This window comes from Bos grunniens, chromosome 17 (genome assembly GCF_055505025.1).
Source record: "Bos grunniens cultivar Pamir isolate PY7600 chromosome 17, Bosgru_T2T1.0, whole genome shotgun sequence".
NCBI classification, from domain to species: Eukaryota; Metazoa; Chordata; class Mammalia; order Artiodactyla; family Bovidae; genus Bos; species Bos grunniens.
Genome location: NC_141181.1, coordinates 63,373,454 through 63,424,060, shown reverse-complemented (window position 1 = coordinate 63,424,060; position 50,607 = coordinate 63,373,454). Strand labels below are relative to the sequence as shown.

At 47.1% G+C, this 50,607-nt stretch overlaps 2 protein-coding genes across 3 annotated transcripts; both read right to left on the bottom strand.

Moving 5' to 3' along the window:
• Positions 1 to 357: 357 nt before the first annotated feature.
• LOC147355604 (uncharacterized) lies at positions 358 to 31,776 on the bottom strand. The gene is made up of 2 exons (XM_086348317.1): positions 31,277 to 31,776; positions 358 to 554 (listed from the first exon to the last, which is right to left on the bottom strand). Exons 1-2 carry the CDS (start codon positions 31,715 to 31,717, stop codon positions 546 to 548), a joined length of 450 nt encoding a protein of 149 aa, XP_086204443.1. The 5' UTR covers positions 31,718 to 31,776; the 3' UTR covers positions 358 to 545.
• A 459-nt stretch (positions 31,777 to 32,235) lies between these two features.
• ACADS (acyl-CoA dehydrogenase short chain) lies at positions 32,236 to 48,684 on the bottom strand. Of its 2 annotated transcripts, XM_086348293.1 has the most exons (10): positions 48,578 to 48,684; positions 46,968 to 47,131; positions 35,235 to 35,384; positions 34,913 to 35,024; positions 34,418 to 34,569; positions 33,970 to 34,140; positions 33,750 to 33,887; positions 33,479 to 33,574; positions 33,225 to 33,281; positions 32,236 to 33,050 (listed from the first exon to the last, which is right to left on the bottom strand). In XM_086348293.1, exons 1-10 carry the CDS (start codon positions 48,621 to 48,623, stop codon positions 32,898 to 32,900), a joined length of 1,239 nt encoding a protein of 412 aa, XP_086204419.1. In that variant the 5' UTR covers positions 48,624 to 48,684; the 3' UTR covers positions 32,236 to 32,897. The 2 variants fall into 2 exon arrangements, with proteins under 2 accessions (XP_086204419.1, XP_086204420.1); XM_086348294.1 differs by lacking the exon at positions 33,479 to 33,574.
• Positions 48,685 to 50,607: the final 1,923 nt, after the last annotated feature.

Here is a 50,607-nt window from a genome sequence, read left to right as displayed (position 1 = left end):
ACATCAGCCCTAACATAGACATAATTGCAGTCCCAGCATGAGAAGAGAATTGGGGCATTTTTTTTCAAAGATGAATGGCTGAATTTTCCCAAATTGGGGGATAGTTCAGGAATCACAGCAAACCACAGGTAGGATAAATATAAAGAAACCCATTCCCAGAGACTTCTTAATTAAACTTAATGATTATAGAATCTAAAAACTGAAAAATCTTGAAAGCCAACAAGATAGAAATGGCATATTATATGAGGAAACAAGGTTTCAATTATAAGAAATATCCCACAACTATACTACAAAAAAACAACATTGAATTGTATACTTTTAAAGGGTGAATTATATGAGAATTATATATAAACTTACCCTAAAAGGACCCCTCTGTCTTACTCTTCTGGGTCACTCATACTGGGGAGGAGCTGTATCAAAGGGCTGTGATGTGAAATCTTGGAGCGGATCCTCCAACCCAAGTCAGACCTTCAAACGACTCAGCCCTGGCCAGTATTTTCACTGTAATCTCACACGAAACCACAAGCCAATTCTGGATTCCTGACTCATGGAAACTGTGGAAGACAAGCATTTACTGCGTTAAGTCACTAAGCTGTGGGGTAGTTATGGAGCAATACAAAATAAAACTGGCGATAGTAAATGTGTGGATTAAATATTAAAAAGGCTTGTCTCCATTTCTTTAATGCATATAACAGCAAACATTTCTGACATCGTCTGGTAGACACTGTATGTGTTGTATGCTGTATAAAGATGAAATACCTATGACTTGGCATAAAATGTGTGCCCTCCCCCATACAGGACCCTATGCATCTGTCTCTCTGGCTGTTCCTGAGTTAATCTGCCTGTCACAACCTGTGTCCATTGATGGTGAAAGAATTTTAAAATATGATACACAGTGGAATACTACTCAGCTATAAAGAAGAGAAGTGATATTCTGCCATCTGTGACAGATGAATGGGCCTTGAAGGGAACACACGGTTGAGATTTATTAGTGCCAGCAGATCTTGACTCTTCAGGCAGATGGATAATGTGCGGGCTGAGGAATAGCATCTTGAGTTCACAGGTTCAGGAAAACTTGTCTGATTATCATGTAAGTCTGGGGGTGAGCTTTTCCTCCCAATGCTAATTCATCACACTGATCTTATCAAGTATACTACTAAATGAGATGCTAAAGAAATTAGCCTCTAACAATCTTGAGATGCTCCCCTTTGTTATCTTCCAACTGTTTTATTTCCCTCTGTCTTAACTACTTAAGTATAAATAATTATTTTTATGGAAGATAGAATAATAGCTTCAAGCAAAAGAAGATGTGAGGTTCATAATATTAAAGAAATGTATGGCAGCTATCACACAAGGTTGGAAGAGAGGAACATCAACATTCTTTATTACATATGAGGTAATATATTGTTTGAAAATAAACTGTGATAAAGAAGCATACTGTAAATCCTAGAGAAACACAAAGTCAGCCAGTGAAGGAGACAAAATGGAATCATAAAAATAATCCAAAAGAAGAAATGAGGCAAATAGGAAACACAATGCAGGAGGGTGGATATATAACGAAACATAAATATTCACATTAGACTACTTATATTTTAACACCCCAATTAAAAGGCAGAAGTTCTCAGATGGGATTTTAAAAGCAGGGTTCAATTATATGCTACTTTTGAGAAACCAACTTTAAGCATAAAGACATAAAGATTAAAAGAGTGGAAAAACATTTTCTTGCTAACACCAATCATTAGAAAGATGGAGTGGCTATACTAATACGAAAATAGATTTCAGGACAAGGAATATTATTGAGACTAAAGCAGATCCCTCCATAATAATAAATTGGTTCATTTATCTGAAGTACATAATAATCCTAAATGTTTATGTAGCTAATAGTAAAACTTCAAAATATTTGAAGCAGAAACTGATATAAATAAGAAAAATAGTCCAACCCACAAGTATGGTTGAAATTTCAATACCCCTCTCTCACTAATCCATAAACGAAGTAGATAGAAAATGAGGAAGGACATAGAATTAACGCAGTCAAACTCCTTGACCTAATTAACATTTATAGAACATTCCAACCAGCAATAGCAGAATACATATTCCTTCCAAGTGCATGAAGAACATTTACCAGGATACACCATAGTCTGAGCAGTAAGATAATGAGAAAGTACTGAAACAATACGAAGTATGTCCTCTACAACAAAACTAAAAATAGAGAAAATCCTCAAATATTTGTAAGCTAAATAATGCACTTCTAATTCCCAGGTGGCACTAGTGGTAAAGAACCCACCTGCCAGTGCAGCAGACATAAGAGATGGGGGTTCGATCCCTGGGTCAGGAAGATCCCTTGGAAGAGGCCATGGCAACCCACTCCAGTATTCTTGCCTGGAGAATCCATGGACAGAGGGCCTTGGTGGGCCCCAGTCCATAGGATCACAAAGAGTTGGACGTGACAGAAGCAACTTGGCACAAATAACTCACGGCTCAAAACAGAATCACAGGAGAAGCTAGAAAAAAATACTTTGAATGGAAAGAAAAACATGACATGTCAAGCTTGTGGGATACTGCAAAAGCAGTGCTTACAGAGAATTCACATATGTGTGTGTCTGTGTGTATGTATATTGTACAGATTTTTTTCTTTTGGCCACCCAGCTTGTGGGAGTCTTAGTTCCCCAACCAGGGATCAAACCCCAGCCACAGCAGTGAACGTGCCAAGTCTTAATCAGAAGACTACCAGGGAAATCCCTGAAATGGACAAATTTCTTGAAAGATTAAAACTACCAAAGCTCAGTGAAGTGGAAATAGATAACCTGAAAAGCCCTAGATCTATTAAACTAAATTTCTAATTAAAAACCTTCCTACAAAAAAACTCCAGGTTCAGATATCATCAATTGTGAATTCTAACAAATATTTAAGAGAAATATTATCAATTCCGCCCATGGGGTTGGAAAGAGTTGGACACGACTGAGCAACTAAACTGATTATCAATTCTAAACAAATTCTTCCAGAAAATTAAACAAGGAAATACTTCCTCTATTAGGGAAGCATTTCCCTGGTAACAAAACCAGACAGATGGCTGCAACATCAGAAAACTACAGATCAGTATCCTTTATGAACCTGGACATACAAATCCTTAAACTTTTGGCAAACTGAATCCAGCAACATATAAAAAGGATAATGTATCACGACCAAGTGGAGTTTATTCAACAAATGCAGGTTTGGCTTAACATTCAATTATTCAGGGCTTTCCTGGTGGTCCAGTGGTTAAGAATCTGCCTTGCAAAACAGAGGACACAGGTTCAAGCCCTGGTCCGGGAAGATCACACATGGTGTGGAGCAACTAAGATGGTTCGCCACGACTAATGAGCCTGTGGTCTTGATCCAGCATACCACACGCTGCAACAATGACCCCGAGTGCCCTGGAGCCCGTGTTGTGAGCCCACACTCCATAACGGGAAAACCAGCACACCATATACTTTTTAAAAAACATTCATATCAACAGACTAAAGAAAAATTGCCGACACCCAAAAGGCATTTAACGAAATCCAACATCCATTCATTTTCAACGGTTTTGGCAAACTAGCAACAGAAAGGAACGTCCTTGTTTGCTAACAGCACCTACAAAAAATGAGTTATGCTTCATATCTATAGTACTGATACTATGTATAAAATAGATAATTAATGAGAACCTACTGGGAAGTCTATTCAGTACTCTGCACTGATCTAAAGGGAAGAAATCCAGAAGGAGAATATACGTGTACATACAGCTGATTCATTTGCTGTACAGTAGAAACTAACAACACTGTAAGGCAACAATGCTCCAATAAAAATTAATTTGAAATACAAGAGTCATACTAAATGTTGAAGGAAATCAACAGAAAATAGGAATCTGAGAAAATGTTATCCTGGAATTCATGTTTCTGGATGTGCACAAATAAGTGTTTCTCATGGTTTCCATCAGCATTGCCTTAAATCAGTCAACTATATAACTGTTACCATCAGATGTTTTATCTTATACATAGTTGTACTTGTGTTCTGGGAAAAACTTAGGCAGCATTAATCAGGGGGTAGTGTGAAAAATAGGAAAGTGAAGGTCAAGTGACTGGCAGTAATCCAGGAGGGAAAAAGTCATTTACTAGAAGAGAAAGTTCATATTCGACCAAAAAGATAAATCCAAACGCTTGTAAGTGACTCAATTCCAAAGTAAAAGAGAAAAGATACAGCAAGCACACACACGTGAGAAGGAAGGCCGTGACAGTACACTCAGAAGAGCTGGAATTCAGTAACAAGCATGAAGCACAACAAAAGTTTCACAGTGTGAGGACCATACTCCACTCAGTATTTCATCATTCAGCTCAAGCTGTGAACCGGCACGATTTTCAGAAAGGGGAATGGGGCTGGGGGGGTGGCACAAATATGGACTGCCCATAATTTCAAATATTTGGTAACAGTCTCAGGCATTACTACAAGAATTAAATATAGAAATCTTAAGATCTGACATCGTTATGAACCTTAACTGTCAACATATCAAACTCTAAGAAGAAAATGCAAGACAAGAAACTGATAGAAATTAAAACGTGGTTGAAGAATTACATAATCTCAGTCCTGGACAAGTCAAGTAGGGATTGAGGAATAAAAGGAGTGTGCATTAAAAAAAAAAAAAAAAAAAGTGTGCATAGAAAGGAAAAGCTCATCATGTCTGAGCCAGGTCAGTGCTCTCCCCAGCTCCACCTCTGACAGCTATGTCCCTCTACACAGCCGGACGAGCCCCGCTACCCCCATGACTAACCAATCCATCACTGAGTCCTGTCCACTTAACCTCCTGAATGCCCTTGGAATCTGTCCATTTCTCTCCATCACCTCTGTCTCCACTCTGATACCAGACACTAGGGTCTTGCCCCTAGATTATGACAGGAGCCTCCTAACTCACTCTGACAAACCTCCCCTTCCACCTCCCATCACCTGCTCTGCACCCCACAGCCAGAGCCATCTTTACAAAATGGAAACCTTTTACCACTCTGCTGGGTCCACGAGCCAAGGACTTGCCCTTGCTCTCAGGGTATGGCAGAAATCCATCCTGCAACCCTCAGGGCCGTGTCCACCATGGCCCTCCCTGCCTCTCCAGCTCCTCTCACACCAAGTATCACTACTCCGTCCTCTGGACATCCTTCCACTCCTTCAAGACCAGGCTCCTCTCCCACCTCTGGGCATTCATCTGCACCAGCCATATCCTGGACCTGGACTGCTTACCTCCGGCTCTGTCTCACTAAGGCCAAGTCATGCTTCAGATCTCAGCTCACCTGTCACCTTGCCAGGAAAGCCTTCTGTGACCTTCCATTCCAGCTCAGATGCCTCTGTGTTATGCCCCCAGAGAGCACGGCTCCTTTCCCGTGCAGGACTTCTCCCATTGAGGCTATTATCTGGTTAATGTCTGCCCCCACCACGACCTCCACCACCAGCCTATGAGAGTTCTGAGTAAAGGAATCCTGCTTTTGCTCACCTACCATTTCCCCCAGTGGCCTGCACAGTATCTCAAATATAGTAGGTGCTGCAATAAACATGGGAGCCGTAAATGAACCTGAATCAAAGTATCAATACTTATTAGATTGATCTGATTCAACTCATTTACTGTCACAGAAAACATAGCCTTCTTAGTTTCCCATGGAATAGCAATGGAAACTGATCATAAGTTAGACCCTCACAAAATCACATATTCTGTAATGTGCAAACAACTGATTGCTTTCTCTCCAAAGCACTAGAATATGCTAGCATAATTGCTTTGGAATATCACTAGAAACACATAGGAAAATTAGAAACAGCAAGGGCATAGACTTATTCACTGCTGTATCGCCGGCACTTAAAATAAGTGTTGATACATATTTGCAAATGAACACAAAAAAACATGGACATGAAATTGACAACCCCCCAAAGAGTAGGATGGAGAGACAAGAAGGAAGATAGGAGAGAAAATCAGAGGTTCAATCAAGAAGGAATAATCAGGAATTTTAGAAAGAAAACAGAATAAAATGATCAAAGAAATAATGTAATTTTCTAAGAAGTTGAGAACATGGATCTCCAGATTGAGAAAGCCCACAAGCACCCAACTAAATGGATAAAAAAAAAAAAATGTGACATACACATACACACAATTGAATACGGCTCAGCCATAAAAAGGAATGAGATAATGCTATCTGCAGCAACAATGCTGGATCTAGAGACCATCATACTAAGACGGAAAAAAACATACATATGCTATCACAGGCAGATCTAAAATATGACTGATGAACTTGTTTATAAAACAGAAACAGACTCACAGACATAGAAAACAAACTGCTGGTTACCAAAGGGGAAGAGGGGCAGACAATTCAGGAGTTTGGGATTCACAGATACACTCTACTATATATAAAACAGAAAAAGAACAAGGACCTGCTGTACAGCACAGGGAACTATGTTCAATATTATGTAATAACCTAAAATCAAAAATAACCTGAAAAAATGTATATTCACACATATATGTATGACTGAATCACTTTGTTGTACACCACAAACTAACAACATTGTAAATCAAATATAGGTCAACTTAAAAAAAGGAAAATCACCCACACCCAAAATGACCACACATCGCCTTAACATTGCAGACACTGGAAACAGAAATGCTACAAGCTTTCCTAGAGAAAATAAAGGTCACCTACAAACATTGGAGAATCAAAAGGACTCTGCATTTCTAAGTCGTGTTCAACTCTGCAACCCTATGGACCCTAGCCTGCCAGGCTCCTCTGTCCGTGGGATTCTCCAGGTAAGAACATGGAGTGGGTTGCCATGCCCTCCTCCAGGGGATCTTCCTGACTCAGGGATCAAACCCACATCTCCTATGCCTCCTATATTGGAAAGCAGGTTCTTTACCATTAGCGCTGCCTGAGAAGCCTAAATGGTAAAGCCTAAATGGTAAGCCTAAATGGAAGCTACGAGACAATGGATACCTTTAAAATTCTGAAGAAATATAGAAAACTAGAGTTCTACACCCAGCCAAACATACAAGGGGTTAATAAAGGACAGAATAAACACTGATACACAGGAGTTGCTTTTGCTTTTTTGGCCACACCATGCAGCTTGTGGGATCTTGTTCCCTGACCAGGGATTCAACCTGGGCCCCAGCAGTGAAAAGTTCCTAGTCCTAACCACTGGACTGTCGGAGATTTCCTGAGAATTTATCTTTTAAATGCTTATAATTAAATGAAGAAAAGTCTCAAATTACCTAAGCTTCTGTCTTAAGAAAGTAGAATACAAAGACCACAGTCAGCACAAGAGGAAATAACACAGATAAAGGCACACAAATCAATGAAATCAAGTACAGAAAAACAATAGAGACAGGGGTTAAACCAAAAGCCAATTATTTGAGAAGATCAAATTAAAATTCATAAACATCTAGGGCTTCCCTGGTGGCTCAGTGGTAAAGAATCCACTGGCCAATTCAGGAGACATGGGTTTGATTCCTGGTCCCGGAAGATTGCACATGCCACAGAGCAGCTGAGCCACAGCGCTACAGCTCCTGAGCCTGTGCTCTTGAGCCTGAGCCCCGTGACAGGAGAAGCCACCACAATGAGCAGCCCACACGCTGCAATGAAGAGCGGTCCCTGTTTGCCGCAACTAGAGAAAACTTCCTCACAGCAACAGAGACCTAACACAGCCAAAAATAAATAAATGTTAAAACTTATTTAAAAAAATTAATCTTCAAAATACACAGCTTATGCAGCTCAATACCCACCCCCCAAAAAAAACACAACCCCATCAAAAAATAGGCAAAAGACCTATTTTTTGCCTTAAAAAAAGTCATTTTTCCAAAGAGGAGATACAGATGGCCTTTTTGAGGCGCATGAAAATATGCTCAACATCGCTAATTATCAGTAGAATGCAAATCAGAACTACAGTGGGGTACTACCTCATGCCAGTCAGAACAGCCATCACCAAGAAAATCTAAAAACACTTAATCTAAAAATCTAAATGCCGGAGAGGCTATGGAGAAAAGGGAACCCTCCTGCACTATTGGTGGGAATAAAATGGATCCAGGCACTATGGAGAACAGTACGGTGATTCTGGCTCCGGCGGGTAAGGGGCCCAGAGCCCGGCACAGCACATGGCCGTGAAGGAGCCACCTCGTGGGATGGCGTTCAGATTGGACACTGCCCAGAGGCAGCCGGGGGGGAGACACTGGAATAGCCTAAAGGCACAGCTGAAAGGCCAGCTGAGGAAGTGCTCTCATAGGATGAGTGCTGTCCATCCGGATGGGACTGTTTTATTAAATCAGAGGTTTCTACTAGTTCCTTCCCCCAAAGGAAGGACACAAGGCTCTTGGCTGAAACAGAGAAGGGCAACAGTGGCCCCACTCCCATTTCGCCACAACTCTGGGCTCTGCAGGGCTGGACGGCCCTGGGACCAACAGCCCGGATCCTATCGTGCTGCAAGCTGCAACTCCCGCCAGGACACGGTGGCTCCTGCTGCCTGAGGACGGGCGGGAGCAGAGAGGAACTGCCACGTGGGTGGGGGTGACCCTCAGCAGGCGGGGGGACGGGAGACGACGTGGGTGGACCTCAGGTGATCCAACTGGACGCGGCTGGTCTCCCCTCACCCCACCACAATGGCCAACAGACATGCAGAACCCCCGCCGGAGACGCACGGTAAGTGTTCAGAGGCTTCAGAAAGGAAGGTCTGGGCTGCTCGTCCAGGCAGGCCCCCAGCGCCTGCTCGGGTGATGGCCGGGGGGTGAGAGGAGTTTGAAACGGACAGTGGGGAAGGGTGAGGATGAGCACACTTCAGGGTGTCCCCTGAGGAAAGAGGACCCACGGAAACCACGGGGTTGCAGCTCCCCAAACCTGTGGAGAAACGGAACTGAACACATGCCTCAAAGCCCTCCGATTTCAAGGAGGATCCTTGACCAAGAGCCCCAGCCACTGCGGAGCTTTGAAACCCACCCTTCAGTCTGTGTCGAGGCCATGCCTCCCACGGGCCTCCCCCCTGCTGAGAGCACAGGACATCAGGGATGCTGAGGCAGGCTGGTTGCTGGGGGACCCAGGACGCCTCTGAGCCAAATTTGGTTTGAGAACTCCCTGGCAGCTTTGCGGAAGCTTCCTGGGAGTGCACGGCCGTCTCGGGAGCTTCTGTCCACCCTTCTCTGCTGCTCATCTTCCCTGGAGTCCTTGCAGCCTTGACCAGCTCTTTCCTTGTCTCTCTGGGTATTTCCCCAGATAACCCACCCCCACCAACCCGGCACATTTAGTCTCACCCTGGTGTCCCTTCTTGAAGGTCCTGGACCAACACAGGAGGCCTTCTGAAGGGAAGGTACCAAGAAAAACTCAGAACCTATAGGACAAGTGATGTGTGTGAATATGCAGAAAATAGAATCAGAAGAGCTGTTTCCTTCTGATGCAGAGATGGGAAAACTTAGTGACAGATACACAGAGCTAATGAATGGGAAAATGAGGCAATTACTAACTCCAGGAAAAAAGAGCATTGTTTTAAAAAAAAAAAAAAAAAAAGGAAATCACAACTTGGTTCAGTGTGACAAAGGTTGACATTGAGTACTAGCTAAGCCAGGAGTGGAGTCGGGAGCTAGACAGAGAATGTGAGGGAGAGGGTTGGGAGGATGTTTTGGGGAAAGAGTGCTACAATTTCAACCTTTACAACTGGGACACGAATAAGGAAATTCAAAAATTATAAATCGAGAAACGGACTAGGAGACTTCTCTGGTGGTCCAGCGGCTAGGACTATGTGCTCCCAAGGCAGGGGGCCTGGTTCGATCCCTGGTCAGGGAACTAGATTCCACATGCTGCAACAAAAGACCCCACGTGCCACAGCTGCTGATGAGGGTAAAAGAAGAGCGGCAAAGCTGGCGTGAAATGCAATATCGGAAAAACCAAGATCGCAGCATCCAGTCCCATCACTGCATGGTAAACACAAGGGGGAAGTGGAAGCATTGACAGATGTTATTTTCTTGGGCTCCAAAATCACTGCAGCTGGTGACTGCAGCCATGAAATTGAAAGGCACTTGCTCCTCGGAAGGAAAGCTATGACCAACCTAGACAGCATATTAAAAAGCAGCAGAGACATCACTTAGCTGACAAAGGTCCATACAGTCAAAGCTATGTATGTATGTACAAAGTAGTCATGTATGAGGAGAGTTAGACTATAAAGAAGGCTGAGCACTGAAGAATTGATGCTTTTGAACTGTGGTGCTGGAGAAGACTCTTGAAAGTTCCTTGGACTGCAAGGAGATCAAACCAGTCAATCCTAAGGGAAATCAACCCTGAATATTCATTGGAAGGACTGATGCTGAAGCTGAAACTCCAATATGTTGGCCACCTGATGCAAAGAGCTGACTCCTTGGAAAAGCCCCTGATGCTGGGAAAGACTGAGGCAAAAGGAGAAGGGGGTGGCACAAGATGAGATAGTTTGGTAGCATCACTGACTCAACGGACATGAATTTGAGCAAACTCCAGGAGATAGTGAGGACAGGGAAGCCTGAAGTGCTGTGTCCGTGGGATTGCAGAGTCAGACCCGACTTAGCGACAGACAACAACAACAAATGCCACAACTAAGACCAGATGCAACCAAATAAATAAATATTAAAAAAACAGCCTAAATGGAATAAATATGTAAACATCAGCATTCACTTATTTTTAAAACGCATATGTATATCAGTACGGAGCCAATCTGGGAAAGTGAGAAGGTGAGACAGGACACCGAGGGTTTTGTTTTGTTAGAAGACTTGCAATATGATTTAATCTTTGCATATTGTATTTTGGGAAAAAATTACTATAAAATGAAAAAGTATATGTCAAAACCTGTAAGTTACACCTGTGAAATTTTAAATCTACATAAATGGTCTGTTTTCTGGGGAAACAGAAATTAACAGAATTTATCCTAGAAGAAGCAGGGGGGCAGAAAAAAGGACTAGACCAGTTAGTCTAGAACAAATTGAAAAAACAGTTAAGAACCTGCCCTCTGAGGGAAAAGACCATATGATACTATAAAGGAGGGTCCATGTCATTATACACTTGTCCAAACTACGTAACACCAAGGGTGAACCTTGATATAAACTCTGGACTCTGGGTAAGTGTGTGTCACCCTAGGGCCGTGACTAGTGACAAAGTCCCCATCTCGTGGGCACGGTGACGATGGTGGAGGCTGCGAGTGTCGCGTCGGGGGGAGGGAAATGGGAAATCTCACTACTTTCCTCCCCATTTGACTGGGAACCTAAAACTGCTCTCAAATAAAGTCTTAGGTTCAGTTGTGCTTGCGGTTTGTTTGTTTGTTCATTTTTTACCACTAACTGCCTGTTCTCCTTTGCATGGCCCTGCAATAAATCTTTCTCTGCTCCAAATAAGAATAATGATAATAGGACTTCCCTGCCCTGATGGTTCATGGGTTAAGACTCCATGCTTCCAATGCAGGGAGGGCAGGTTCGATCCCTGGTCAGGAAACTAGATCCCACATGCCATGCCGTGAGGCCATAATAATAATAAAGTCTTAAAACTGAATTTTAAAAAAAGACCTGCCCCTTGCCCTGAAAAAGGCATCTCAAAACAAGGGTCAGCTGAGACATGGAGCCGCTGGAATTGTCCCTCTTGTGAGCAGGGGAGTAAATAGGTAGAACTGCTGTGGAGAAACAGTGCCCAGTAACCCCTAAACATATCCGTGCCCCGTGACTGGCAATTCCACCCCACCGGGCGTACATCCAACACAACTGAGAGCTGTGTCTCAAAAGACACAGGCAAAAAAATGCTCATATCTGCATGACCTACATGAAAAACTAGGAACCACCTAAAAACCCATCAACGGTAGAATGCATAAACAGCTCATGGCATATTCACGCAGTAAATACACAGCTTGGAAAAAAGAATAAACTGCTCACCATACTTTGACATCACAGATGAATCTCACAGACAGTGCTGAGTGAAAAAAGACTCCAAAGAGTCCACATTGTACCGTAATTTCATGAAGTTCAAATGCAGGCAGAGGTCATCTGTGGTATAGAAATTAGGTTTTGGTGGTGGTGGTGGTGTTCAGATGAAGTGGTTTTCACTTTTAAACCAACCGAACACATTTAATATAAAAACCTGAGGAGGGAAAGGCTACCCACTCCAGTATTCTGGCCTGGAGAATTTCATGGACTTTATAGTCCATGGGGTGGCAAGGAGTCGGACAGGACTGAGCGACTTTCACTTTGGTGGCCCAGGGGTAAAGAGTCTGCCTTGCGATGCAGCAGGCATTGATATCTGGTCAGAGAACAAAGATCCCACGTGCCTTGGAGAAACTAAGTCGACTCACGACAGCTACTGAAGCCTGAGCAGTCTCGGGATCTTTGCTTAAAGATCCTGCCTGACATGACCAAGATCCTGAGAGCCACAGCTAAGACCTGACACAGCCAAATAAATAGTCATTTTTAAAAATCCACAATTATCTCAAATGCTATTAAAACATCCCTCCTTGGACTTCCCTAGTGGTCCAGTGGTTAAGAATCCACTTGCCAGAAGACCTAAACAGACATTTCTCCAAAGAAGACGTACAGATGGTTAATAAGCACGTGAAAAAATTGCTCAACATCACTTATCATTAGGGAAATGCAAACCAAAGTGAAAATGGGGTATCATCTCATACCAGTCAGAACGGCCATCATCAGAAACTTGGCAAACAACAAATGCTGGAGAGGATGTAGAGACAAGGGAACCCTCTTGTACTGCTGATGAGAATGTACATTGATACAGCCACTATGGAGAAGAGTATGGAGATTTCTTTAAAAACTAGGAATAAAACTACCATGCTGCTAAGTCACTTTAGTCGTGTGACTCTGTGCGACCCCATAGATGGCAGCCCACCAGGCTCCCCAGTCCCTGGGATTCTCCAGGCAAGAACACTGGAGTGGGTTGCCATTTCCTTCTCCAATGCATGAAAGTGAAAAGTGAAAGTGAAGTCGCTCAGTCGTGTCCGACTCTTAGCAACCCCATGGACTGCAGCCTACCAGGCTCCTCTGCCCATGGGATTTTCCAGGCAAGAGTACTGGAGTGGGGTGCCATTGCCTTCTCCATAAAACTACCATATGACCCAACAATCCCACCACTGGGTATATACCCTGAGAAAACCACAATTCTAAAAGACACATGTACCCCAATGTTCATTACAGCACTGTTTACAATAGCCAGGACATGGAAGCAACCTAGATGTCCATTAACAGATGAATGGATAAAGAAGTTGCGGGCGGGGGGAGGTGTGTGTGTGTGTGTGTGTCTGTGCGCGCGCAATGGAATATTACTCGGCCATGAAAAGGAATGAATTTGAATCGGTTCGAGTGACGAACCTAGAGCCTGTTATACAGAGTGAAGTAGGTCAGAAAAACAAATATCACCGAAAAATACACATTACCATATGTAAAACAGATAGCCATTGGGAATTTGCTGTGTGACTCAACGAACTCAACCTGGTTCTGTAATAACTTAGAGGGGTGGAAAGGAGGTTCAAGAGGGAGGGGACATATGTATACCTATGTTGATGTATTACAGAAACCAACACAACCTTGTAAAGCAATTATCCTCTGGTTAAAAATAACTTTTTTTTAAAAAAAGAACCAAGTTCAGTTCAGTTGCTCAGTCGTGTCTGACTCTTTGCAACCCCATGAACCACAGCATGCCAGGCCTCCCTGTCCATCACCAACTCCCAGAGTTCACCCAAACTCATGTCCGAGTCGGTGATGCCATCCAGCCATCTCATCCTCTGTTGTCCCCTTCTCCTCCTGCCCTCAATCTTGCCCAGCATCAAGGTCTTTTCAAATAAGTCAGCTCTTTGCATGAGGTGGCCAAAGTATTGGAGTTTCAGCTTCAACGTCAGTCCTTCCAATGAACACCCAGGACTGATCTCCTTTAGGATGGACTGTTTGGATCTCCTTGCAGTCCAAGGGACTCTCAAGAGTCTTCTCCAACACCACAGTTCAAAAGCATCAATTCTTCAGCGCTCAGCTTTCTTTATAGTCCAACTCTCACATCCATACATGACTACTGGAAAGACCATAGCCTTGACTGGACAGACCTTTGTTGACAAAGTAATGTCTCTGCTTTTTAATATGCTATCTAGGTTGGTCATAATTTTCCTTCCAAGAAGTAAGTGTCTTTAAATTTCATGGCTGCAATCACCATCTGCAGTGATTTTGGAACCCAAAATAATAAAGTCAGCCACTGTTTCCACTGTGTCCCCATCTATTTTCCATGAAGTGATGGGATCAGATGCCATGATCTTTGTTTTCTGAATGTTGAGCTTTAAGCCAACTTTTTCACTCTCCTCTTTCACTTTCATCAAGAGGCCCTTTAGTTCTTCACTTTCTGCCATAAGGGTGGTGTCATCTGCATTATCTGAGATTATTGATATTTCTCCCGGCAATCTTGATTCCATCTTCTTCCAGCCCAGCGTTTCTCATGATGTACTCTGCATATAAGTTAAATAAGCAGGGTGACAATATACAGCCTTGATGTACTCCTTTTCCAAAGGGGGGGAGAAAAAGAGTCCACCTGCCAATGCAGGAGACACAGGTCTGATCCCTGGGCCAAGAAGATTCCACATGTTGCAGGGCAACTAAGCCCGTCACCACAACTACTGAAGCCCCTGCCCTAGAGCCCGCACTCTGCAACAAGAGAAAGCACTGCCATGAAGAGGAAGGTAAACTTCCAAACTCATTCTATGAGGCCACCATCACCCTAATACCAAAACCTGACAAAGATGCCATAAAAAAGAAAACTACAGGCCAATATCACTGATGAACATAGATGCAAAAATCCTTAACAAACTTTTAGCAATCAGAATCCAACAACACATTAAAAAGATCATACACCATGACCAAGTGGGTTTTATCCCAGGAATGCAAGGATTCTTCAATATCCGCAAACCAATCAATGTAATACACCACATTAACAAATTGAAAAATAAAAACCATATGATTATCTCAATAGATGCAGAGAAAGCCTTTGACAAAATTCAACATCCATTTACGATAAAAACTCTCCAGAAAGCAGGAATAGAAGGAACATACCTCAACATAATAAAAGCTATATATGACAAACCCACAGCAAACATTATCCTCAATGGTGAAAAATTGAAAGCATTTCCTCTAAAGTCAGGAATAAGACAAGGGTGCCCACTTTCACCATTACTATTCAACATAGTTTTGGAAGTTTTGGCCACAGCAATCAGAGCAGAAAAAGAAATAAAAGGAATCCAAATTGGAAAAGAAGAAGTAAAACTCTCACTGTTTGCAGATGACATGATCCTCTATATAGAAAACCCTAAAGACTCCACCAGAAAATTACTAGAACTAATCGATGAATATAGTAAAGTTGCAGGATATAAAATCAACACACAGAAATCCCTGGCATTCCTATACACTAATAATGAGAAAATAGAGAAATTAAGGAAACAATTCCATTCACCATTGCAATGAAAAGAATAAAATACCTAGGAATATATCTACCTAAAGAAACTAAAGACCTATATATAAAAAACTATAAAACACTGGTGAAAGAAATCAAAAAGGACACTAATAGATGGAGAAATATACCATGTTCATGGATTGGAAGAATCAATATAGTGAAAATGAGTATACTACCCAAAGCAAGTTATAAATTCAATGCAATCCCTAGCAAGCTACCAACGGTATTCTTAACAGAGCTAGAACAAATAATTTCACAGTTTGTATGGAAATACAAAAAACCTTGAATAGCCAAAGCAATCTTGAGAAAGAAAAATGGAACTGGAGGAATCAACCTGCCTGACTTCAGGCTCTACTACAAAGCCACAGTCATCAAGACAGTATGGTACTGGCACAAAGACAGAAATATAGATCAATGGAACAAAATGGAAAGCCCAGAGATAAATCCATGCACATATGGACACCTTATCTTTGACAAAGGAGGCAGGAATATACAATGGATTAAAGACAATCTCTTTAACAAGTGGTGCTGGGAAAACTGGTCAACCACTTGTAAAAGAATGAAACTAGAACACTTTCTAACACCATACACAAAAATAAACTCAAAATGGATTAAAGATCTAAACGTAAGACCAGAAACTATAAAACTCCTAGAGGAGAACATAGGCAAAGCGCTCTCTGACATACATCACAGCAGGATCCTCTATGACCCACCTCCCAGAATATTGGAAATAAAACAAAAATAGACAAATGGGACCTAATTAAAGTTAAAAGCTTCTGTGCAACAAAGGAAACTATAAGCAAGGTGAAAAGACAGACTTCAGAATAGGAGAAAATAATAGCAAATGAAGCAACTGACAAACAACTAATCTCAAAAATATACAAGCAACACCTACAGCTCAATTCCAGAAAAATAAATGACCCAATCAAAAAATGGGCCAAAGAACTAAATAGACATTTCTCCAAAGAAGACATACAGATGGCTAATAAACACATGAAAAGATGCTCAACATCACTTATTATCAGAGAAATGCAAATCAAAACCACAATGAGGTACCATTTCACACCAGTCAGAATGGCTGCGATTCAAAAGTCTGCAAGCAATAAATGCTGGAGAGGGTGTGGAGAAAAGGGAACCCTCTTACACTGTTGGTGGGAATGCAAACTAGTACAGCCACTATGGAGAACAGTGTGGAGATTCCTTAAAAAACTGGCAATAGAACTGCCTTATGATCCAGCAATCCCACTGCTGGGCATACACACTGAGGAAACCAGAATTGAAAGATGTACCCCAATGTTCATCTCAGCACTGTTTATAATAGCCAGGACATGGAAGCAACCTAGATGTCCATCATCAGATGAATGGATAAGAAAGCTGTGGTACATATACACAGTGGAGTATTACTCAGCCATTAAAAAGAATGCATTTGAGTCAGTTCTAATGAGGTGGATGAAACTGGAGCCTATTATACAGAGTGAAGTAAACCAGAAAGAAAAACACCAATACAGTATACTAACGCATATATATGGAATTTAGAAAGATGGTAACAATAACCCTGTATACGAGACAGCAAAAGAGACACTGATGTATAGAACAGTCTTTTGGACTCTGTGGGAGAGGGTGGGAAGATTTGGGAGAATGGCATTGAAACATGTATAATATCATGTATGAAATGAGTCGCCAGTCCAGATGCGATGCATGATACTGGATGCTTGGGGCTGGTGCACTGGGATGACCCAGAGGGATGGTACGGGGAGGGATGAGGGAGGAGGGTTCAGGATGGGGAACACATGTATACCTGTGGCGGATTCATTTTGATATATGGCAAAACCAATACAATATTGTAAAGTTTAAAAATTAAATTAAATTAAATTAAATTTTTTAAAAAAAGCACTGCAATGAGAAGCCGCAACCAGAGAGCAGTCCCTGGCTCGCCGCAACTAGAGAAAAGCCCACGCAGCAGTGAAGACCCAGCACGGCCAAAATAAATAAATAACAATGCCCCTCCCTTAAAAAAAAACCCTTCAATACACAAATGGCAATCATAACAGCATCCCCATGGCAGCCAGGAGCATGGCGAGGGGAGGGGAGGTTTTTAACTCTCTCCTGCTCCCCTTGCCCACGCTCTGTGACCTGTGCGAGCACGAGGTCTTAGCGGAGGGCAGATCAAAGCCAGAAGAAGCATGGGAATTCCCTGGCGGTCCAATGGTTAGGACTCGGCATTTCCACTGCCATGGCCCAGGTTCAATCCCTGGTCGGGGAACTAAGATCCCTCAAGCGCTGGGGCATAGCCAAAAAAAAAAAGGGGGGGGGGGTCAGCCAGAAGTAGGAGGGGTGGTTCCTGAAACTGATGTTGAGACAGACCAAGCACAGCATGTCCCTCCAAAATGCCATGTCCCCACGTGGCAGCCTCCAGGGAAAGCCAGATCCAGAGGTAGCGGAAGGTGGCTGTGATGGACAGGAGACTCAACCACCATTCCTCAGCATCCCGCTGGCCACATCTTTGGGGAACAGCGCTTTCCGAGGGCCTTCTGAGATTAGTTCCCTCTGTCAACCACAGACATGTGAGCTATCTGCCCGAGGAAAGCCACTTAGGTCTTGGAACAGAGCTCTTATAAGAAGACAGGTCACACACAGGACTTCCCTGGTGGTCCAGCAATTAAAACTCCGTGCTCCCAGTGCAGGGGGCACAGGTTCGATCCCTGGTCAGGAAACTAGATCTTGTATGCTGCAACTAAGACCCGGAGTGACCAAATAAATAATTTAAACTTCTTTTTTTAAAAGAGTCAAGCTTACCAAAAAAAAAAAAAAAAAGACTCACAAGATGGTCACACACACATGTTCCTGCTACATGACCAGCGTGATAACTAAAATGCAGGGCTCCAGAGCAGACATCAGGTGCACATCCTAAGTTTTAATGTTTACATGAAACATTCTGATATCTGATAATCTGCTCCATTGTACCCCTAATGCCCTAAGCCTACACAGTAACATCATTAATCAGGAGGATCCCTTAGACTGCAAGATGAAACCAGTCAATCCTAAAGGAAATCAATCCTGAATATTCATTGCAACGACTAACGCTGAAGCTGAAGCTCCAATACTTTGGCTACCTGATGCGAAGAGCCGGCTCACTGGAAAAGACCCTGATGCTGGGAGGGACTGGTGGCAGGAGGAGAAGGGGACGACAGAGGATGAGATGGTTGGATGGCATCTCCGACTCAATGGACATGTGTTTGAGAAAGCTCCGGGAGTTGGTGATGGACAGGGAGGCCTGGAGTGCTGCGGTCCATGGGGTCACAAAGACTTGGACACGACTGAGCGACTGAACAACAATAACAACAACAATGAACATTCCTTGAGCTTAGTCTCAGAGCTTGTCCGGGTTAGGACCAGGGCTCCAGGTGCCACTGGAGAACAGCAAAGACAGTGAAGCAGGCGGACTGCATGAACTCTCCGCCTGCAGCAGACACGCAGACTGTGGGAAAGCCCTGGGCTCTGCACTGCTCCGTCTGCCTCTGCAGACGCCGCTCCACCCCTGAAGGACAGAGAATCATCCGAGGGAGCCCAGCCCCAAGCCAACACTGCGAAGGGACGACTGTGTAAAGAGTAGACAAGAACAGGTGTAGGAGGACGGTGCTGAGGCCATTCGATGGGGGGAAGGCAGTCTTTTCAACGATGGTGCTGGGAAAATTTAATATCCACAGGTGAAAGAAAGTAGCAGGACCCTTACCTTACACTAGACACAAAAATTAACCCCAAAATAGATCAAAGTTCTAAGTATGAGAGTCCACACTACAAAACTCTAAAAGCTTCATGACACTGGATTTGGCAACAACTTCATGGATATGACACCAAAAGCACAGGCAACGGAAGACAAAAACAGGTAAGTGGGACTTCATCAAAATGAAAATTTTTGTACATCAAAGGACACCATCAACAGAGTAAGAGGACCCTCCCTGGTGGTACGTGGCTAAGACTCCATGCTCCCAGTGCAAGGGTCCCCAGTTTGAGCCCTAGTCAGGAAACTAGACCCCACACGCTGCAACTAAAAATCCTACATGCCACAGTGAGGATGGACGATCACACAGGCTGCAACCAACCCAGGGCAGCCAAATAAAGAAATAAATACAGACAACAACAATGCAAAAGTAAGAAGGCAGTCCACAAAAAGGGAGAAAATATTTGCAAATTACATATCTGATAAGAGATTAATACAAAGAACTCCTACAATTCAGTGACAAATGATCCAGCTGAAAAATAGGCAAAGGTACTGAAATACACATTTCTCTGAAGAAGGTACACAAATGAGTAAGCACACGAAAGGTTGATCAACGTCCAGTGATGAAGGAAATAAAAATCAAAACCACAGTGAGAGACCACTTCAGTCTATTAGGATGGTTATTATCAAACGAACAGCAACAACAACAAAACAAAACAGAAAATACCAAGTGTTGACGAGAACGTAGAGAAATTGAAACACTGGTGCATTGCTGGTAAAAATGGGAAATGGTGTAGTCACTATGCAAAACAGTATTCCTCAGAAAAAGTAAACATAGAATTACTATGAAAGTGAAAGTGAAGTCGCTCAGTTGACCCCATGGACTGTAGCACCCAGGTCTCTGGCATTGCGGGCAGATGCTTTACCATCTGAGCCACCAGGGAATGACTCAGCAATTTCACTTCTGGGTATACAAACAAAAGGACTGAAAGCAGGGAATCAAACAGATATTTATACAATCCACATTCACAGCAGTATTCTTCAGAATAGCTAAAAGGTAGAAACAATCCAAAGTCCATCAATAAATGAATGAACAACATGTGGTCTATTAGGAATTCTCTGGCAGTCCAGTGGTTAGGACTCTCACTGCCAAGGGCCCAGGTTCAATCCCTGGTTGGGGAGCTAAGATCCTGCAAACTGCTCAGTGTGGGGGGAAAAAAACGTCTATCCAAACAAAGGAATATTCAGTTCAGTTCAGTTCAGTCACTCAGTCGTGTCCGACTCTTTGCGACCCCATGAATTGCAGCACGCCAGGCCTCCCTGTCCATCACCAACTCCCAGAGTTCATTCAGACGCACATCCATCAAGTTGGTGATGCCATCCAGCCATCTCCTCCTCTGTCGTCCTCTTCTCCTCCTGTCCCCAATCCCTCCCAGCATCAGAGTCCTTTCCAATGAGTCAACTCTTCACATGAGGTGGCCAAAGTACTGGAGTTTCAGCTTTAGCATCATTCCTTCCAAACAAATCCCAGGGCTGATCTCCTTCAGAATTGACTGGTTGGATCTCCTTGCAGTCCAAGGAACTCTCAAGAGTCTTCTCCAACACCACAGTTCAAAAGCATCAATTCTTCAGTGCTCAGCCTTCTTCACAGTCCAACTCTCACATCCATACATGACCACAGGAAAAACCATAGCCTTGACTAGACGGACCTTTGTTGGCAAAGTAATGTCTCTGCTTTTGAATATGCTATCTAGGTTGGTCATAACTTTTCTTCCAAGGAGTAAGCGCCTTTTAATTTCATGGCTGCAATCACCATCTGCAGTGATTTTGGAGCCCCCAAAAATAAAGTCTGATACTGTTTCCACATCTATTTCCCATGCAGTGATGGGACCAGCTGCCATAATCTTCATTTTCTGAATGTTGAGCTTTAAGCCAACTTTTTCACTCTCCTTTTTCACTTTCATCAAGAGGCTTTTTAGTTCCTCTTCACTTTCTGCCATAAGGGTGGTGTCATCTGCATAACTGAGGTTATTGATATTTCTCCCGGCAATCTTGATTCCAGCTTGTGCTGGAATATTATTTAACCCTAAAAAAGAAGGCAATTCTGATACTCACTACAACACGAGTGAATCTTGAGGACATTATGCTAAGTGGAACAAGCCAGTCACAAAAGGCTAAGTACTGTATGATCATATTACATTAGGTTCCCAAAGGAGTCAAATCCATAGAGACAGAGAGTAGAAAGGTGGTTGTTAGGGGCTAAGAAAGGTAGGGAATGGGGAGGGATTGTTAAATGTACAAAGTTTCAGTTCGAGGAGAGAAGGTTCTGGAGATGGGCAGTGGTGATGGTTGCCCAAAAATGTGAATATGAAACTGCACAGCTCAGGTAGGACTCGAACTCTGGCCAAAACCCACACTGGGACTTGAACCCAAGGGCTGGGATTCAAATCCACTGTCTTTAAATAAGATCACAAACCTGATCTCGGGACTTAACAAAGTTCAGGTTCTTTATGTCTCAGTGTAGAAGGAAACCAGTGAGGCAAAGTGATAAGAAGTGATGAAAGGTACGCAGTTCAGTATTTGCAAATGAAACAACTGACAAAGGATGAATCTCCAGAACATAGAAGCGGTTCATGCAGCTCAAGATCAAAGAAACAAACAACCCAGAACTTCCCTGGTGGTAACAGTGGTTAAGAATCTGCCTTGCAATGCAGGGGATGTGGGTCTGATCCCTGATCAGGAAACTAAGATCCCACATGCAGCAGAGGAACTAAGCCCACCTGCCACAGCCAGAATGTTTGTGCACCTCAATGAAAGAGCCTACAGGCCGCAACCAAGACCCCATACAGCCAAATAAATATTCTTTTAAAAATTTAAAAATGGGCGGGAGAATTAAATAGACATTTCTCCAAAGAAGACATACAGATGGCCATCAAACACATGAAAAGATGCTCAACATCACTAATTGTTAGAGAAATGCAAATCAAAACCACAAGGAGGTACCCCCTCACACTGGTCAGAAAGGCCATTATCAAAAAATTAGCAAACAATAAATTCTGGAGAGGGTGTGAGAAAAGGGAACCCTCTTACACTATTGGTGGGAATGTAAATTGATGTAGCCATTATGGAGAACAGTACAGAGGTTCCTTAAAAAAAAAACTAAAAATAGAACTACCATATGACCCAGCAATTCTACTACTGAGCATATACCCTGAGAAAAGTGTAATTTGAAAATATCCATGCACCCCAGTGTTCATGGCAGGCTTCCTTTTGTGGCTCAGTGGTAAAGAATCTACCTGCCAATGCAGAAGGCTTGGGTTCAATCCCTGGGTCAGGAAGGTCCCTTGGAGAAGGAAATGGCAACCCACTCCAGTATTCTTGCCTGGGAAATCCCATGGGCAGTCTGGTGGGCTACAGTCCACAGGGTCGTAAAAGAATCAGACATGACTTTGTGACTAAACAACAAATGTTTGTTGCAGTGCTATTTACAACAGCCAAGACATGGAAGCAACTTAAATGTCCATCAACAGAGAAATGGATAAAGAAGATGTAATACAGGTATACAGTGGAATATTATGCAAACATTAAAACGGAATGAAATTGGGTCACTTGTTGAGTCTGTCATATAGAGTGAAGTCAGGAAGAGAAAAACATCATATATTAACCCATATATATAGAATCTAGAAAGATGGTACCGATGAACCATCAGCTTGGCAGGGATACATGTGCAGACGTATGGACCCAGAGACTCGTGGACACAGAGGGGGAAGTGGATGGTGGGGCAGATTGAGAGAGTAGCCTTGACATATACACAGGACCATGTGTAAGACAGCCAGCCAGTGGGAAGCTACCGCATAGCACAGGGAGCTCAGCTCAGTGCCCTGTGATGACTTAGAGGGGTGGGGTGGGAGGCGGGGTGGGCAGGAAGTATGTAGACATACAGCGGATTCACTTTGTTGTACAGCAGAAACTAACACAACATAGTAAAGCAGTTATACTTTAATTTAAAACAGAGAGAGACACACATTTCATAGACAGAATTCAAAAGGCAAGAGTGTCCCTGGGAGAAACAAACTTTGCAGATAGGGTGTGGGCCATCTCAGAAGGCAAGAGGCCCTGAAATAGAGGATGGTTAGTTTTTATGGGCTGGCTAATTTCATAGGCTAATCAATATGTGAACCGTGAACTTCCAGATGTTCAAGCTGGTTTTAGAAAAGGCAGAGGAACCAGAGATCAAATTGCCAACATCCGCTGGATCATGGAAAAAGCAAGAGAGTTCCAGAAAAACATCTATTTCTGCTTTATTGACTATGCCAAAGCCTTTCACTGTGTGGATCACAATAAACTGTGGAAAATTCTTCAAGAGATGGGAATACCAGACCACCTGACCTGCCTCTTGAGAAATTTGTATGCAGGTCAGGAAGCAACAGTTAGAACTGGACATGGAACAACAGACTGGTTCCAAATAGGAAAAGGAGTGCGTCAAGACTGTATATTGTCACCCTGCTTATTTAACTTCTATGCAGAGTACATCATGAGAAACACTGGGCTGGAATCAAGATTGCCAGGAGAAATATCAATCACCTCAGATATGCAGATGACACCACCCTTATGGCAGAAAGTGAAGAGGAACTAAAAAGCTTCTTGATGAAAGTGAAAAAGGAGAGTGAAAAAGTTGGCTTAAAGCTCAACATTCAGAAAACGAAGATTATGGCAGCCGGTCCCATCACTGCATGGGAAATAGATGTGGAAACAGTATCAGACTTTATTTTTGGGGGCTCCAAAATCACTGCAGATGGTGATTGCAGCCATGAAATTAAAAGGCGCTTACTCCTTGGAAGAAAAGTTATGACCAACCTAGATAGCATATTCAAAAGCAGAGACATTACTTTGCCAACAAAGGTCCGTCTAGTCAAGGCTATGGTTTTTCCTGTGGTCATGTATGGATGTGAGAGTTGGACTGTGAAGAAGGCTGAGCACTGAAGAATTGATGCTTTTGAACTGTGGTGTTGGAGAAGACTCTTGAGAGACCCTTGGACTGCAACCAGTCCATTCTGAAGGAGATCAGCCCTGGGATTTGTTTGGAAGGAATGATGCTAAAGCTGAAACTCCAGTACTTTGGCCACCTCATGTGAAGAGTTGACTCATTGGAAAGGACTCTGATGCTGGGAGGGATTGGGGGAAGGAGGAGAAGGGGACGACTGCCGGGGTCCAGCCCCGGCTGATCCAGGGTATTCGAAGCGGGGACGGCGTTGGCGAGGATCAGGATAAAATAGCTTCAATTAGATATTAATTAGAGATGTAAAGAGTAATAGAATGAGGATAGCTCAGTAGGAAAATTCAGTGGAGAAAAGAGGCTGAGTAGCTTGGTTTATGCGGGAGACCAATAAAACTTCAAGACAAGAAGCTTGCACCACTTACATAGGCCGCAGGCATCCTTCCGTTCTCCTGAAGGAGAGGAGACACTGAGGCCTCCCCGGTCGGATCGTAGAAGCCCAGGCATAATTAGTAAGCATGGTGGGTTCCGCGCTCCAGATGGAGACTCAGCCAGAGTGAGAGACAGAGCGACATGGGGAGACCAGTATTTTGAGAAACTGATCCCAATTCTTTATTTTCCATGGTCTACTTTTATACACTGAGATGTTATGCAAAAGTCACGCGGGGTCAGCAGTCCTGACTTTTATCAAAGTCAGGTGCTTCATACAAATGTATACAGAGGTCTTAGGGGTGTTACATCATCTTCTGGCCAGGGGGCCTGCTGACAATTTATGACCCTCTCCTTGTGACAGCGGTCAGTCAACCAGGACACTTATTTCTCCAGGGGTGATTATTCTTAAAACAGACGCCACCCAAATAAAGTTACATTCCTATAGGGTGAGGGTGTAGTGGGTTTTAGTTAAGGCAAGAATTTATTTAGCCTAAGGTCTAACGTGATTAATATCAAAGGTTAATACTTATTTCTTCTATATATTCATTAATGTGTGTAAGGGCAGGGGATATGGAGACTTAGCAACAAACATTGGCTCAACAAATGAAAAACCCTTCACCAATACAATTTCTAATCAGCCCATTATACTTATACTAATAGTTTTCTAACTTTTCTAAGGAACCTGTTTTTAGAAGGTTTAAAGCATCTCGTGCCTCTCACGGTTGGGAGGCTGTGAGCAATCACATGTGGCCGGACAAGCCTGTCAGGCAGGCTAGAGAACCTTCAGAGGAGTTTGTAAGTTAAAACACTCTTGTCATGCCCAGGAGTTTTTACTAACTGGAGCTCTAAATTAACTCCTTCTCTGAAAGAGGTGGTGGGGGACAGCCGCCCGTAAAGTCAGAGGTGTAGGTGGGAGCACAAAGTAGTAAAGTAGGCAGGCTCTGGTTATGGGGGTAGATGCTCGAGAATTTCCAGGGGGACTCCTGGGCTCGATCCCACCTTTGCGTATGTCGAGCCTCCTTCCTCATGACCTTTGCCATGGGTGGAGTGCCTCACTCTGGCCCCCAACAGACGACAGAGGAGGAGATTGCTGGATTGCATCACCAACTCGATGGACATGAGTCTGAGTGAACTCTGAGAGTTGGTGATGGACAGGGAGGCCTGGCGTGCTGCGATTCATGGGGTTGCAAAGAGTCGGACACGACTGAGCAACTGAACGGAACTGAATGAGTGGGAAAGTGCAATTCACTCATTCATGTCAGACTCTGTGGCCCCATGGACTATATAGTCCATGGAATTCTCCAGACCAGAATACTGGAGTGGGTAGCCATTCCCTTCTCCAGGGGATCTTCCCAACCCAGGGATAGAACCCAGGTCTCCCTCATTGCAGGCGAATTCTTAACCAGCTGAGCCACCAGGGAAACCCGATGAGTGGGAGGATTATTCCAAATATTTTGGAGAAGGAGTGGAGAGTTCCAGAAATGGGGCCACCACCCACGTTTTGGTCTTCTGTGGTTGCCCTCGGAACTGCCGTGGCACTTGTGGGTGTGTTGTTTAGTATATGCTAATATATTACAATGAGCGTATAATAAGGCTCAAGGTCAAGTTAAATCTTCCACCATCTAGGACCCCATCAGATCTGACCAGTTTATGTCATTCTTTTAAAGGCTATGCCCTGCCCTTTTCCCTCCTGTTTCAAATATACATAAGGCCACTGAACTGAACACTTACAAATGGTTAAAATGGTAAATCCCACGTTACGCATATTTTACCACAACCTTTTTAAAAAGGAATATGTGTAGACAAGCTGGCTGGTTGGTTCTCTCTTTAGTGCTAGGCAACTCCTAGATCAGGGCGGAGCGGGGTGCTGGCAGGTTGTATATGTGTGTACGCACGTTATACATATGTTATACACATGTTATAACACATATGCCTATGTGTTATACACACATAGGCGTAGGGGGAATCTTTGTCCTCAGGAGAGGTACACAGGTCGCCTGGTGTAAAGGCCACATGATACCCAGAGCATTCATCCCATCTGCTGCTGCTGCTAAGTCACTTCAGTCGTGTCCGACTCTGCGAGACCCCATAGACGGCAGCCCACCAGGCTCCCCCGTCCCTGGGATTCTCCAGGCAAGAACACTGGAGTGGGTTGCCATTTCCTCCTCCAATGCATGAAAGTGAAAAGTGAAAGTGAAGTCGCTCACTCATGTCTGACTCCGAGCAACCCCATGGATTGCAGCCCACCAGGCTCCTCCACCCATGGGATTTGCCAGGCAAGAGTACTGGAGTAGGGTGCCACATCCCATTTGAGAGGAAAGTAAATAACTGATCCTAGATGCACAGGAAAAGGTCTGGAAAGATGTACCCAAACTGCTCCCCAGAGGGAACCTGTCACTTTTTATCATGAAATGAGTGTCTGAAACATCTAGATAAAACTTCTGAAAGGTTTTTTTTTTTTAATTTTCAAAGTGGACGTTAAAACGTAAGTGAAAATCACTCGGTCATGTCCGACTCTTTGCAACCCCATAGACTGTAGCCCGCCACGCTCCTCTGTCCTTGGAATTCTCCAGGCAAGAATACTAGAGTGGGTAGCCATTCCCTTCTCCTGAAGATCTTCCCGACCCAGGGATCGAACCCGAGTCTCTTGCACTATAGGTGGATTATTTCTCATCTGAGCCACCAGGTAAGCCCTTAAAATGTAAAACCACTTTAAAAAGTTTAAGGGTGTCCCTGTTGGCTCAGTCATAAAGAATCCACCTTCCAGAGTAGGAGACACGGGTTCCATCCCTGGTCCGGGAAGATTCCATGTGCGACCTCAGAGTGACGAAGCCCGTGCATCAGAACTGTTGAACCTGTGCTCGAGAACCAGGAGCCACAACTGCTCAGGCCCTGTGCTCCAACCTCTGAAGTCCATGCACCCCAGAGCCCCTGCTTTGCATCAAGGGGGGGTGCCCTGCAACGAGAGGGCCGCCCACCGCAACTAGAGAAAATCCCCCACAGCAGCAAAGACCCAGCGCAGCCATAAATAAATATAAATCCATAAAAAAGTTGCAGTCACACAAGGAAGGAGTCTTTTGGCAACTCTACAGTTGGCAAGTGATTAGCATCCAAAACATGCACACGGAGGAACCTCCCTGGTGGTCCAGTGACTAAGACCCTGCCCCACCCAATGCAGGGGGCCTGGGTTCGATCCCTGGTCAGGGAACTAGATCCCATGTGTCACAACTAAGACCCTATACAGACAAACAAATAAAAATAAATATTAAAAAATCAACAAGGAGAAGACAACCCATGGCAGAAACAAAGGATGTAAATGGCAATTCACAGCAGAAACCAGAATAGCCAATAAACAGTGAAAAGCTGGGCAATCCCTCTATCGACCAGGGAAATGCAGGTTAAAATCACAATGAGGGTGAAGAAAAATCGTCAAGTGTGCTGGTACCAAGAGACAGACACTCTCCTCCCGTTAGGAGGCCGTGTGCCAGTGGAATAACGAGGCAGAGCAACCTGGCAGGCGCCGGTAAAGCTGAAGCGGCCAACAGCGTCAGGCCAGCGAGCCCGCTTCTATTTAAACACTCAGAAGCTCTCACAGGAATAAGGACACACAGTCCAGAATGTTCGCCACATCGTGGTTTATAACAGAGAAAAACCGGAAACTACCTAAATATGTTTGCACAGGGAGACACCATAGAGAAATCAAAATAAACGAACTGGGGCTAAATGCACCAATGTGGGGAAAGAATCTTAAAAAACATTCAGTTTTTATAGAAGATGACTGGGGCCGTGACACAAATCTCAACATATTTCAAAGAATTAAAATAATGCAGAAAATGTTCTGAGATTACAATGCAACTAAGGTAAAAATCAATGGTGATGGAGGAATTCCCTGGAGGTTCAGGGGTTAAGAATCAGTTTCCACCACAGGGGAAGGGTGGGGGTGGGGTGGGTGTTCCCACTCCTGTTGCGGGGAGGGGAACTGGAGAACTAAGATCACACAAGGGGTCAAAAGAAAAAAAAAATCAGTATCGATGGGTATGGGAGTTGCCCTCTGTTTGTTTTTTACTTTTTGGCATTCCAGCTGAGCTATTTCAAATCCTAAAAGATGATACTGTGAAAGTGCTGCACTCAATATGCCAGCAAATTTGGAAAAATCAGCAGTGGCCCCAGGACTGGAAAAGGTCAGTTTTCATTCCAATCCCAAAGAAAGGTAATGCCAAAGAATGTTCAGACTACCGTGCAATTGTGCTCATTTCACATGCTAGCAAAATAATGCTCAAAACCCTTCAAGCTAGGCTTCAACAGTATGTGAACTGAGAACTTCCAGATGTACAAGCTGGATTTAGAAAAGGCAGAGGAACCAGAGATCAAATTGCCAACATCCACTGGATCCTAAAAAAGGCAGGGGAATCCCAGAAAAACATCTCCTTCTGCTTCACGGACTACGCTAAAGACTGTGACTGTGTGGACCACAACAAACTGTGGAAAATTCTTAAAGAGCTGGGAATACCAAACCACCTGACCTGTCTCCTGAGAAACCTGTAGGCAGATCAAGAAGCAATAATTAGAACTGGACATGGAGAGACTGGTTCAGAATTGGGAAAGAGGTACGTGAAGGCTGTATATCGTCACCCTGTTTATTTAACTTCTATGCAGAGTATATCATGAGAAATGCTGGGCTGGATAAATTTCAAGCTGGAAACAAGATTGCTGGGAGAAATATCAATAACATCAGATACACAGTCTGCAAGATTAACCAGCCTGATCTACTTTAAAAATAAAATACCTATAATATACAGTGGAACTATTATGTAACCTTGTTCTGTATTTTCCAAGTCTCCTGTAAATGTGTTACGCTTTCATAATTCAAAAAGAAAATAAAAATTAACCTGTGTGTACACTTCAAAAATGCCAATGTCACAAAAAAACAAATTCACTCTGAGAAACCATCCTAGAATGAGAGGCACACAGCAACATGTTTGCAACCCACCTGTGTAGTTCCGGTTCAAGGGGACCTCACGTGGACTTCAACATTCAGTTCTGAGCTGCAGAAGCTTCCACTAAGGAAGGCCTGCTCCCTGCTCAAAACTGAGGGTTCATGGTTGACTCTCCCCACAAGCTGGAATCAAGATTTCTGGGAGAAATATCAATAACCTCAGATATGAAGAAGAACTAAAGAGCCTCTTGATGAAAGTGAAAGAGGACAGTGAAAAAGATGGCTTAAAACTCAACATTCAGAAAACTAAGATCATAGCATCTGGTCCCATCACTTCATGGCAAATAGATGGGGAAACAATGGAAATAGTGACAGCCTTTATTTTGGGGGGCTCCAAAATCACTGCAGATGGTGACTGCAGCCATGAAATTAAAAGACGTTTGCTCCTTGGAAGAAAAGTTATGACTAACTTGGACAGCATATTAAAAAGCAGAGATATGACTTTGCCAACAAAGGTCTGCCTAGTCAAAGCCAGTTTTTCCAGTAGTCATGTATGGGTGTGAGAGTTGGACTATAAAGAAAGCTGAGCACCGAAGAATTGATGCTTTTGAACTGTGGTGTTGGAGAAGACTCTTGAGAGTCCCTTGGACTGCAAGGAGATCCAACCAGTCCATCCTAAAGGAGATCAGTCCTGAATATTCATTGGAAGGACTGATGTTGAAGCTGAAACTCCAATACTTTGGCCACCTCATGCGAAGAGCTGACTCCTTGGAAAAGACCCTGATGCTGGGAAAGATTGAAGGAGGGAGGAGAAGGGGATGACAGAGGGTGCGATGGTTGGATGGCATCACTGACTCAATGGACATGAGTTTGAGTAAATTCTGGGAGTTGGTGACGGACAGGGAAGCCTGGCGTGCTGTAGTCCGTGGGGTTGCAAAGAGTCGGATACGACTGAGTGACTGAACTGACTTCCGCCTTCCCCCACCCCCAACTGGAAAGGGAGACCCGAGACCTGTGAGAGCTTTTGGAAGCCCAGGAGTGCATACACTCCTGGGCCTTGGCTCAGAGACCCTGGCTTTTCACCTGCGAAATGGAGGGTGGTATGGCTCTATCTGGCCCTGTCGCTGAGGTTCTTCCCAGCCCCATCTGAGAAGAACACGGTCAGCTGGGGTGGCCACTGGACAAATCAGCATACTTCCCAGGTGGGGCTGACTCTGCTGGCCCAGCCCTGTGCCCTGCAGGAGCTCTGTGGCTCTGGCTGCCTGGCCCTTCAAGGTCTGGAGCCATTTCAGCAGGTAGGCCAGGCGGGCTTGATGCCAGGCCAGGAGGGGCCAGAGTCCAGAGCAGGAGAAGCAGGTTCCCAGCCTGGCGTCCCGCCTGGGACCGGGGCTCAGGTTGGGCCCCCTCTGTTCCCCTGTGAACCTCAAAGCCCCCTCACACTCCACCACTGCCTGGAGGAAAGGCCCAGAGACCGCCTCAACCTCGTGCCTGTCCCCACACCCTCACAGGGGCCAGGAGCCAGGGCTGCCTCGTTGGAGGCGTCGTGGTGTCATCTGGACGCCTGTGGTGCCCCAGTCACTGAGTCGGGGAGAGACCGTCCTTTCCCAGCCTCCCAGGTGGCTCAACCGTGGCTGCTCCGGGGCAGGAGCCCTGAATCCCAGGCTGCTCCCCGCACCTTCAGCTTGCCATCCCAACCCAGGGCCCCGCAGAGGGGTGCGCTGGCCGCTTACCTGGAGTAGGAGGAGGCGCAGCTCCGCAGACGCCGAGGCGGCAGCGAAGCGGTCCGCGCGCTCCTCGCGGCCGCAACCGTGCGCCTGGGCATCTCGGGATCCCGGGATCGCGCACCTGTTACCACTCACGCCACGCCCGCCTGCGCAGCGGGGGAAACACGCCGCCGCCGCTGCGTCTCCCGGCCCAGCACTGCCAGGCTCCTCCATCCCGCGCACCTGGACCAGGTGCCCCGCCCCGCCCCCAAGGAACGTGTGCCCAGAGAGCCGCTCTCTCCTGCAGGAGCCTCGCCTCGGGCTCTGCCCGAGGGTCAAAAGCAAGGCCGGCCCTGGGCGCCCGGGGTCGGCGGGCTGGAGGCTGCCTCCCAAACCTGCACGGAAACCGCGCGCGGCGAGAGCCCGCGTGGTTGGGCGCCCACTGCATGGTGGCTCCAAATGGATCATGTCCCCATTCCCTGTGCCCTCCAGAGACCTCAAGTGTACGTCTCAGCCCTTCCCGCTCGGCGGCGGAGGGCTGTCCCCACCTCCTCTGAAGCTCTCTTTGCGGGCTCTTCTCACCCCCACCCCACCCCCCTTTTCTGTCTTCTCCAGCAGCTCCACTCTCTTCTCTGCCTTGGGCCACAGCGGTGATCGTCGCGTGCTCCCCCGGACCCCACAGAGGTTCTTCCGTTCCAACGCCAGCCCCACAGCACAGGGACTGGAAACCCAACCCTCCTAAAACCCGTTTCCTTGCTGAGTTTATGATTAATCTCTCTCTCCAAAACTTTGCGCTTCCCTAGTGGCTCAGACGGTAATGAATCTGCCTGCAATGCAGGAGTCCCTGGTTCGATTCAGCCCGCCCCCCGCCCCCCACCCCGTCTCTCTTACACACACACACTCACACAGTGTGGGGGTTTGTAGAGAGCAGGCTAAAAGACCATCGTTCCCTCCCCAGCAGCAGCACTCAGGCAAGGACACACAGGTCAGGGGACAGGTATCCTTTATTACTCGGTTCCCACATATAATTGTCCCAAAGCACAAGTCAGACCCCTCACCTGTACTCATTTATACTTTACAAAGGTTATCGGTGCGCAGGAAGGCTTCCATAACGACCCAGCCCCAAGGCGGCGAAGGCCTCAGAGAACACAACTTCTGCGTCGAGATGTGGTCGTTCGGGCCTCCAACCCACTCCTCCAGACCCTGAACTCAGAGGAAACGGCAGACGCTGGGTCTCCTGCTGAGCGCCAGGACCCACAGGACAGAACCGGGGAGTCCCCGGGGGAATCATTTCTCCCTTCCCACGGCCGAGCCCCCAGATGAAGAAAATAAGGCACGGTCAACGGTGGAGAGGGTACAAAGTCAAGAAACAGCTGGAGATGGGCATCCTCAGGCCAGGTCGCAGCCAGCCTCCGCTTACTCTTAGGAAGCCGGCTCTGGGGTGGAGAGAGGTAACGGCGGGCAGCAGGCCCACCCAGGAGCCTGGGCCTGGGAGGTGGGAGGGGTCCTGGCAAGAGGGGGCGTGGCCCCGCCCCGCAGGCTGCAGCGGGGGAGTCAGTGGGAAGGCCACGTGACTCCCTCCCCCTTTCCCAGGGTCCTCCGGCCAGCTCGGCTCCTCGGCCGGCACGGTCAGCCCTCCAGAAAGGGCTCAGCTCCGGTAGCTCTTGAGCAGGTGCCCGGCGACCACGAGCCTCTGGATCTCACTGGTGCCTTCATAAATCTCGGTGATGCGGGCGTCGCGGTAGTGCCGCTCGGCTGGCATCTCCGTCACGTAGCCCATGCCGCCCAGGATCTGCATGGCCTGAGGGGCAACGGGAGGGCTCAGGAAAGGAAGACCAACCCCCCCTCCCCAACTCGTGGGGGAAAGACAGGGCAGGACCATCCACGCATAAGGGCCAGCGGGGAGGAAGAAGCAGCCGGCACACTCCCGCTTACCCAACCCTGGGGAGCTCACCCAGGCAGTGGGGACTCTCACCTGGTGGGTGATGGCAGTTGCGGCCTCCGATGCAGCCAGCTTGGCCATTGCCGCCTCCTAACCACAGAGGACGGTGGCGTCAGAAATTCTTAGCACCTGGCCTGTTCAACACGGCGGGCCTGGGGAAGCCGCCCCTTGGAGCGATAAACCCACAGGCTCAAGGAACTGGAACCCCGCCCAGACGGCTCCCTCAGTGCCTCTGCCGCCATAGAAGCTCTGGGCTGGGCCCGGGGAGAACCCTGCCCCACTGGCACCTTGGTGAAAGGCTTTTTGTTGTCCTTCAGCATGGCAGCGCGCCAGGTCAGCAGCCGGGCACTCTCCAGGGCGAGGGCCATGTCCGCCAACTTGAACTGCAACAACCCAGACCCGCCCCACCGTCGGTGCAGGCCCGCCCTCCCCTCTCCCTGAGGGGCGGGACAGAGGAGGGCAGAGGACGGAGCCGAGGCTGAAAGCCATCTGGGAGGCAGAGAGGAAAGGCCGAACTCGCGTCCCTCTGGCGTCCAGGCAAGGCTGCGCGTCTGTTACCTGGATAGCCTGCAGCTTGGTGAGGGGCGCCCCGAAAGCACTGCGGTTCTCCGCGTAGGTCACAGCACAGTCCAGGGCGGCCTGGGCAATGCCCAGGGCCTGGGAGGCGATGCCGATGCGGCCCATGTCCAGGGTTTGCTGTGAGGACCCACCTGTCAGGGGCCAGCCGTTCCCCAGGGCCTCACCCTAGGGAACCCCCGCCCCCCGCTGCCAGGCTCACCATGGCGATCTTGAAGCCCAGCCCCGGTTCCCCCAGCAGGCTGTCCTTGGGGATGCGACAGTCCTCGAAGATGAGGTTGGCCGTGGACGAGGCCCGGATGCCCAGCTTGTCTTCCTTCTTCCCCAGCGTGAGGCCGGGTGTGGGCATGGGGACCAGGAAGGCACTGATGCCCTGGAGGCCGGGACACGCCCCTGACTTGCTCACCGGCCCGAGGCCACGCCCCTCAGACGAACCACCCAAGACTCCCATTCGGGTCGCCACCCCAATTTCCACCTCCCTCAGAACCTCGCTGTGACGTCCTCTGCTGGCTCCTCCCGGGACAGCGCCGCCCCGGGGCCGGAAAGAGTTGGCTGGCAAGAGCCCCAGAGCCCAAGCGGCTCGGTCAGACCACAGAGATGCAGCTGGACATACTGAACGGCTTGCCGCCCCTCCCTTGCGAGCCCCTCACCTTGTTATGCAAGGATCTGTCGGTGCTGGCGAAGACCACTACGGCCGAGGCCTCCCAGGCGTTGGTGATCCAGGCCTTGGTGCCACTCAGGACCCACGAGTCACCGTCTGCCCGCGCGGTGGTGGCCGCGGCCCCTGCGTCGCTGCCGTTCCCTGCCCCACACGCAGACTCAGAGTCCACCGCCGCCAGCTCGCCCAGGACCCAACCTCACACCTCCCACACCAAGCACCCCCCAGCCCTGCCAAGCAACCCCCCCATTCTGCGCCCCCCACCCCCCCAGCTGGTGAGCCAGACCCAGGCGCAGGGAATCAGGGTCTGGCTCCTGAGAGAAGGGGCTGGAGGGCCACACCAGCTCCCTCTCTAGAGGTGCGGGGACATGGCACCTGGCTGTCTCCAAGCCAAAGGGACCGCGGGGTCCAAGTCCCTCCGTCCCAGCTCAGGCAAGGTGGACCCCGGGTGGGGTGGGGGTGGGTGAGCCACGGTCCCAGGTGGTACCTGGTTCACTGAGGGCAAAGCAGCCAATTTTGTCACCACTAGTGAAGGGAGCAACCCACCGCTGCTTCTGCTCCTTGGTGCCGAACTTCAGGATGGGCCCTAAGTAGAGGGACTGGGGGGACCGTGGGGGGAGGTCATCGCAGGCCCCAGCACACCCGCATGCCCACCCCCAGGCCTCCTCTCTCCAGAGGCCCCATGCAAAGGACCAGGCCTAGCGGCGGTCAGGGGCGGGGAGCCAAGGGAGGGCTGTGCCTGGATGTGGGGCCGTCTGGAGCCCCCTCCCCCTCTGCCTGTGTGTCCGAGGCCCAGGCGGGAGGCTTACATTGTTGACACTCATGATGACTCCCGTGGAGGCGCAGCCCCGGCTGATCTCCTCCATGGCGATGGAGTAGGCCAGGTAATCGAGGCCGGCTCCGCTGAGCTCCTCGGGCACATTCATGGCCATAAGCCCCAGCTCGCCCATCTTCTTCACCTGGCCCCAGGAAAGGATGTCACGGCAAGGGCAGGCCCCCGGGGGAGGGGGGTGGGGGTGGGGCCACAGGGCCCACCCTCTCCAACCCCAACCCACCTGCCCCCAGGCTGGTGCCCACAGAAACTCAGGTCGTGTGACCCTAACACCCACCCCGGAACCCCCAAGGCCGGATCTGTATGACAGCCCTGTTGTCTCAGGCAGTCCTGCCCCTGTACTCTGCCCTCACTCATCTCTGTGTCTACAGCCACGACCAGTGAGCATGCAGAAGGCACAAGGCTTCAGGGGCCTCCGAGGTGAAGGAGCAGGGCAGCACAGTGCCACACAGACCTTCTTCAGCCCCTAACGCTCACCGCACAGCCTGTCCTCCCCACCACAGGGCCCTTGCACATGCTGTTCCTGTCAGTGATGCCCTGTATCAACTGCTGTAGTCTAGTGCCAGTGAAAGATTCGATAAAGGGGAAGAGCCTGGAATGTTTGACTTGGAATCCAGGAGTGGCCGGGGTTAATTATCAAATGCCTTTGACATGCTCAGCGCTGGAAAGTGCTTCATGTGTATTCTTGGTCCAGTCTCTCCGAAGCTTGAAGCTTTGCTGAGTCAACCTCATGTCACAGGTGAGGAAGCTGGAGCTCAGGGAGGTGGAGCGCTTTGCACAGGGTGGACCTTGTAAATGGTGGGGCTGAGATTGAAACCTACCACTGACTCCAGGACTACAACCAGCTCAGTCTGCACAAGGTGAGTGATCCATGCACGGCATTTAAAAGAGAAAGTCTTATTGACCACTAGTTGATCTACAATGTTGTGTGAATTTTCTGCTGTATAGCAAAGTAACTCTGCTATACGGATTCTTTTTCATATTCTTTTCCATATGGTTTACCACAGGATCCTGAATATAGTTCCATGTGCTGTACAGAGGGCCTTGCTGTTTATCCATCCTATATACAATAGTTTGCACCTGCTAATCCAAAACTCCCAATTTGTCCCTCCCTCACCCCCTTCTCCTTGGCAACTACATGTCTGTTCTCCCTGTCTGTGAGTCTGTTTCTGTCCTGTATTAATAGATAGGTTCCGTTTGTGTTGTATTTTACATAACACATGTAAGTGATATCTTGTGGTATTTGTCTTTCTCTTTGACTTACTTCACTTAGTATGATAACCTCTAGGGCCACCACACTACTGCAAATGACATTATTTCATCCTTGTTTATGGCTGAGTAATATTCCACCATATGTATGTGCCACGTGTTCTTTACCCGTTCATCTGTCCATGGACAGGTTGTCTGCATGTCTTGGCTATTGTGGACAGTGCTGCTATGAACACAGGGGTCCATGTATCTTTTCAAATTATAGCTTTGTCTGGATATATGCCCAGTACTGGGACTGCTGGACCATATGGCAACTCTACTTTCAGTTTTCTGAGGAGCCTCCCACTGTTATCCACTGCACCAATTTACATTCCCACCAACAGCATAGGAAGGTTCCCTTTTCTCCACACCCTCTCCAGCATTTATTATTCGGAGACTTTTGAATGGTGGCCATTCTGACCAGTGTGAGGTGGTACCTCTGTAGTTTCCATTTGCATTTCTCTAAGAATTAGAGTGGCATTTCTTATCATTAAGTGACTGAGACGTTCTTGACTCGACAGTGATGTCTGGGAAGAGGGGCATCGGTGAATTTGCTGAACTTTCACAATGATTTGTGTCTCTCTATGAAACTGGGTGTTTGATTCCACCTTGAGTTGTTCCCATGCGAGACAATTTGCAAGACTCTACGCTTGGGGTGGGCCTGACCCACCTCAGGGTCTCCCCTGTAATACAAGGGAGGAGATGGCCCGTGCGGAGGCAGAATGTCAGCCTCACAGGGACAAGCACACCCTAACCCCCAGGTTCAAAGAGACTGAGTATATTCAAAGAGACTCTGCCGAGGAGATTAAGCAAAGGACCCTGAGGTGAGGAGGGGCTTCCCTGGATCATCCAGGGAGGCCAGTGTCCTCACAGGGTCCTTGTAAGGGAAAGAGGAGAAACCGGAAAAGGCCAGGCAGTGATTCTCCCTGGGGCCTGCCCAAAGGCCTGTCCACACCTTCATCAGAGCCCAGAGAGCCCAGCTTTGGATCTCCGCCCTCCAGGAACGGTCAGGCGCTAAGTGTGCACTGTTCTACGCCTGGAGAAGGCAATGGCACCCCACTCCAGTACTTTTGCCTGGAAAATCCCATGGACGGAGGAGCCTGGTGGGCTACAGTCCATGGGGTCGCTAAGAGTGGGACACAACTGAGCGACTTCACTTTCACTTTTCACTTTCATGCATTGGAGAAGGAAATGGCAACCCATTCCAGTGCTCTTGCCTGGAGAATCCCAGGGACGGGGGAGCCTGGTGGGCTGCCGTCTATGGGGTCGCACAGAGTCGGACACGACTGAAGCGACTTAGCAGCAGCAGCAGCTCTACGCCACTGCTTCTGGGGCCTGGTGCTGCAGCAGCAACAGGAAGCTAGTACACAGTGACGAATGGGATTCAGGGCCACCAGGGACGTGGCATTTCGAGAGTCACTAAAAAAAAAAAGAATTCTGTGGTCACCGCACACCTGGGGGCAGCAGGGGGTGACACTGCTCAGGAAGCCGGCGGGGATCGAGGAGTGGGTGAGGGTGGGAGGATCTGAGAGTCAATTTCTAGGTAAGTTGATAAGAAGTCAGGGGTCCCCGAGGAGGAGAGAGGGACACATTTTTTTTCCCCTATATTCCTTAGTCTTAGTCACATACGATGTTTTTTTCTTTAAGCCCAGAGCTGATAAAACAACTCAGCTTCAACTCTGTACTAAGGATTTTATATATAAAACAACAATGTATCCTGCTTGAGGATGTTTCTCTTGTCCGTGATCCTGTTCTCTTGAACATGATGTTTCTCAGCCCTGTCGGACTTTGCGAACCCATGCACTGCAACATAGACTGTATTATAGACTATATTCCATGGACTATCCAGTCCATGGGACTCTCCAGGCCAGAACACTGGAGTGGGTAGGCTTTCCCTTCTCCAGGGGATCTTCCCAACCCAGGGATCAAACCCAGCAGATTCTTTACCAGCTGAGCCACCAGGGAAACCCAAGAATACTGGAGTGGGTAGCCTATCCCTTCTCCAGTGGATCTTCCCAACCCAGGAATCAAACCAGGGTCTCCGGCAATGCAGGTGGATTCTTTACTAACAGAGCTATGAGGGAAGCCCAAGGATTACGTATATAACAACAATATATCCTGCTTGAGGACATGTTTCTCTTTCTTGAGAACCTTCTGACTAATCCTGTTATCTTAAAATGTATATTATGGGAGGGGCGTCTAGTAAAATCTTTCTATTGTTAATTCTAATTCTGTCATCTTAAAATGTAAATTGTGGGAGTGGGTCTAGTAAGATCTTTACAACCTTGAGACATTCTTATGATTTATTGTAATAACCAATTAAAAAAGTATATAGCTCCCTTGCTAAGACTGGCATTCTCCGCCCCCTTCTGATGTCTGTGTCAGAAGCTTCCTCTGTCCCTTTTCACAAAAAGAGCTCTGAGTGGTCAAGCCTGGTCTCTGGTCCCGAAGCTAAATCTTCTTGGGAGGTCACTGAATCTGACATGGTTCACTGTAAGCTATCAGATCAAGGAGTGGGCGAAGGTGGGAAGTAGAGTGCAGTTGAGGCGCTGTCTGTCTCTGAGCACGACCTGGGGACTTAGAGCCCAGAGCCAGCCCCGGGGTGGCCTCAGAACAGAGCCCCTTTCGAGCCCACACTTAGGGCCTCTGGCAAACCTATTCCAGAGTGAGGTGGTGGTTTATTGGGGAGGCCTGTGCTGGCTTACCAGCTAGGGCTGCATTCTACCAGGAGCCAGAAATACGCAGGGTCCCCAAGATTCATGCTCAGGCCCAGACAGGAACCCCACTGGAGGGCTTTCTCTGGCCATTGAGCAAAAGAAACTGAAGTAGAAAAAAAAAAAAAAGCCCCATTTGTCTCACCCTACATGCACCATCCAGCTTCTCTAGGCATTAAGACACACAGCCCCCTCTTTAGTCTCTCTCTCTCTCTGTCTCTCTCTCTGGTCCATGACCGTGGGATAAATGACACATCAGCCCATCACACCAAGAAGACTCCATTTCACCCCAGGAGACAGAAGGGGAACCGAAATTCCCAGGTGGAGTACAGGCAGGACAAGGATGACCCCGCGTTCCTGGGACGGGTGGGGCCTCTTGTGCAGATGGTGACGCTCCTGGGAGACACCCAGAGTCCGATGAGAAAGCCAGGGCCCCTGGCTCTCTGCCCCTCACCCCACCCTCTAGTGCTCTCTGTACCAGAAGAGAAAGCTGCCAGAGTCCACAATGACTGCACCCAAGTGGCGGCCTCACCAGCATGCTATTTTCCCCCCAACCTTTTTCACTCTCAAGTGTATCTGGAGATTTCTGGCAATACGCCATGGCCAGCTGCAGGAACATTCCAGGGAAAATGTGGAGACAGAAAGGCAGTGGAGAGAAGAGGGCATGATCAAGAAGAAGAAGAAGGTGAAGACAAAATAAAAAGCAGTACACACATACAAAGACCGTGTGTCTGGCTGTAGAAATCATTTCTGATCACGGCATGTTTAATGGTAACTGGCTAACAGCAGCCAGCCTCCCTAATATTTTTGCCAATATTTTTGCCAATTTTGAGCGATCTCAAGGAGAACCTCTCAGAGACACCACCCACAGTGGTTACTCTCCATGCCTGTGTCTGTGAACCAGGAGTGTGGACCTGCAACCCTGACCGGGCCAAGCCTAGTGGTCTCCAAACCCGCAAGAGAGGGACTTCCCTGGCGGTCTAGTGGTTAAGACTCCCCGTTTTCAAGGCAGGGGCTTCGGATTCAATTCCTGGTTGGGGAATTAAGGGTTCCCATGTGCTGCGTACATTCTCAGTTACTAAGTTGTATCCAACTCTTTTGCGACCCCATAGACTGTAGCCCACCAGGCTCCTCTGTGCATGGGATTTTCTTGGCAAGAAGACTGGAGTGGGTTGCCATTTCCTCCTCCAGGGGATCTTCCCAACCCAGGGATCGAACCCACGACTCCTGCATTGCAGGCGGGTTCTTTACCACTGAGTCACCTGGGAAGGCCCCACTTGCGTGGCCAAAAGTAAATAAATAAATATTTTAAATGCATGAAGTTTATTAAAAAAAAAAAAAAAACTCCCAAAGAACATGTGAGAAAGAGAAAGACCCCTTTCCTAGCAGAGCAAGCCTTCAGCACCTGCTGCCTTCATATGTGGGACCTGTTTTAGAGGGTGCTTCATATAGAAAGCAGTGCTTTTAAGTCACTTCTAAAGCTCACATTTCTAAAAAGTCACATTTGTCCTGAGTTTGCCGATGCTCATCAGAGTCCAAACTAACTCCCTTTAGAGAATCACACCTCCTTACTTGTTGAAGATCTGCTGCTTTATTCATGAGAAGGGGCCACGGGAAGCCACCCAGCTTCTACTCTGTGCCGGTGTGTGCCGAGTGCTGGGACAGTAAGAAATTCAGGATGACTTGACCAAAAAGTTCAAGTCCATAAATTCAGCAAACGTCTTCTGAATGCCAAGCACTTACTTGGCAAGGAGGTGTTTCGCTGGGCCAGGAGGCAGGTGTTTGAACAAGCCTGGCCTTCAGGAAGGCAACCTTAGAAAATAACTGGGACACGGGACACACACAATAGCGTGATAAGCACACCCAGAGAGCCAGGGATTATGAACACAGTGACAAATTCTTGGTGGGAGAGGTGAAAGGTGATGCTATTCAGGGGACGCCACCAGGGTGGCGTTAACAAGAGTCTGTGCATATGAATAAGAGGGAAAATGGAGTATGGTTCAAGAGGCTTCTATGTGGTAAACGATCATCTGAGATTAGGGCAAGAGGAGGAAAAGCAGATTTTGCACCCAATAAACTTACTCAATTCTTCTCCCCTTGACTCTTCCTCAGAAAACCCACTTTTCCTGGGAGAAAAAATTCTTCAGGAAAAAAACATTAGAAAACACTCACTAAGTATCTCCTGCAGGTTGGACAGAATCTACATCTGGCTCCTCCGATCCTAGCTGTCTGGCTTTACTGACTGAGAAATGTAATTCCTGGCTTCTGTTTCCTCATCCGGAAACTGGAGATCAGTGGAGAAACTGCCTGAGTGTTTTGTTGATGATTTAAGGGTAAGTACATGAAAATCACCAATTTAATGGACATGAATTTGAGCAAACTCCAGGAGGTAGTGGAGGACACAGGAGCCTGGCGGGCTACAGTCTGTGGGGTCGCAAAGAGTCAGACACGACTGAGCAACTGGACAGCAACCTGGAATATGGTAACCCCCAAATAAGAGTTACTCCTGTTATTATTACTACCGTCATTTTAAAACACGACTGGTATTATTTTAAATTTTGCAACCTGTCCTATTACCCCTGTGTCTACCGTTTTGACCCTTCTGCTTGTTTAAGTCCTGGATTTCCTTCTGTAACTATAGCTGAGCACCACCCATAGTAACAGAGACAGTGAGAAAAACAATGAGCCAATACGCTTCGATCCTCAGCGAAGGGACTCCCTGGGCAACCGCTGCATCCCATCAGTGACCAAAATGAGAGCGTCCAATTCATGCGAGGCAGTGGCAAGATCAGAGATCAGAAGATTTCCCGCTCTCTCTCCCCAAGCCCTAGAACCTCAGGCAAATCTTACAACTGTTCCTTTATCCTCTGCTGTTCAGTCACTAAGCCTGCAGCACGCCAGACTTCCCTGTCCTTCACCATTTCCTAGGGCTTGCTCAAACTCATGTCCATTCAGTCGGTGATGCTATCCAAACATATCCTCTGTTGTCCCCTTCTCATCCTGCCCTCAATCTTTCCCAGCATCAGGGTCTTTTCCAATGAGTCAGCTCTTCGCATTGGGTGGCCAAAGCATTGGAGTTTCAGCTTCAGTGAATATTCAGGGTTGATTTCCTTTAGGATTGACGGGTTTGATCTCGCAGTCCAAGGCACTCTCAAGAGTCTTCTCCAGCACAACACTTCAAAAGCATCAATTCTTTGGCAATCAGCCTTCTTTATGGTCTAACCCTCACATCTATACATGACTACTGGAAAAACCATAGCTTATATAAGGACTATACAGACCTTTGTAGGCAAAGTGATATCTCTGCTTCTTAATACGCTGTCTAGGCTTATCATAGCTTTTCTTCCAAGGAGCAAGCATCTTTTAATTTCATGGGTGCAGTCACCATCCACAGTGATTTTGGAGCCCAGGAAAAGAAAGTTTGTCACTGTTTCCATTGTTTCCCCATCTGTTTGCCATGACATGATGGGACTGGATGTCATGATCTTAGTTTTCTGAATGTTGAATTTTAAGCCAACTTTTTCACTCTTCTCTTTCACCTTCATCAAGCGGCTCTTTAGTTCCTCTTCGCCTTCTGCCATAAGGGGGTATCATCTGCATATCTGAGGTTACTGATATTTCTCCCAGTAATCTTGAATCCAGCTTATGATTCATCCAGCCCAGCGTTTCTCATGATGTACTCTGCATATAAGTTAAATAAGCAGGGTAACAATATACAGCCTTGATGTACTCCTTTTCCTATTTGGAACCAGTCTGTTGTTCCATGTCCAGTTCTAACTGTTGCTTCTTGACCTCTTTACAGATTTCTCAGGAGGCAAGTCAGGTGGTCTGGATTTCCCATCTCTTGAAGAATTTTCCACAGTTTGTTGTGATCCACACAAAGGCTTTAGCATGGTCAATGAAGCAGAAGTAGATGTTTTTCTGGAACTCTTGTGCTTTTTCAATGATCCAGCGGATGTTGGCAATTTGATCTCTGCCTTTTCTAAATCCAGCTTGCATATTTGGAAGTTCTCAGTTCCTGTACTGTTGAAGCCTAGCTTGAAGGGTTTTGAGCATTATCTTGCTCACAAGTGAAATGAGTGCAATTGTGTGGTAGTTTGGACATTCTTTGGCATTGCCCCTCTTTGGGATTGGAATGAAAACTGACCTTTTCCAGTCCTGTGGCCACTGCTGAGTTTTGCAAATTTGCTGGCATATCGAATGTAGCACTTTCACAGCATCATCTTTTAGGATCTGAAATGGCTCAGCTAGAATTCTGTCACCTCCACTAGCTTTGCTGGTAGTAATGCTTCCTAAGGCCCATCTGACTTTGCACTCCAGGACTTCTGGTTCTGGGTGAGTGACCATACCATAGTGGCTATCCAGGTCATTAAGACCTTTTTTGTACAGTTCTTTTTCAGGCATGACCTAAATCAAATCCCTTATGATTATACAGTGGAACTGAGAAACAGATTTAAGGGACTAGATCTGATAGACAGAGTGCCTGATGAACTATGGACAGAGGTTCGTGACATTGTACAGGAGACAGGGATCAAGACCATCCCCATGGAAAAGAAATGCAAAAAAGCAAAATGGCTGTCTGAGGAGGCCTTACAAATTGCTGTGAAAAGAAGAGAAGCGAAAAGCAAAGGAGAAAAGGAAAGATATAAGCATCTGAATGCAGAGTTCCAAAGAATAGCAAGGAGAGATAAGAAAGCCTTCCTCAGTGATCAATGCAAAGAAATAGAGGAAAACAACAGAATGGGAAAGACTAGAAATCTCTTCAAGAAAATTAGCGATACCAAGGGAACATTTCATGCAAAGATGGGCTTGATAAAGGACAGAAATGGTATGGACCTAACAGAAGCAGAAGATATTAAGAAGAGGTGGCAAGAATACACAGAAGAACTGTACAAAAAAGATCTTCATGAGCCAGATAATCACAATGGTGTGATCACTCACCTAGAGCCAGACATCCTGGAATGTGAAGTCAAGTGGGCCTTAGAAAGCATCACTACCAACAAAGCTAGTGGAGGTGATAGAATTCCAATTGAGCTATTTCAAATCCTGTTTGAAAGATGATGCTGTGAAAGTGTTGCACTCAATATGCCAACAAATTTGGAAAACTCAGCGGTGGCCACAGGACTGGAAAAGGTCAGTTTTCATTCCAATCCCAAAGAAAGGCAATGCCAAAGAATGCTCAAACTACCACATAATTGCACTCACCTCACACGCTATTAATGCTCAAAATTCTCCAAGCCAGGCTTCAGTAATACATGAACCGTGAACTTTCAGATGTTCAAGCTGGTTTTAGAAAAGGCAGAGAAACCAGAGATCAAATTGCCAACACCCACTGGATCAACGAAAAAGCAAGAGAGTTCCAGAAAAACATCTATTTCTGCTTTATTGACTATGCCAAAGCCTTTCACTGTGTGGATCACAATAAACTGTGGAAAATTCTTCAAGAGATGGGAATACCAGATCACCTGACCTGCCTCTTGAGAAATTTGTATGCAGGTCAGGAAGCAACATTTAGAACTGGACATGGAACAACAGACTGGTTCCAAATAGGAAAAGGAGTACATCAAGGCTGTATGTTGTCACCCTGCTTATTTAACTTATATGCAGAGTATGTCATGAGAAATGCTGGGCTAGAAGAAGCACAAGCTGGAATCAAGACTGCCAGGAGAAATACCAATAACCTCAGATATGCAGATGACACCACCCTCATGGCAGAAAGAAAGAAGAGGAACTAAAAAGCCTCTTGATGAAAGTGAAAGAAGAGAGTGAAAAAGTTGGCTTAAAGCTCAACATTCATGGCAGAAGATCATGGCATCTGTTTCCATCACTTCATGGGAAATAGATGGGGAAACAGTGGAAACAGTATCAGACTTTATTTTTTGGGGCTCCAAAATTATTGCAGATGGTGATTGCAGCCATGAAATTAAAAGACGCTTACTCCTTGGAAGAAAAGTTATGACCAACCTAGATAGTATATTGAAAAGCAGAGATATTACTTTGCCAACAAAGATCCGTCTATACAAGGCTATAGTTTTCCTAGTGGTCATGTATGGATGTGAGAGTTGCACTGTGAAGAAAGCTGAGCGCTGAAGAATTGATGCTTTTGAACTGTGGTGTTGGAGAAGACTCTTGAGAGTCCCTTGGACTGCAAGAAGATCCAACCAGTGCATCCTAAAGGAGATCAGCCCTGGGTGTTCATTGGAAGCACTGATGCTGAAGCTGAAACTCCAATACTTTGGCCACCTCATGCGAAGAGTTGACTCCTTGGAAAAGACTCTGATGCTGGGAGGGATTGGGGGCAGGAGGAGAAGGGGACGACAGAGGATGAGATGGCTGGATGGCATCACTGACTCGATGGACATGAGTTTGGGTAGACTCTGGGAGTTGGTGATAGACAGGGAGGCCTGGCGTGCTGCGATTCATGGGGTCGCAAAGAGTCGGTCACGACTGAGTGACTGAACTGAACTGAACACTTGGGAGTATGAATTCTAGCCCCACAAGCTCGTAAGCCTTGGAAAATCACGTCCCCTCTCTGTGCTTCAACTTTCTCAACTGTAATAAAAATAATAATAGTATTAATAGCTTCTGTTTTTCACATGCACCATGGACTTAACATACACAATCGCCTACAATCCTTACAACCATTCCAGGAAGCCAAATGGAGATTAGACCTGCAGCTGGGGATGCCTTTAGTACTAAATGCGATGAAGACAACTTCAAGGCTTACCACATAAAAGTTGCCCAACTCATTTTGGTGCTCAGAATGCCACCCACCTACTACTTTGAGCTCTTTAGATGTTATATCCACAGTCCAGGCACAGTGCCTGTGAACACAGTGCACTGTGAGCACACAGCATGCACTAAGATGGGAAAACTGGCCCCAAGGCTGAAGAAGCATGTTAACAGCAACCACAGGTTCTGAATTCCCCAGACGGGCAGCCAGGGCGTGAAGGCCTGACAGAACCGCTTTATCACAAGTCATCTCAACAGCATCTACTAAGTGTTTGCAATCGTGTGCCAGACAGCTGGTTAAGTCCCACGGGAGGGTACAGCAGAAGCACTTGTCCTCACAGGAATGATACAGTGACACAGGGTGGACAGGACCGACTGGGATCTCAGCAGCTGGCAGAAGACAGATGTGGGTTGGAACCTTAGCTCTGTAACTCATTAGCTTCATGACCTTGTGCTCATTATTTAAGCCTCTCATCAATCTGAGTTTCATCAACTACACAACAGGATACGTAATAATGGCACCTTCATCTCATTGGACAGTTTTAAGAGACAGATAAGCCAGGCACTTCCCTGGTGGTCCAATGGTTAAGACTCCGAGCTGCCACCGAAGGGGGCATGAGTTCGATCACCGGTCAGGGAACTAAGATTCTGCATGACACATGGTGCAGCCAAAAAAAAGAAAAGAAAAGAAACAGGTGTGCTAACCCATCAGCACTTAGGTGAGTACCAAGCACATGTCAGCGTTTTATGTGTTAACTATTATTATCAACACAATGCCTGGTATATAGTAAGCATAGCAATCATCCACCGTGATCACTGTTATTCCAGAAGTTATTATCCTGGCTACAGGCCTCATGCTGGACAGTGGAAACCTCCAGGGCATTTTCTGGCCCCCAGGACCATACACCCTGAGGGTTCCCTGACTGCAGTGTCACTGTCACCGGTTGTCACTGTCACCAGTTATCCTGGAGCAGAGGGCAGATTCCATCACTGGGTGCTGTGGTTGGAATTCTCACCTGAGCTGCTGGGAAGCGATGCTCCTTGTCCACCTGGGCTGCGATGGGAAAGAGCTCCTTCTCGGCAAAGTCGCGGCACGTCTGCCGCAGCATCTGGTGAGTCTCGGGCAGTTCAACAGACTGGTAGACGGTATGTAGGCGACGCCAGCCCCAAGGCCAGGGGGCTGCCAGAGAGAAAAGGAGTCAGTGGAAGAGGAATGCAAGAGGTCTCATGTAGTAATTAAAATAATAACAGTGATCCACTTACTGGGTGGGCTTCCCTGGTGACTCAGATGGTAAAGAAACTGCCTGCAACACAGGCGACCCAGGTTCAATCCCTGGGTTGGGAAGATCCCCTGGAGAAGGGAATGACTATCCACTCCAGTATTCTTGCCTAGAGAATTCCATGGACAGAGGAGCCTGGCAGGCTACAATCCATGGGGGTCACAGAGTTGGACACGACTGAATGATGAACACTTTTTCACTTATGAGTGGTTCTCCACACAAATGACTCGTGTCCCCCAGGGGGACATCTGGCAATGTCCAGAGACATTTTTGGTTGTCTCAACCAAAGGGTGGTAGGGAGTGGGTAGAGGCCAGGAAAACTGCTAAACATTGTACAGGACAGAACCCATGATAAAGAACTAGGGGCCCAAAATGTCATTAACACTGCTGTTGAGAATAGAACGGAATGTTCACCATGCTTGCTGAACACTGTACAACAGTCCTCCTCAGTGGCCAGTATAAGACCAGTGACGTGAGAGCACAATTCTGTGACCTCAGGCCAGGATCTTAACTTCACTGGTTTCTCTAAATGTGGAGGACAACAGTACTCTGCTCCTGGGCTAGAACCATGAAAACTAACTGTAGCACTTAGCACTTAACCCTAACCTTGCTGAGAGCAGCGACAGCTCTCAAAGAGGGCTCCCTTTGTTATTATTCAGGGTGAGTGGGTCTTGACCAGGCAAAGGAAGCCCTGGCCACAGGTGCCACTGCTGCCACAGGGTAGAGAAATTAGAAGATGGGAAAGAGGATACCAGTGAGCTCCTGTCATCTGCCAGGCACCTGTATTTTAATCCTTGTTTAACAACTCTATGACTTCTGGGAGACCTGGGTTTGAACCCTGGGTCGGGAAAATCCTCTGGAGAAGGAAATGGCAACCCACTCCAGTACTCTTGCCTGGAAAATCCCATGGACGGAGGAGCTTGGTTAAGCTACAGTGTGTGGGGTCGCAAAGAGTCGGACACGTCTGAGCGACTTCACCTTACCTTCACCTTACCTAACAACTCTGAGAACAGCAGTATACTGTGGTCGTTTCACACAAGGGCCCAAGGTCACAGATGTACAGTTTGGGTTCAACCCCAGACCTGGCACCCTAGGAATGGCGTACCTTGAACCTCCTCCGAAGGTGCAATAAGTTTCGGGGTGAGAGTGGTGGGGTGGTGCAGCGTGAGAAGCGGGCCGGAGCAGGGGCCGCGGCCACGCAGGCGCAAGGAGCAGCCTAACTGGGGCAAAGGCCGCCCGGCCGCCCGCCCTGCTGCAGGGGTGAACCCGCTGCCCGGACCCATGCCCACCCGGACCCACGCCCGCCCCGCCCGCCGCCCCACCGTGCGGGGTCAGAACGCACTCACCTCCGCGGACAAGGCCACAGGCCCGGGCGAGCAGCGTGGCAGCCATGGAGGACAGACACGGCGGGCCGGTACTGGGCTTCTTCCCGGCGACCTCCGGGCCGCAGCACGGGTTCCGGGCCGTGCGGGGAGGGACCTGCGCCTGTCAGGAGCCCCGCCCCTCGGGCCTCGGGGGCGGGCCCGGGGCCGGCCGCGGGTGCCCTGCCTCAGCCCGCCACCCCCACCGCGGAGATAATCCAACTCTTTAGGCAAAGTTTCCCAAGCTGGTTCTGTTCCGCCTGCTAAGTCGTATCCCGCTCTGCGACCCCATGAACTGAAGCCCGCTAGGCTTCCTTGTCTTTCACTATCTCCCGGAGTTTGCTCAAATTCATGTCCATTGAGTCGGTGGTGCTGTCCAACCATCTCATCCTCTGTCGTCCCCTTCTCTTCCTGCCTTCAATCGCCTTCAGGCTTTCCCGGCATCTGGGTCTTTTCCAATGAGTCGGCTCTTCTCATCAGGTGGCCAAAGTATTTGGAGCTTCAGCTTCGGTCCTTCCGATGAATATTCAGGGTTGATTTCCTGGTTCTAGGCTGACCTTAAAACTCTTCAGGGGGCGAGCCTGCTGTTGCTGCTAAGTCACTTAAAATCCAGTTCCGTGATCTAAAAAACTCCACTTGGCCTTCCCCGGCCCCAAACCCACCGCGCCCTCGCTGTCACTGCTGAAGCCTCACAGTGCAGCTTTTCTCCAGGATCTCTAGCTGCTTCCTGCCTCAGGACCTTTACAGTCACCATTCCCTCCGCTGGAAGACTCCTTCCCATCAACACCTCCCTGAGGAGGCTGGTGCTTCCCTTCACAAGCTCTCCATCCCATTGTTTTATTTCTGGCAGGTAGCATCTGAAATCTTATCAAGTCCCTTACTAGCCTGAGTGCCCAGTGGGGCAAGGGTCTTACGCTGCTGCTCATTATCTTGGCATAAGGAGTTGGGGTGCCAGGAGGTTGTGAAGGTGGGGTGACACTGCTGCTTCCCTGTCCCTCTGTGGTCCCACGTCTCACTCCCAATTGTGGAGCAGAGAACCCCACCTATCCCTCCAATGGGAGCCTTGAATGCTGTGTCCTAATGTCCTGCATTTTGTCCTTAGTCAGGACCCCTCCACCCTGCGCCCCAAAATTACAGCGATTTCTCTTGCCTGACAAGCATCTTCCATGGGCCCAGGTGTGAGTCAGGCTTCCACAGGCTCCAGGCACTGCCCACATGCACCCAGGAACCCAGTCCCTCCAGCTGCCTTTCTTCACCCATTAACTCAGCCAGGCGTCTGTCTCCAGCACAGACTGAAACCAGAACTTGATCTGATTTCTGAAGATCAATTAAAAGATGTGGCAGTCTTTCAAATGTTTTTTTCCTTAAGTCACTAAGTCATGTCCAATTCTTTGCAACCCCATGGACTGTGCCCACGAGGCTCCTCTGTCCTCTACTATCTTCCAGAGTTTGCTCAAATTCATGTCCACTGAGTTGATGCTTCTATATTTGCATTTAGAAGAAATGCATTCAAAAGCAAGCCTCTAAACCGACAGTACATTTACTGTCGTTGGCAAATGCTCCTCTGAGGCTTTCATACCTTTTACTACCGCACGTGGGCACCAGCCCTGGGTAGAAGAAAAGGGGGAAGAGAAGGGGAAAATCAATGAGTGTTTGTAGGCAGAGGCCAACAGACCTTCAGGTGCCACAAACTGTCTAAACCAGAGTTATTTTTAACTTGCATCGTTTGTGACCTTAAACATGAATGTAAGTGTTATATTAAAAATATGCATGTTTTCCAAAAAAGACAGGAATCAGAAGTTGGTTCCAAGGGGTTGCGTGGAGGGAGGGAACTGGCTGCAGACAGCAGGAACTTGAGGAAATTTTCCAAGGTGATGGAAACGTCCTTTATCATGACTGTGATCAGGTATCCATTTATCAAACTCATCAAACCATACTCTTAAATGGGTTGAATTGACTCTTAGATGAGGTATGGTTAAAACACACCTCAATGAACCTAACTTTAAAATACATAT

Coding starts and splice junctions, on each gene's coding strand:
- LOC147355604 (XM_086348317.1), bottom strand. CDS start 31,717: ATGATCCATTTGGAGCCACCATGCAGTGGGCGCCCAACCACGCGGGCT.
- ACADS (XM_086348293.1), bottom strand. CDS start 48,623: ATGGCTGCCACGCTGCTCGCCCGGGCCTGTGGCCTTGTCCGCGGAG. Junction 34,570..34,912: donor CTTTGCCCTCAGTGAACCAG/GTACCACCTGGG, acceptor CGTGTGGGGCAG/GGAACGGCAGCGACGCAGGG. Junction 33,282..33,478: donor ACAAAAAGCCTTTCACCAAG/GTGCCAGTGGGG, acceptor CTCTGTGGTTAG/GAGGCGGCAATGGCCAAGCT.